The following is a 72,089-nucleotide window of genomic DNA, read 5'->3' on the forward strand; positions in this document are numbered from 1 at the left end:
GTCTTCCCATGAGCCACTTACCTGGGACCATATCCAATCCCTCCATCTTAACTGACAGGCCTCTCAACACTTGCCAAAAATGAACTAAGGAAATACAAGACATGGCAAGGATCGAAGCCATTTTGAAGATTTGACAAAATATTGTCTTTGTCTATAGTTGCTAGCTCTTACTCTCAATATTGGGCTATTGTGTTATCAAAAGAGTTCCTATCACATTCACTGTTTGAATGCATTAAAATCATCGACTGACTTCAGAAGATTATGTCTGAAATTGCCACTTGTACATGAGATAAAATTCAGCTTTTTTATTTAAACCAGTAAAATGGTTGTTTACTCCTCTGCAATCAAATTGTATCCCGTTTGTTTTCAGATACAGCTGGGAAAAGGGGAAAATCATGCAAAACAGACGTTAGAAATTGTGTTGCCAGGCAACCATTTGAGGTAGCAGTTGATTCAACCGCTTTTCAGACTGGCTCAATCGAAAGTGTCAGAGTTTGTGCAGTAACAGAAAATTGGTGAAGCACGACTCATCTTACTGCTGTGAAATATCCTCATCTCAATATGTACTGTCTGTATTAAATTAAATGTATATTACATTAAGAACATGCTACAGTCTTGGAAATACAATAGGCTACTAGTCACTGCCTGTATGAAGAATCACAATGAAATCCAATCAGTAATGAAATGGTTATTACTACCTATGTACTTCATTCAGGCCTACCCTCCAGCGAGTTTATACATGGTAAAAAAAAAAAAAAACACCTTGATGAATTCTTAATCTATATAAAAACTGGAAAACAAAGCGTCACTACAAAATCAGTAGAAATTTATTTTCTTATCAACACTTATCAAAAATATCTGCACAGCATTTTGCATAGATGGATAACAAATATTTTACATGATTGTTAAAACAACTTATTAAAGTGAAAAGTCAAAAGAAAAGAGGGTTTTAGCTAATTCAGGACTTTGGTCACACTGTAGATACTATCAACAAACTATCTATTTCTAAGCAACAGACTATCTGTTGATAAGCAACTGCTTGCTAAGGTTAGGGTTAGGGTAAGGTTTAGAATAAGGGTTAGGGTAAGGGTTAGAGTTAGGGCTAGGGTTAAGTTTAGGGTTAGGATAATGGTAGGGGCTAGTAGATAGTCTGTAAAGCATCTACAGATGGACTATCCAATTAAAGTTTTACCAGGATATTTTACAAACTGTTAATGAGAAAATGCAGCAGACCTACTATTTCCCTATGTACACAAGAAAAAACAGATAATTTAATAACAGGACTAAATTCCTATTGACTGGAATAACTCATGAACATCCTTAAATACATATTTGAAACGAAAGCCTTGGACATTTCAATAGCCTATCAACTCTCTCTCTGAATATATTTTTCTTACATCCAAATAAGATATATTATATCTATTCAATAAGGAATACAATAAATATTGCAAATATATTATTGTAGGTTACTAACCAATTTTTGTTAATCAAATATATTAACCTAATTTACTTAAATATAACAATGAGAGAAAACATTGAACAAATATTTAATAACATTTGTTCATAACTTAAAAACACTGTCAGGGCCATCAGTCTCAAACAGCATGTCAAAAAAAGTAAAGATATTCCAAGAAAATAATCCTCAATTTCAAAATGTTCCAAGAACATAATCCTCAATTTCGATCAGTTTCTTCACAGATCTGTATTCCATATGGATTGACTCATATGTACTGTACTCAACTATCCACAGTTGACTGATCCTTCCACACAGTACTGTGGAAATCTGAACCTTCCAACCCATCTCTGCCCGCTGTCGCGGATGAGGATGAGGATGATGTCCTGAGCTCCGTATGTGGGTAGCTCCTCCTCTGCTTCCTCTGACGTCACTTCCTTCTCTATGTGACATCAGTAATCCACGGAAAAGTGGCTGGGTAATCCATGTCCAGAATTTCAGAATTCCTAAGCGACAGCATTACCAGTTTTTCCACTTTCCTCCCAGCCTTCCAGACCAGGTAATCCCAGACTTGGCATTTAGCCAAATCATCTCTCCTCCTCTTCCTCAGATGAAGGTGTACTGGGTGAGGCATCTCTAGACAGTCTGTGCCCTACAGGGTAAAGGTGCCAGGTGAGACGCCCAGGATCAGTTGGCGTACTGGGCATAGAAGGCCACCTTGACGCGCTCTATCTGGTGACACAGCTTGATGGCTGGACCCAGCTTCAGCTCCATACACTCCTGGACTGTGGGCAGGGTCAGCAACAACAACGCCTGGCCATCTATGTCCTGCAGAGAGAAAGAGAGAATACGATGTGAGTGAGTGAGTGAGTGAGTGAGTGAGAGAGAGACAGAGAGAGAGAGAGAGAGAGAGAGAGAGAGAGAGACGATGATGTTAATGATAATGTGAAGAGAGAATCTGTACATCAAACAAGAATGTGTGTTGTTTTGGGGACGTGTGTGTGTGTGTCTGCATGTATTTCGGAGTGTGTGCACTGTGTGAGCACTGTGTGTGTGTGTGTACCTGCTCCTGGAAGATCTTGGCGAGAGCAGCACAGTCAGTGGAGGTGATGAAGGTGACCACGTCGTCTACGGACCACTCCAGAGGGTTCCTCTCCAACACCAGCTGGCACTCCTCCTCACTACACTCCACCTGGAGGACCACAGGACACATGGCCAGAAAGATGAATCTACATACAGGGCCTTTATCGACTGAATATGACATCAGGACGTCATTCACTGACCATACCTGGGGCACCGGCCAACAGGGAGTCAAAGTACTCATTAAATACTAAATCACATCTTCATTAATGTGGGTCTGTGTATGTGTTTGTCTCTGCGTGTAGCATTCTATCTCACCTGCATCTCCTGTCTCTTGGGTGGGTGGTACTTGTTTCCCTGGTTATATGACAGGGACCGAGTGCTCCGCCTCCTGCTTTCAGGACCCTCATGGCTGCCCGAAGCTATGCCGGTATGGGTGGCCCTGCGTAGCGTCACGGCGCGCCGCGGCCGGCTGTTAGCCACCTCCACAGAGGAAGTGTCTGTGTGGTCCTCGCGCGGCTCAGAGCTGGTGCCTTCTTCACTGCCCGACTGCAACATAAGATCCTCTTCATCCTCGTCTTCATCACTGTCCTGTATGGAGTTATAGGGTCAATCTTAGTGCAGTGACAATCAAGTCCATTATAGAATAGAGAGAGACACGAAGAGGGAGAAAGAAAGAAAGAAAGACAAAGAAGAAAGAAAGAAAGAAAGAAAGAAGAGAAAGAAAGAAAGAAAGAAGAAAGAAGAAAGAAAGAAAGAAAGAAAGAGAAAGAAAGAAAGAAAGAAAGAAGAAAGAAAGAAAGAAAGAAAGAAAGAAAGAAGAAGAAAGAAAGAAAGAAAGAAAGAAAGAAAGAAAGAAAGAAAGAAAGAAAGAAAGAAGAGAAAGAAAGAAAGAAAGAAAGAAAGAAAGAAAGAAAGAAGAAAGAAAAGAAAGAAAGAAAGAAAGAAAGAAAGAAAGAAAGAAAGAAAGAAAGAAAGAAAGAAAGAAAGAAAGAAAGAAAGAAAGAAAGAAAGAAAGAAAGAAAGAAAGAAGAAGAAAGAAAGAAAGAAAGAAAGAAAGAAGAAAGAAAGAGAGAGAGAGAGAGAGAGAGAGATGAGAGAGAGAGAGAGAGAGAGAGAGAGAGAGAGAGAGAGAGAGAGAGAGAGAGAGAGAGAGAGAGAGAGAGAGAGAGAGAGAGAGAGAGAGAAAGATAAAGAGAGGGGGGAGGGAAACACAGATAGGAGATATGTATTTGTATTTATTATGGATCCCCATTAGCTGGGGTCCAGCAACATTATGGCAGTTCATACAATTTTAAAAACATTACAATACATTCACATATTTCACAACACACTGTGTGCCCTCAGGCCCCTACTCCACCACTACCACATATCTACAGTACAAAATCCATGTGTATGTGTGTGTATAGTGCATATGTTATTGTGTGTGTGTGTGCAGGAGTCTCCTACAGGAGACAGGAGACTGAGGGCACCAGCATTTACTCTTATACACATGAGAAAGAGAGACATGGAGAGAGCGACAGACAGACCGAAATAGAAAGAGAGAGAGACAGACTGAAATAGAAAGAGAGAGAGACAGACAGACAGACAGAGAAGCGAGAGAGAGAGAGCGAGAGAGAGATCTGTCAGACCTGTGGTGACCCTGCAGGAGTGTAGTCCACTGCAGACGAGCGTCGTTTCTTCTGGACAAAGATGCCTTCCTCTTCTTCCTGCGTCGTGTGGGTTTGGCCTCCAGACTCTCCTCTCCTCCAAACGGCTTAGACAGCTTCCTCTTCTTACCGTAGTAATATGCTGGGGACACAACACTCAATACAGTTCATATTGGCTCAATTCTCACGCAGGTTAGCTATTAATTTAAAGGGGGTTTTAATCAAACAAATGGATGTGTGTATTTTCGTGTGTGTATGTGTGTTTTTTGTGACAGACACACAAACTCACACTTGTAGAAAATTACTGTATTTGTTCGCGCACGCACACACCAACCTACAAACATATATGAAGTTGATCTTAGTTCCCATAAACAGAAACCCACACATAAACACACATGTACAGTAACCACACCCTACACACACTTACTGTATTTGGTCTTGGTCTGCATGGCGCAGTTCTCAGGGCACTTGTCTGTGACTTGGACAGGGCTGAAGAGGTTGGGACAGCACTGCAGCTTCATACACACTTTACGACAGAAGTCTGGGATCTGCTCTGCCAGACGCACGATCCGGATGGACGATCGATACGTCTTCCCTTTGTATCTAAGGAGCGAGAGTGAAACATCAGTGTCAGCTCAGGCCAATAGTATTATTCATACAGGACCTTGCACTCAGGATGTTTACGAGGAGCATGCATGTTCTGATGTGGCTTGTCTTGTGACTTTGTAAAATGGGTTCTAATGGTCATTCCAATCCTGGACGAGCTCCTCCAGGTGGGACTCACTTGGCTTTGAGGGTCTCCTCGTGGCAGTCCCAGTGCTGGTCCTCTACATCCTGTAGCTCCCTCAGGACACGCCCAGGCTTGTAGGCTGCATTGATCAGCATGCTCAGCACCTGCATGGGGACACACAGGAGAGAACTGTGGAAGCTGAACACCATACTGAACACACTTTCTTTAAGACATTTTTTCGCTCTAGTTTTCAAGTTAACGTGACACGAAAACTAGAGAACAACTCAAACCAGTAGAACACAAACACACGAACCTGCAAACACACTCAAATGAGCAAGGACACACACTCACACTAGGGGGTATCTAGGGAAATTAAAGGCTGTTTTTGCTGAGTTACTGCGTGTTTGTGTGTGTGTAAACAGAAATGACTGACAGTTCACATTCAACTGAAGCTGCTGCTGAGAGACTGCAGGTGGTTAACAAGACATTTCCCTCTCTCTCTCTCTCCCTCCCTCTCTCCCTCCCCTCTCCCTCTCTCCCTCACCTCTCCAGTCCTTTAATTAGGCATATGCCTCTCTACCTCCTCCAGAGTCTGTTGTTCGTTTTTTCGGATCCCTTAGGGCTCTGGTCAAAAGTAGTGCACGATGTACGGAATAGATTTGGGTGCAGCCAGTAGGTTGATGTACCTCTACCTACCTCTTTGAGGACCAGAGTGCATTTCCCCGGCCCTACAGCCTGTGGCAGCTCAGCGATGCGGCCCTTGTTCAGGTAAGGGCCAGAGAAACAGCGGTGGTTCACATAGATCCTGGAGCAGCAGTATCTCCCATTGGCTGAGCCTGGGGAGGAGAGAGAAGCATCATGGGACATCAGACAATCTGCCAATAACAGACAGATATAAGAACGTCAGGCAGCCTATCAAGTTTAATCTCTTGTTAGACTATATAGAAGTCCAATTAGTGAGAAATAAAATCAGCCCAATTCTGATTCAAGTTTTTACTAATTGGCCTTTTGACCAATCAAATCAGCGCTGAAAAATATGTGACGTAAAATAATCTGATATGATTGTTCAAAAGACCAATTAGTGGAACAAATATCAGAATTGGGCGGCCTGTGTAAAAGCAGCCTAACACTTACATTATGTATGACTTGTGTTATAAAACTCCACTGCACTGCCTTGTTAATGAGGCTTGTATAGAGGTGTGCTCTACATAACAATGCAGTGTGATTCCACACCTCAGTTTACACTTTGTTACTCATACACCTGTAATTGCACAGCTCCGGTTGAATAGTGATTAGACAAATTATAAATATATAGAATGGCATGGGGACTCTTATGGACACAACACTGATACACACACACACACACAATAAATAAACATAACATTGGCTGTGTAAAATGTTGAGAGGAGTATGTGCTAACAGAAGTGTAATATTGATTAAAATGTAGAGGTTTGTTAGAAAGCAACACTTTTCTGAGACAAGCTGTGAGGTACCAATCAGCAATTGTGAAGCGCAACTGTTAGACAGACGAATGTTGTTTGCTCATCAATAAGAATCTGCTTTGAAACAGGTGTGGCTAATGAACACAACCCAGGTACACACACACACACTCATTCTGTTTACAGGGCTTTTCCATGTTAATCATGATCATCATTAACTCTCATTTTCATCAATTGCTGTAAATAAATCATCTCATATTTGAATTATGAATCTTGTTTACCCGTATCCATGGCAACGGGCTCGCAGAGGTTGAGAGGGATTGTCTCCACGGGTTGGGGCGGAGCCAACCTACAGACAGAATGTCAATCAATCCATGAACCAATCAATCAAGTGAACAGCCAAGCCGTCCAATCACTCAATCAACAATACAGCTATTTAAGACCCTGTCAGCTTTAGCTTAGTGTGATACATGTCCTTCCCCAAACACTACTGAACCACAATGGAAAAGAATGAGGGATACTGATGAATGAGTCCCTTGGGGGAGAGATATGGTAAAAGAGGTTAGACGACAGGGGTTGACAAAGTGTTACTGAAAGCCTCATATGTTGTCTCTGAACGACCACATCCCTGATCCTTCAGAGCTACGTTTCCCAGCCGCTACTGAAACATGTCATTTGTCAATATAACAAATCTGTCCGCTGAAAAAAAGGCAATTTCCAAGTGAACAGCTAGCTACTGTTTCGGTGGAAAGGGTATGGTTTGAGAGAGGGGGGCCTTGAGGCTTTTTAAGGAATCTACTTGAGTGTGTTCTCCATCTAGGGTTTTCTATTGTAAAGTATAGGGCGTGCATTTCTGTGGGTGCTGAAATGGCTTGGCAATGCATTGATTTGTTTTTAGAGTGGAATAGCAATCTGTGTGATGGAACTGTTAAAGTGCTGGATGGGGATTTTCAAAAGGGAATGGAATAGTGAGAGTTTTAAATTGGAGTGGTTCTCTGTAGTTTTGGAGCATCAGCGAACTTACTGCTTCTCTGGTTGAACGACGGCTATCTTCTTCTGCTGCTGGCCTACAATCAACAGAAAATAATAGGGTTTGCACTGTGCACAGTGTGTGTGTGTATGTGTGAGAGAGAGAGATGAGGGATACATACAGACAGGCTTCAGTGGTGGAGTCAAGAGGTAGGCATTGGTCTCACACCATCCTACAGGAAAGATGTCCATGGACTCCACATCCACAATACACTCCAGGACGGACTTAGGCAGACCTGGAGAGGGACAAAAGAGCATGGGGTAAGACAGCTGTCCATGCACGCGCACGAACGCACGCACACACACACACACGTCTCACCTTCCAGTCTGAGCCACAGCAGGCGACCCCTGACCTGTGTGATCTGAGCCACACACACCTCGGCGGGCCTGACAGGGTTAACGGCCTCCAGCCACATGTCTTTAGCGAAGCCTCGGCTCTGCCACGCCTACAGACACAGACAGCCAATGGGATAAACAGTAGACATAACAATGGATCCTTCTGACAATTAAGAGGGAATGTTTGTGTTGTTTATGTATAATCATTAATTTAAAGGTGCAATATGCAGAAATCGCTCCACCATTTCCTTATGTGACAAAACAAGCAGTCATTGTGTACAGACTCATTGTACCATCTAAACCATTGTGGAAAATATTTTCCATAACCAAAAATATTGTATTTTCAGCTGTTTGAAGCTGGTGTACAAAACCTAAAGTAAAAGACGCAAAAACGAAAGTTAACGGGAAGCATATAGATAGTGCAGAAAACAGACCCAAGCATCTTAGACTTGCTTTCAATGAGAATGACAGATCTATGACTGACATTTATGTGAATTTGGTCAGGTCGCCCAAAAAGTGACATAATGCAGCTTTAAGGGGGGTGGGGACAGGGATGACAAGAGGGAGATAGATGGAAATGCAGGAAGAGGGGGGGGGGGTGGAGAGAAGGATGAGGACAGTGGGGAGAAGAGGCATTGAGAGAGGGAAGAGGAGCGGGATGGAGAGAGAAGGATGAGGCAAGGAATTGAAGGAGGAAGGAAGATAAAGTATCTTACGTCAGGGAAGCATGCGTCGGGGGCGGTCTCAGTCCCACTTTGTTTCAGGTAGTCTGCCCAATCAAAGTCCTGGCTCAAGTAGCCCCTGGGCCGCTCTAGACCAATCCCGTTCTTTAGACACCACTGGACGGGGAGGATGCCCGGCGACTCAGCATGGCACACCAGGGACAGGGGTGTGGCCTCTGGAGTGAGGTCATCCACTGTGACCTGGAAGTAGTGCTCATTGTAGACCTACAGAGAGAAGAGACAGAATGATGGGGGCGATATAACCATGGCTTCATTAACACATAGAAACACTTTTAAGGGTATGACTAGGTTTGTTTGGTGGGGTTAGATACAGTTGACTAAGGTTTGAGATGGTCAGGTAGGCTCACCTGTGTGACAGATACAGGGCAGATGTGGAACGGCTCCAATGGCGACACCATCTCCAGCTTCATCCCCGTCCTGAAGGAGTGTTTGATCAGGTCTGCATGGTCCTGAAACAACCGAGTCACAGTGTAAAACACACACGTTATAATGGTCATTGCAAACAGGCTTTGTTAACAAACACTAAAGCAGTGGGGTTAGGCTATATAATGAAAATCATATTACTTTTTCATTACTTACTAGCCTGCTCAACTGCTCAAATATGCTCTGAGTTAGATCAAATAATGCCTATGCGAGTCTAACTAATTGTCTGTGACAGGTGTATTTGACCTATAGAGACAAATATAGCTAGCTAGTATGGCCCTTTAAAACCCACTGCCATGGAGGCGTGAGGCAATCAGACAGGTCCAGCCAGATCACTGTAGTCTGTATGACAGGTACACACCCAGACTTAAGAGGGGCGTGGGAAAGACAGCAGCTTATCACTACACACCCACCATAAACACACACACCATAAACACACACACACACACTATAAACACACCCACACACACAGATAGGAGCGGAGGTGTCTGAGCCATGTAGCATAAAGATTTTACATTGACATTTTAGTCATTTAGCAGACGTTCTTATCCAGAGCAACTTGCATTCATCTTAAGATGGCTAGCTGAGACAACAACATATCCCAATCGTAGTAAGTACATTTTCCCTCAACAATGTGGCTATCAGCAAATTCAGCGCTATTAGGAAAAGACAAGTGCATCTTTTTTTTTTTGCCACGGGATTTATTTATGATACTCGGAAGATGGGCAGGGACTCCGCTGTCCTGACATTAGGGAGACGCTTGTTCCACCATTGGGGTGCCAGGACAGAGAATAGCTTTGACTGGGCTGAGTGGAATCTGATAACATGATATTGTCTGTTAAATGACTGATTGGAACTCAGGGGTTTGACTACATTGATTAAGTGAGTATTGGATTTGTGTAACTGTTTAACCACCAGCCCCACATGGCCTGATAGCACACACAGTAAGAATGGTCATGGGAACTGATGAACCTGCACACCTGAGCAGGCAAGAGTACTCAGGAAGTGGGTTGTGTGTAGAAGCACTTCCTGTGTCACAGGGCTACTTCCTGTGTGGCTGACCCTCACCTTAAACACCTCCAGGGGAAGTGGGTTCTGCTGGGCCTCGCTCCGCGCTGCCTCCAGGGCCTCCTGCCACTCGAGGGCGCTCTTCAGGCCACGCAACTCTGAGACAAGAGAGAGAGATGTCAGAGTATAACTCTCAAACTCAGCATCAAATGAAAGACCTTACAAATCTCTCCCAACTGTATATTTAAAAGGGATAGTGCAATATTTTGTCTATCAAGCCCTTTTTCTACTTGGCATGCTAGCTGTACCTGTAGACCTCTAGTCATTGTGCTAATGCTAGTTAGCAATGGCTCACGAAACTACCTTTCGCTTCCTTCAAACTGCATGCAGACATAGAAATGGTATCCATGACTTCATCTGACTCTGGGTTAGTAGAAAAAGGGCTTCATTGCCAACATCTCACACTATCCCTTTGAGCAAACCTCTCCCAGTGCTTCCCAAATGTTTATTTTTTTAATCAGATGTCATTTAAAGGAATAAGTCTTACAACCACATGACCCTCCCCTTCCCTCCTCCTCCCACTCTCTACAAACTGGCTTAACTGGTCCTCTGTAGCTCAATTGGTAGAGCATGGCGGTTGTAACACCAGGGTAGTGGGTTCGATCCCCGGGACCACCCATACATAAAAATGTATGCACACATGACTGTAAGTCGCTTTGGATAAAAGCATCTGCTAAATGGCATATTATATTATATTAACTGAAACCTGGGACTGGAGACACTCATATGGATTTCTATTGATCATTTGCAAGATCATTTGCAATAATTTGGAGAGGAGATTTCTAAAGTTATGTAGAGTTGTACATTTTCCATTTTGTGTTCCAACAGTCGACCAGTATATGTATGTCTGAAGGAAAAATATTATGTGTGTCATTGCAAGTGTGAGTGTGTTGCTATGATTGTGACATTGCGTGTGTTGTGTTCTGTGGAAAGGCAAAGGCGTTTTTTGATACAAAGTCATCAGTTCTGTAGAAGTTGAAACTGAAAGATCTACATCTCGAATATGAACCGAAGCCAAGTTGAGTCATTCAGAGAGAGAGAGAGAGAGAGAGAGAGAGAGAGAGAGAGAGAGACTTCATAAGGGGGTTTATGATATTGAACAGAGAGAAGGGAAACTCCCAGCTGTTCTGAATGGCGTAAAACATAGTCATAAAAACGTATGGGTGTAACATTGATCCTCACTAGATCAAGGCCACCATTTTATCCTAATCTATGGCTCTCATGGGATATGATTCATAAGTATCCCCTTAATAAACCGTAAGTCCAATAGAGTTGGAGAGTCCTGGAATGTTGCAGGTTTTCATTTCAGCCCAGCACTAACACTAACACAGCTGAATGTGACCCAGAGCCCCTCACTCCATGCAGTTATGACCCCGCCCCCTTACCTGCTGGGGGCTCCAGTGACAGGCGGTTCTCCTGAGCCCAGCCCAGTGGGCGGAGCCTCACGTCGAGGTAGAACAGCCAGGTGTCGTGGGCGTCGTCTTGGAGACCCACATGGCGCAGGCGGAGCCTCCCGCCGATGTTCTGGGCGACGCGGGCGGCCCAGTAGAGGGAAGGGTCAGTGAGGTCCCGTACCTCCATCACCGAACCCTCCAGAATCAGATCCACTGTGTTCTTCCCCCTCAGAGGCTGGAGAGAAGGATGTGGAGAGGGAGAGGGAGGGGGAGGGGGAGGGGGAGAGAAAAAGGGAATCGATGGAAAGAATTCAAATCTGTGTGTACAGTGCCTTCAGAAAGTATTTACACCCCTTGACTTTTTGTTGTGTTGTAGCCTGAATTTAAAATAGATGGTGTCCCCCAGGGCTCAGTTCTAGGCCCTCTCCTCCTCTCTCTATACACCAAGTCACTGGGCTCTGTCATATCCTCACACGGTCCCTCTTATCATTGCTATGTGGATGACACTCAACTACTTTTCTCCTTCCCCCCTTCTGACACTTCTGACACTCCATGGTGTCCCCCTCCCAGAGTGCAAAGAACCTTGGCGTGACCCTGGACAACACCCGTCGTTCTCTGCAAACATCAAAGCAGTGACTCGCTCCTGCAGGTTCATGCTCTACAACATCCATAGAGTACTACCCTACCTCACACATGAAGAGCTGCAGGTCCTAATCCAGGCACTTGTCATCTCCCGTCTGGACTACTGCAACTCACTGTTGGCTGGGCTCCCCGCTTGTACCATCAAACCCCTGCAAGTTATCCAGAATGCTGCAGCCCCCTTGGTTTTCAACCTTCCCAAATTCTCCTATGTCACCCCGCTCCTCTGTACACTCCACTGGCTTCCAGTCGAAGCTCGCATTCACTACAAGACCATGGTGCTTGCCTACGGAGCAGCAAGAGGAACTACCCCTCCCTACCTTCAGGCTATGCTCAAACCCTACACCCCAACCCACATAGCCATCTTAAGATGAATGCAGTAACTGTAAGTCGCTCTGGATAAGAGTGTCTGCTAAATGACTAAATTGTAAATGTAAAATGTGTCACTGGCCTACACACAATACCCCATAATGTCAAAGTGAAATTATGTTTTTAGATTTTTTTCAACAAATTAATAAAAAATGATAAGCTGAAATGTCTTGTCAATAAGCTTTCAACCCCTTTGTAAAAAAAGAAAAAAGAAGTAGACATTGAATATCCCTTTGAGCATGGTGAAGTTATTAATTACGCTTTGGATGGTGTATCAATACACCCAGTCACTACAAAGATACAGGCGTCCTTCCTAACTCAGTTGCAGGAGAGGAAGGAAACCGCTCAGCGAGGCCAATGGTGACTTTAAAACAGTTACAGAGATTAATGGCTGTGATAGGAGAAAACTGAGGATCGATCAACAACATTGTAGTTACTCCACAATACTAACCTAAATGACAGAGCGAAAAGAAGGAAGCCTGTACAGAATAAAAAATATTCCAAAACATGCATCCTGTTTGCAATAAGGCACTAAAGTAAAACTGCATCAAATGTGGCAAAGAAATTAACTATATGTCCTGAATACAAAGCATTATATTTAGGGCAAATCCAACACATCATGGAGTACCACTCTTCAAAATTTCAAGCATGGTGGTGGCTGCATCATGTTATGGGTAAGCTTGTCATCGGCAAGGGAGTTTTCTTTTTTTGATAAAAAGAAACGGAATAGAGATAAGCACAGGCAAGATTCTAGAGAGATCCTAGAGGAAAACCTGGTTCAGTCTACGTTCCAACAGACACTGGGAGACAAATTCACCTTTCAGCAGGACAATAACCTAAAACACAAGGCCAAATATACACTGGAGTTTCTTACCAAGACGACATTGAATGTTCCTGATTGGCCCAGTTACAGTTTTGACTTAAATCGGCTTGAAAATCTATGGCAACCCTTCAAAGTGGCTGTCTAGCAATGATCAACAAAATACATTTTTTTAAAGAATAATGTGCAACATTTGTACAATCCAGGTGTGCAAAGCTCTTAGAGACTTACCCAGAAAGACTCATAGCTGTAATTGCTGCCAAAGGTGATTCTAACATGTATTGACTCAGGGGTGTGAATACTTATGTGAATGAGATATTTCTGTATTTAATTTTCAATACAATTGCAAACATTTCTAAAAACATGTTTTCACTTAGTCATTATGGGGCATTGTGTGTAGATGGGTGAGAGCAAGCATTTTGAATTTAGGCTGTAAGACAACACAATATGGAATAAGTGAAGGGGTATAAATACTTTCTGAAGGCACTGTATGTGTGATTTCCCCTCTTTGAGAGGGAACTGGTATTATCTGGGGTGAAACCTCAGCTCAACATACAGAGCTCAACAGATTAGCTAAAGCTCTAAATGTGTTTATGGTTAATACAAGGGTGTCACCTACACATACACTGTCTCATTATCTCTCTCCCTCGTTCTCTGTCTCGTACTCAGTCACACGCGCACTGAGACAGTACTCACCCCTTCCAGTAGGTTTGCTGGTGCGGTCCGTGAGCCAGTCAAGTCCTGGATGAGAAAATCTGTCCAGTCACTGTACTTCTCTTTGATGGCTACAAGACAGAACAGAGAGAGAGATAGATGGTCAAATAGACTGTGCATGCAAAACCCTACATGACTATTAGCACCAGGCTAAGCAGTGAACAACAGTGGAAAACAGTTAGCTACAGAGCACTGCAGTATAGAGCAGTCCACATAAACAGGTGTTTAGAGAGATACAATGGGAGTATGGTAGAATAAGGCAGGCATGAACGAACACATGCATCACCCTCTCCAGAGCCATTTAAACAGCTGGTTCCTGCTAATTTGCATAGGACATGTTTGTTTACTCCACTTTCTGTTTCCCACAGTGCAACAGTAGTGATGTATAATTCATGGTGCATCGTGGGTCTTGATTTGACTTTGACTCCACGCTGACTAGTGACTTCCCACAGGCATACACAGGTCTACCAAAGACAGTACAGTAAGAAGATAGGCAGAAAGTGCTTCTCCAATAGAAATCCCCCGAACACACTTGTAGGCGATGTCATGGCGACGTTGGCTAGCTAAGCTCATGCATAGAAACATGTCATGGGGTTTAACGGTCGTCTCGCACCGAACTGCGCATGTGCAGGCCGTCAAATCAAACGCACTCCTTCGATATAAAGTTGTTTTCCACTAAAATGTAAACGTTTCAGTTTGTCAATTTCACAAGGTTGGAGTAATACCATGTTCAACTACTTAAAGACATTGGCTCGAATCTAGGTTGTGCTTTTAGTTTTCATGAAAATTAACAACTATGCAGGGGTGTCAAACTCAATCAGCACAAGGGCCATATTGAAAGAAACTGCCATTTGGCGTGCAGCACGTTGGCAGTGCTTGCTGTGACTTGTAGTGCAGCGCATCGCGGGCTCTATGTAAGCGGGCCAAAATGAATTGACAACCCAAGTCATTGCGCAGGCCTTGTGTTTGACACATGAGAACTAAGGAATCATTTTTCACTTCTCTCATTGACTTCTCAAACCCCCAAAACCGGCCTAGTCTGCTTGGTCTGTTTCACAATTGTTCCCGGAAGTATCGCGATGTTTAGAAACTCTGTGGTTCTACTAAGTCACACACACACACATCTCTCTCAAGCAAAACTAGAGTAATCTATTTTTAAATGACAAATTATTCAGCCCTCTCCAAAGACATCTAATACTGGCAGGTTTACAGTCACTGATTGGACGCAAAGATTCAGAGAATATCTGACTCAATGGGGCAAGGTGAGATGAGTCACCGTAGAATGACTAGTGGCCAGCAGTAGCCTATATCATGGAGGATTACACTGCTATCTGTTATTAAGCCAAGCCACACTTAGAAAACAAATAGAATAATTAATTCCTATGGGAGAGAACAGAGGTATTTTTCCCTCATTTTATATTCTCTCATTAGTATATTCTTCTGAAGCCAGATGAGACAGATTTAGAGAAACAGTCAATTAATTTTCCTACAAACAAATCTGTCTCGGGACATGGCCGATCCCTTTTTCCATACATGGTGCAAATACAGTTACAAATAATGTCTCTCTGCCCCAGTACATCTCTCCACCAGCCCTGGTTAATAATAGTGTTTTTTCCTGTCAGAATATTTTCTTTCCACACACACACACACACACACACGGTGCTCCTGATGATCTCCGGTGTGCAGAAATAGATAAACTATTTTTACAGATCCTGCTAGATTAGTCATCAAGCCATTTAGAATAGGCCACAGAGCAGAACGCAGGCTGCTCCTTTGGCATCTGAACTTCAGCCCCTCCCCCTCTCTCCCTCCCTCCTTTTTCTGTTCTACCTCCTCGGCTCCCTCCGGTCCAGAGTGTAGTTACAGTACTAGTTTGCATGTAAATAATAATAATAATAATAATAAAAAAAATATATATATCTTGCCCATCCTCCAGGCGATAGACTGAGGCAAATCCTGACTTCCACAAAACAATAACTGCATAATTTACTTTGAAGAGAACCCCCTCTCCCCTTTTCCATCTTTCGTCTTCTCCCCTCCCCCAATCCTCTCCTCTCTTTTCTCTCTCCTCTCCTTGCTTTTGCTATACTTGGAGACATCCAAACAAATATCCACCATACAAAAAAATATCTGATTTGCATATCCAACAACAAGACATTGTGTAAACAGACAGTGAAGGCTAATTCAAAAGCTTATTTAAGATAATCAAAGTGATTATTAAAAATAACAAGTCTGGCCTGTATCATGTCAGGGAGGGATGTTTTTATCTGTGATCACAGCAGTACAGCAGATTCTAATCAGGGCTAATGGGACCAAATTAGACTATTTATTCTCAGTCTCACTCACAGTGCTTATCTAGTCATTATTATTACAGTGGCATAGTAAACCACTCTATCTACTAAGTCTCCAGGGGATCCTGTAAGACTGAATTAATAGTATAACCATAGACCATATATCAGGGTTTAATATCTAGTGTAACAATCTAATAATTTACTGCTAGTACATAAGTACCCCATTGTTTAACCAGGTGGGTTGTTGACAACAAACTACCTTCTAGAAAAAAAGCCAAAACATGCAGGAGAATGTAATTCATAGTCAGAAATGTAGCTCAATAGTCACTGAATAACAGCCAACAGGACAGACAGACACCTCTCTGTTCTGATAGGCTAAATCATGTGTAGGTGTTTTACGACGGGGGAGACGCACTAGCTTGTGATGATGTTAACCATTAACGTAAAGCCATGTTGATGAGAAGTCAGGAGTGAATAAGAGACGGGCATAAAATATGAATTAACTCAGAGACGTGTTTACAGTAAGTGCGGTGAATTTACTGCCCCCAGGACATAAGGGGTTTAGAGTGTGTATGAGGAGTGTGTGTGTGTGTGTGTAGGTGGGGTGGGGCGTTTGTAAATTGCTACTATAATGACACGCTTGGCTAAACCTAATAGCACCTGGCTAGGTAGAGAAAAAGACTGCCCTCTAAAAGACTGCCCTCTAAAAGACTGTCTCACACTAAATACATCCAGCACTAGTTATATAATCATTATGAAAATGGAGACAAGCAAATGAGATTGGGAGATGGGACTACACCCATCCACACCATACTACACACACACACACACACACACACACACACACAGCAAATACAAAGCTGTTGCAAATCAGGTGGTGGAGATGGGAGGATGGGTAATTTGGGTATCAAATCAGTCCTGGCCTGCTCTTTCTGAGTGCCTTGTGTTAACTTGGCTCGTCTTTGACCAGGATGATGCGTGTGTGTAGTCCTTCCTGCCAACTAAGGATTAACTCATGCACTATTAAGGACAGAGGCAGGTCACACACACACACACACACACACACACACACACACACACACACACACACACACACACACAGCTGTGAGCCTGAGCCCCATCTCAGAGCCTCATCTCTAGCAGGTCCTGGCAGTAAGGAGTGAGTGTGGCGAATGCATTATGCAAATGACCTCTGTGGGGTTCTGAGAGCAGCGCTGTTATCACATGACTAAACTTGTGACACCCTCAAACCTCCTGACACAAACACACACAGGAACGCAAACAAACATAAAAGATACACACACACACACACACAGGGCTTGCATATGCAGCCAAATATTTTGCTGTGCGAAATTGGATTTTAAAAAAAGCGTAACAATATTTCGCTGCAACCCTGCTCAAACAAGACAGGCTGAAGCCCTGCCCCCTGTCACTCAACAGGCAGGCAGCACATAGACAGCTCCTCCACGCTGTGCCTGTTTCTCTCAGCATGCACTCAACAGATTGTTCCAAAACAACAACGATGCTGCTTTCCACATTGCTTCTAAATATGAATCCACATGTTCTCTATTATAATAATAGTTTGTGAATCTTGCTCTTTGCAAAACGCCAGTTAGTTAGTCTAAGGAAACTGGCATGTGCCTAAAGCTCATCGTTAATGCCTATTCTAAACTCTTTGTCTAAATATAACTATGCATCTATTCAAACGCTATTAGGGTACCCTGGGAAACACTGACCAGCACTTTGGTTCCTACCCTGTCATAAATCCTACCTAATTTGTTGTCATGCCAAACACCAACCATAGAATTAGAATAATCATTGTTTCATTTCTATGATTCCAACAGTTCACCAAAGTGTTTTAATCTACACTGAACAAGAAGCCAGATGGGGAGGTCCTGGGCTGGCATGGTTACACGTGGTCTGCGGTTGTGAGGCCTGTTGGACGTACTGCCAAATTCTCTAAAAACGACGTTGGAGGTGGCTTATGGTAGCGAAATGAACATTAAATTCTATGGCAACAGCTCTGGTGGACATTCCTGCAGTCAGCATGCCAATTGCATTCTCCCTCAAAACTTGAGACATCTGTGGCATTGTGTTGTGTAACAAAACTGCACATTTTAGAGTGGTGTGCCTAACTTCACCAGTGCTACCAATAAAACATGTAAACGGAGAGCCCTGCACACACACACACACACAAACACTGGTAATTCTGGAGTAGGAATCCTGGTGAATTCTGAGAATGTGTTGTAGAATGTGCCGAGCAGGCAGAGTGTCAGCCATGTCTAGACAAGCTAAGATCCTAGGCTGAGACACCTGCTGTCTAGTGGAAAACCGTCTGAGAGAGTTTCATGTTCGTAATACACACTGGTGGAACAGGAAGATGATATGCACATCCTAAACTTGAGTATACCGGTGCTAGGATAAAAAAATGATGAGTCATTCTTGAATTGCGATGGTAAATGCTGTTCCTTGACTTTGGCACCATGCAAAAACAATTTTAAATGACAAAAACATGACAAATAATACATTTTCTGTTTTATTTAACTGTTACTTATTAAGAAAACATTTGTTTATTAGGTACACCACCCCGTTCACGAAAATGGTTCGCTCCTAGACAGTGAGTCACGTGGCCGTGGCTTGCTATATAAAGTAGACAGACAGCCATCGAGGCATTCAGTTACTGTTCGATTGAACGTTAGAATGGGAATAACTAGTGACCTAAGCGACTTTGAGCATGGTATGAACGTCTGTGCCAGGCGCACCAGTTCTAGCATCTCAGAAACGGCCGGCCTCTTGGGCTTTTCACGCATGACTGTGTCTAAGGTTTACCGAGAATGGTGCAACAAACAAAAAACATCCAGTCAGCGGCAGTCCTGTAGGCATCAGCTCGCTGATGAGAGAGGTCGAAGGAGAACGGCAAGAATCGTGCAAAATAACAGGTGGGACATAAACAGGAAAATAACGGCGCAGTACAATAGTGGTGTGCAGAATGGAATGCACAACTCGTCGGTCCTTGTCACAGATGGGCTATTGCAGCAGATCACACCGGGTTCTACTCCTATCAGCTAAAAACAATAAGAAGCAGCTCCAGTGGGCACGCAATCCCGGTTCCTGTTTCGTCATGCTGATGGCAGGATTTGGCGTAAGCAGCATGAGTAAATGTAAAGATACCTTAATAGAAAATGACTCAAGTAAAAGTGTAAGTCACCCAGTAAAATCCTACTTGAGTAAAAGTCTAAAAGTATTTGGTTTTAAAAATACTTAAGTATCAAAAGTAAATGTAATTGCTAAAATATATACTAAGTAAAAGTATAAATCATTTTAAATTCCATATTTTAAGCAAACCAGACTGCACCATTTTCTTGTTTTTATTTATTAACAGATAACACTCATTTACAAAACGAAGCATGTGTTTAGTGAGTCCGCCAGATAAGAGGCAGTAGGGATGACCAAGGATGTTCTCTTGAATTAGACAATTTTTCCTGTCCTGCTAAGCATTCAAAATGTAACGAGTACTTTTGGGTGGCAGGGAAAATGTATGGAGTAAAAAGTACATAATTATCTTTATAAATGTATTAATGTAAAAGTAAAAGTTGTCAAAAATATAAATAGCAAAGTACAGATACTAAAAGAAAACTACTTAAGTAGTACTTTCAAGTATTTTTACTTAAGTACTTTACACCACTGACACACACACACATCGATGTTCTAAAGTTATATTCTGGACTCTGCCCCCCTCATGTCTCTCCTCTCCAGTTGACAGAGCCTATAAACAACAGTGAGACTGACTACCACAGAATGTGTGTATGTAGGTCCTTTATACTGCAACACATATATTTGTATGCATTGTAGAAACTACTGGGGGCTAGCAAATTGGCTTGTCCCACTGGTGATGTGTAGAGGTGTAGTGACATGGTGTGGAGATAGGCTTATCGATCTATTGTTTTGAATAATTAACAAAAGTATTTAATATATTGTATAGATCAACAAAACAAGGAAGGCTATTAAAATACATTCTTTTTAAAAAACTAGTATAATGTGTGTCCATCAGTTTTATGTCATTGGTGTTACCACCTTGAAAATCACTGATTACAAGGACCTTGAGCATTCTCTCCAGTGGCAAACTGTTATCGGGGGAGGGGTCTATATTAAATAAACGTATTAGTATATCACACCCTGTTAGTATGTCATACATTTGAGGATTCCATTAATAATTTGGTGTCTAAATCCAAAGTGTCACTTGGTGTTAGTCAATTTAAAATGAAAGGAAATAACATGAGCAAAATGATGAATCATATCACTGTAAATAATTTTTAAAGGATTGATGACCTTAGATTTGAGAATTTGTGGCCTCCATTTCCAAAAATCCTAATTGACCTAAAATTTATATTTGATGTTACCAAAATGTCATGCCCAAATGCCACCGTAATTCAAGAACCACACTAATAATATAATATGCCATTTAGCAGACTCTTTTATCCAAAGCGACTTACAGTCATGTGTGCATACATTTTTACGTATGGGTGGTCCCGGGGATTGAACCCACTACCCTGGCGTTACAAGCGCCATGCTCTACCAATTGAGCTACAGAGGACCACAGATAGAAATGAGGCCAGCACACTTCTAACATCTATCCCTCCAAAATAATAGGTGGTGGAGAGGTGCAGGAATGGGGAAATACAGAGGGCAATGCAGAAAGACGTGGGGGGTATAAGAGTCAAACAAACTCTGAGGCAACTTCCTGTAAGCTGACAGGAAGGAGGAAAAGGAAGCACACATGCAATGCTGAGAAGGTTAGTGATTTGCAGAATCCTTGGGACGTCCCTACCCTAAACCCTAACCCTAACCCCTACCCTACCCATAACCTTAACCAAAATCCTACCTAACCCTAATAACCGTTTTTAATGTCAACTTCAATGGGGTGACTTCAGAGTTGGACATCCCAAGGATCCCATTTACAAATGTTTTGCTGAGAAGAAACATTGGTCCATGTTAGCAGTTAACAGCTAGCTAGAGCCAGCAGGCAGGCAGGCGAGTTAGTCAGGAAGACTGATAGGGCTGCTTACCTTTTCTTAGGTAAACGTTATCTGAGAAACAGAAAGAAATAAAGGTAACTGTAACATAGAAACACACACACACACACACACACACACACACACACACACGCATACAACGCATACACTCACTTTGCTTGGCATGATGCAAGAGGCTTGATGACAAATAGCAATGAAGGGGAAGATCACTGTAATTTGATCAATTATCACATTAAGGAGAAAACATGAAGAGGAAAGGTTGTCTAAATGTAACCTTATATTACTTTCCCAGCTTAGTGAAACATACTACAGCCTTCCACTCCCCACCTGTTCCTCCTCTGCAAATACATTAGGTCTACCAGCCCTATTCACTAAGCCGTATACAGTAGCTAGCAAACACATATACACTCACACCAACAGTCTGTGTCCACCTCTCATGCAAACCCTTATTATAGACAAACCAATAAACACAACATCTCAAATCTAAACGAGTGTGTGTGTGTGTGTGTGTGTGTGTGTGTGTGTGTGTGTGTGTGTGTGTGTGTGTGTGTGCCATGGCGTGTGTTAACTACCCAGTCCCTTGGGTGTCATCTAACCCACTAAACATGCACGGTTATTAGAGTCCATTTCATAGCCATTCAGTCCCCTCACCCCATCAGGTCTCTGCCAACACAGAGATACTCTCTGTTTCTCTTGTGGCCACTCATACTCCAGTGTATGTGTTAAAATATCAATTAAAGCTACATAAAAATCTAGCACATTTTATCCCCCACTGCTGCAGTTTCTATAGGCCCTTTATATATTTTTACACTGTCCTAATTTTCCACCGAAGTGAGATTTGCCACCAGGTAAAGATTGCGGTGTGAAAATAAAGTCAATTAGAAGCAAATGCAGCTATAGTCTCCTTGAAAACAAAAAATGCTCCCAAAAATCACCATCAATAAATCTGTTATGGAGGGTGAGTCATGTGCGGATGAGATGATCCGGTGTGAAAATGCCTTTTCTAGAAAGACCGCTGAAAGGAGGATTGGATGCTAAATTATAGATGGCATTTATTTTTGACAAGCTTTGGAAGGGGTGAAAGAGAAGGATCGGGGGGTGGAAGGGAGAAAGTCATGCTAGTTCTATTGGGGTCTCTACAAGCTACAGGTGTTTTATTATACTATGAGGTCAAGTAAAGTCCAGCTACAGGTGTGTGTTCAGTATAATTCCTCAAGTATCAAAAATGAGCAATAAAGCCACAGATGAAAAGGGTGTGTTTATTGTAAAACGCAAATGTAAAGGTGTGTGTGATCAAATATCAACTCACAGCTCCAGGTGTGTGTGTGTGTGTGTGTGTGTGTGTGTGTGTGTGTGTGTGTGTGTGTGCATGCGAGTTCCCAGGTGGTGCCCCTACCTTCAGGGGGTTGGAGGGTCTTGTTGTTCTGGGAGCACCAGCCTACTGGGTGGAGTTCGGCGGTCATGACATCACACCAGAAGTCGGCCTTGCGGTCATCTCCGTAGCCACTGAAGCGCAGCAGCAGCAGCTGGCCGCAGGTGGTGACGATGGTGGCCACCCAGTAGGTGTCTGGGCTGCTCTTATTGGCCACCTCCAGCTTCATCCCCGGCTGGAAGCTGCTCTGTAGGCTGATGTCCACCTGCGAGGACCAATCAGAGAGCGCCACGTCACACAAGAGCCCGCCCTCACTTACACTGATAGGTGAGCTTGATTATAATAGGCTTGCACTTAATAGGTAAATCAAGTGCATTGGGCAAGATAAAGCAGATCTGTACATTGACGTTCTAAAGTGAATGACATCACAGGTCTACATGAAAAATGAGGGACGTCTGACTGGCTCGCTGAGCCATGATTGACAGAGTAAAACACAGGTTGGCCACAGGTAATGAACAGGTATGACACAGGGGATTTCTAAAAGCTCCCCACCCACACTATCTGTTTATGAATATGTTTGTTCACAAGTGTCAAGGGTTCTTTGAAGTTCCACTGATCTTTCAACCACTTTGAATATTCTAAACAATCTGGCCTTTCCGGACAGTGACTCACAGAGAGAACATGAGAGATAGAGCACATAACTAAAATGGCTAGTGTACCAGGAAATTGATAATGTAATGTGTTTCAACCATAGCCACATGCTGCACTCACACTAACACATATCTAAAACACACACTGCCTGTGTTACTGGAAAAAGCCAACATCTTAGAACTAAAAACAATGCAAATGGCCTCATGAAAGAGAGCTACCCCACAAAGAATCACTGTTTCAATTCGCACTAGGTCTGTTGAGAGCATGAGAGATATTTCACTATTTCACAGAATCACATTTTCAGGGGAAATCATGCTCTTTTTCCTGTGACTCATTCCACTTACCAACAAAACTCCCATTCAAATATGATCATCTATGACGTGTCCAACTGGGCAATCACATCAGCGCACGCCTCATGGACTTCAGTTCACACACAGAGCTTGAGCCCGCTTAAACTGACATCTATGAAATCAGTCAACGTCATTAAACCCACTGAAAGTGATGTCTACTACCAAACTGTATGCTCCTTTCTTTCTGCTACATTATGTAGGATTACTTATATATTGCCTTTTCCCATAGTCCCCTGCAGCTGTGTGGCTGTGTGGCAGGCCTCCTGAAGAACAGCTGTCTATCAGGCTTCACTACTACTACTGGTAGTCTGACACTACAACAGGCAAGACTGGGAAGTACTGTAACATTTAAGGCAGGGGTATTCAACTCTTACCCTACGAGGTCCAGAGCCTGCTGCTTTTCTGTTCTACCTGATCATTAATTGCACCCACCTGGTGTCCCAGGTCTAAATCAGTCCCTTATTAGAGGGGAAACAATGGGAAAAGGCAGTGTCACTGGCTTCGACATCTAGAGTTGAGTTTGAGGGATATAAGGTATAGGTGCCTTTTTCCACCTTTTCACAACTTTCATTGAGCCTGAGTCATAATCTCTGAGTAATTGTGTGGGTTGGGTTCAGGCCAGCTGTTTTGGTGTGGGTTGGATTCAATGGAATCAATGCTAAATGGAATTTACGTGTGTATGATGCCAAAATACACATGCATTGTGTACAGCGCATTCGGAAAGTATTCAGACCCCTTCCCTTTTTCCACATTTTGTTATGTTACAGCCTTATTCTAAAATTGATTAAATAAAAACAATTCCTCATTGATCTACACACAACACCCCTTAATGACAAAGCGAAATCAGATTTTTAGAAATGGTTGCAAATGTATTAAAAAACAGAAATATCTTATTTGCATAAGTATTCAGACCTTTTGCTATGAGACTCGAAATTGAGCTCAGGTGCATCCTGTTTCCATTAATCATCCTTGAGTTGTTTCTATAACTTGATTGGAGTCCACCTGTGGTAAATTCAACTGATTGGACATGATTTGGAAAGGCACACACATTGTCTATATAAGTTCCCACAGTTGACAGTGAATGTCAGAGCAAAAACCAAGCAATGAGGTTGAAGGAATTGTCCTCAGAGCTCCGAGACAGGATTGTGTCGAGGCACAGATCTGGGAAAGGGTACCAAAAAATCTTTGTGTAGATTGATGAGGGGAAATTTTTTTTAAAAATCGATTTTAGAATAAGGCTGTAACGTAACAAAATGTGGAAAAAGTCAAGGGGTCTGAATACTTTCCGAATGCACAGACGCAACAATGAGAGAACAGGGTATGTCATCTCTGGTATGCGAGTCTCCGTCAACAGCAGTGACTGAATATGTGACTGTATTTGAGTGTGGTCTTCAGCAGGTAAGCCTAAGCCTAACTACACTGTGTTTAACATCATTAGCTAAAGTACATTCTCACTCAAACACATGTTTAAAAGGATTTGCATGAATGCCACTCATTCAATAACAGTATTTACAAGATGTTGTGAGGGTTATGGAAATGTAAAGAACGTGTGTTTTTCACTCACATGTTTAAAAGCGGTGTGGGGTGCAGCGGTCGCCCCCGTCTCCTCTAGGTACTCCTCCCAATTAAAGTCTGCCTCTTCCTCCATGGAGTCTGCGTCTGATTGGAAGAAAGCACTGTCAGTCATTTTGACTGCCACCAACCCAGTCACAATTACACTGACATGACAAAACATAAAAATCACCATACAAAAACAACCATAACAGCATCACACTCAATAATGACATGTTTTATTTAATTAAATAGCAGAAACAAATCATTCAGTCGACATTCATACCGGTTTTAGACTAGGGGGATATCGTCTATATGAATGCAGCTGCCACTGTATTGAAGCCATTGGACGCAGTTTATCATAGCGGTTTATCATAATTTATTGCAGGCGATAGGTTCAATACACGTCTGCATTCTGTATCAAAGTTCGGGCCGCACTGTGAACCCGAATGAATACATAAAAATTAAAACTAGCCCTATAGGCTTTGAGAGGTCCCGTGTGACTCAGTTGGTAGAGCATGGCGCTTGCAACGCCAGGGTTGTGGGTTCGATTCCCACGGGGAACCAGTACGGGGAAAAAAGTATGAAAATGTATGCCTCTTCAGTAAATCTGAGCGGAACATTATTTTTCAGTCTATTCCGTTCAAACAACTAGAGCCTATGCGCACATTGTAATCAAAATTATAATCTTAATTGCTGCATTTAAAACGGTCCTTTTGTGAGGCGCCGCTGGGAGCTAGTTCTGTACGATGGCGAGTGGTGGGGGTCGATAAAACCAGAATTGGGGGATCCTCCATTGTTTAAATCTCCAGTTTGGGAACATTTTGGCTTCCCAGTAGATTACAACGGCGACGGACAGAGAGTTGTGGATAAAACGTTTACAGTATGTCGCCAATGCTCAACGAGAATAGCCTATGCAGCTGCCAACATCTTAAATATGTTGACACATACGCTGACGTCACCCCAGTATACTGGAGCAAGACGGAAACGCAAAGAAACACAACATCGTTTCACCTCTGCATTCAAGCATTCCTTGGCAGCTGGTTCTGACTGGGCCAAAGAAATTACAAGAGCGATAGGTAGACTATGTTTATATTTTTTTTACAGTCTTTGGTTTATAGCCGCGGATATGCGCCCATTTTCGGTGGTTGGGAATAGACCGTTTCAGCACCTTGTGAAAGTGCTCGAGCCACGTTACGAACTTCCCTCTTGCACCCATTTAAGCAAACCGGTAGTACCCGCTCTCTATAAGCAAGCTAAAGCTTTCAATGAATTGGCCAATGCACCCTGTGTTGCACTTTCTTAACAGTGACAGGCCATTACATTACCCCGGAATGGGAGATATCCCATGCTACAGACAAGCCCCCTTTCTGAGAGTCACAACTGTGCATCTGGCACTTAAGGAGGCAGTGTCATGGTGCATTCGTAACCAAGTAAGGAAGTGGGAATATACCACATACGACTAAAAAAATTCCACTTCAACAGCCCTCCATCTGATAATTACTAGGGGAACTCGTCTATCATCCTGAGCACCCACTTCTCTCACATGGTGACCTCTGACGTCAACTACTAAGGAAATGGCCTTTATAACAGTATTTTCGACAGTTAAAATAAATCCATTCTGGTGGTTTTTGGACTCTAATTTGTTTACAAGCATGATAGTTGTACTTTTAGTTTATGGTTGACGCTGCTTGTTCAAATAACATGAATGCATCCATCTGATATTTAAGACTTCACAACTCGTAAATTCCCACCTCCCACATGGTTACAAACGTAGCAACAGAGTGGAAACTTGACAGGCCCAACATAACAATCCTGTCACAACAGACAATGCCAGGAACATTATGAATGCTGAACATTGAGCATGGCATTTCATTTTCCCGCAGTACTGAAACTGAACCGTGACCCCAAAACCGCAACACGTACTGATCTGTGGGTTTGGTGGCCCGTTACACCGCTACTTATAGAGACGTACAAGATACCAGACCTGGTCTCAGGGATGGCTAACTCTGGAGATTCCTTCGATCTCCACTGAGCTGGGTAGATCTGCTTTTAGTTATTTTGCACCTTACGTGTGGAATGATCCCCAATGCACTTTAAAATTGGAGGAATTTTGGCCTCTAGGGCACTTCAGACTGCTGTTAGGGGACCTGTTTTACTGGAGAATGGGTCTGTTTTTTATGATTGTGTTTTGCTTTTCATGTATTGTTGTATATAATAACGAGTATTTTAATGTGTACATGGATGTGTAGTTGAATGTGTACAGTCGTATGAAAAAGTTTGGGCACCCCTCTGAGGCTGCATAATAATTAACTCTGTCATCACAGAAAATGATCACAGTGGCATGCCATTCATTTTCTAATAAAAGCTGAGTACTGGGGTATTGTCCAGACAAAGATTTTTATTGTAGCAATATTAAGTTGTATGAAATTAAATCAGATGTGAAAAATAGGCTATGCAAAAATGTGGGCACCCTTGTCATTCCGTTGATTTGAATACCTGTAACTACTTAGCACTGATTAATTGGAACACACAATTGGTTTGGTGAACTCATTAAGCCTTGAACTTCATAGACAAGTGCATCCAATTATGAGAAAGGGTATTTAAGGTGGCCAATTGCAAGTCGTTGTTCTCTTTGACTCTCCTCTGAAGAGTGGCAACATGGGGGCCTCAAAACAACTCTCAAATGACCTGAAAACAAAGATTGTTCAACATTATGGTTTAGGGGAAGGCTACAAAAAGCTATTGCAGAGATGTAAGCTGTCAGTGTCTACTGTGAGGAACATAGTGAGGAAATGGAAGACCACAGGCACAGTTCTTGTTAAGGCCAGAAGTGGCAGGCCAAGTAAAATATTGGAGAGGCAAAGGCGAAGGATGGTGAGAACAGTCAAAAACAGCCCACAGACCACCTCCAAAGACCTACAACATCATCTTGCTGCAGATGGTGTCACTGTGCATCGTTCAACAATTCAGCGCACTTTGCACAAGGAGAAGCTGTACGGGAGAGTGATGCGGAAGAAGCCTTTTCTGCACACACGCCACAAACAGAGTCGCTTGAGGTAGGCAAACGCACATTTGGACAAGCCAGCTTCATTTTGGAATAACATTTTTACATTTACATTTTATGTAAGGTGCTGTGGACTGATGAAACAAAGATTGAGTTATTTGGTCATAACAAGGGGTGTTATGCATGGCGGCAATAGAACACAGTGTTCCAAGAAAAACACTATAAAATTAGGTGGGGGTTCCATCATGCTGTGGGGCTATGTGGCCAGTGCCGGTACTGGGAATCTTGTTAAAGTTGAGGGTCGCATAGATTCCACTCAATATCAGCAGATTCTTGGGAATAATGTTGAAGAATCAGTCACAGAGTTGAAGTTACGCCGGGGCTGGACATTTCAACAAGACAACGACAGAGGAACAAGTACAATGTTCTGGAATGGCCATCCCAGTCCCCAGACCTGAATATCATTGAGAATCTGTGGGATGATTTGAAGCGGGCTGTCCATGCTCAGCAACCATCAAACCTAACTGAAGTGGAGATGTTTTGTAAGGAGGAATGGTCCAAAATACCTTCATCCAGAATCCAGACACTCATTAGAGGCTATAGGAAGCATCTAGAGGCTGTTATTTTAGCAAAAGGAGGCTCTACTAAATATTGATATGATTTTTCTGTTGGGGTGCCCAAATTTATGCACCTGTCTAATTTCGTTTTGATGCATATTGCACATTTTCTGTTAATCCAATAAACCTCATTTCACTACTGAAATATTACTGTGTCCATCAGTTATTTGATAGATCAAAATGAAATTGCTGATCCAAACACCCAATTATTTATAAATGGAAATCATGGAAATTGTCAGGGGTGCCCAAACTTTTTCATACAACTGTATATTGTATTTTTATGTGTATTCTTGTGCTAAACAGGGCTCATCTGGAAAAGAGACCTTGGTCTCAGCATTGACTCCCTGTCAAAATAAAGGTTAAATAACATTAAAATAAATTACAATGCAGTGGAGAAAAAGCAATGAAACAGGAATAATGTTGTAAACAAAACAGTATATTTCCTCAGTCCCTAGCGAAAGAGTTGAGTGAAATACACTTTGCGTGGAGTGGGAAAAATGTTTACGCCTTCATTCTGCAACGATCAAAGTCACTGTGTAAACAAATACGTCATAATTTAATGAGACAAGTAGGGAGAGATCTGATCACACACACACCAATGTCATTTCTCAAAATCTATGGGGAAGGAACTTTATAAAGAACACAGCAGGAACCAGCTGAAACAAAGTTTTGTCTCTTTTCAACCATCCAAAATTAGGTCACTTGAAAATGTATCTGATTTTTTGTGAGTTTTATGTGTGTGTGTTCCACGTAATGCCACTAATGTTTCTCCTCAAGGTGAGAACTGTTCAATTTGCCCGTGGGAGACTGATACTTGGACAAGGTATAATGTGTCTTCTCTGTGTGTGTGTGTGTGTGTGTCTCTTGTTCCTTCTGTGTGGTTTCTCCTCTAGGCTGTGTCTCATGGGACTGAGTGTGTGGGACTTAACCTGCACCAATGAGAGAGAAGAAACTACCTGTTGCAGTAGGGGGCTTTCTGAAAACAATCAGCTAGGCTTGATCTTCTCCCTTACACATAGTAGTGTGTGTGTGTGTGTGTTTGCGTGTTCACACTCCTCATCCCCAGACCTTTACAAAGGCTATGACATCATACCTTCCACTATCCATCTCAACCTGATTCAAAAGGGGTCATGTTACGAACGCTTTTAACAAAAAGTAATCTTGTCATTCAAGCGTATTTGGGATTTAGAAAAGCACTTTAAAAATCCTTTAAAATATATTTTATAATTAAAAAGATGTTAGATCAATCGTAGTGTTGAGAAAATGCTCCTAGGTGAGTTGCATTTCCTCTATCCTTTCAGCCAGACAAAACTTTCCTGTTTTCTATTACTTTTCATCCGAGTTCCCCTTTTCCAGTCTGTTCATTTGATAAGAAGCACCTTGTAGGGCTGAACAGAACAAGGAAGTGAACACAGGAAAACAATGACAGAGAGACTAACTATGACTCTAAAGTCAGCTGACACATCCCCACACCACTGACCCTGACCAGGCAAACTGGACCAGATTCTCTCACAGCTTGACACAGTGGCTGCTGCAGATTCCTGCTGAATAATCAAAACAAAAAAAATATTCCCGCACTACACGCATTCTGAGAACTTGGTGAAGGTCAATAATGGTGTGGCATCTCAAAAGGAATGTGAAAAATTGGAAAATGGCTGCTTTTCAATGCAATCACTGAGCATTTTAAAACCACAACCCCCTGTTGTGATTGTGATACAATGGAGATGAATGGTTGTACCCTTCATGTGTCATCAAACAAAAAATGAGGAAGGGATCGAAGATTAAAAAGTGTAGGTAAAATCCCTCACCTGAGTGCACCTGTTCTTCTCTCCCGTTGGTCGGGCTGTGGGATTTTCCTGTGGAGAGGGCGAACGGCCTGTCCTGTGGGCGGGACTGCATCCTGCTCTCTCTTCCTGGTAACCTTTACCTTTTTACCCTTAGTCCGTCTGTCTTCAGACTCCTTAGTCTTCACTGCATCTCCCTCATTCCTCCACTGTGTCACACAAAGGAGGAGTTAAGTAGGAATGGAGCAATAAAATTAATATCATGTCCATCTAAACAATTACCACTAAAACAGTAACGAAAGAGAATATGGGCATTTATTTCAGACCAAACAGATGGAATAGCCTCTGTTCTACTAATTATATTTGTACAGCATAGAATACCTGTTCAGCACAGTGTGTTTCTATGTCTCTGCTTGGTAGTCTGCGAGAGTAATGTGCAGTTTCTGCTGTTGTGGATTTGCATACCTCAGCACAGCTCTCCAGCCACAAGAGATAACCAATCACAGTTTAAATAAGGTAGAAGACCAGGACCGACACAGCAGAACCTCATAATAACCATGCCACAGAGATCAGCGTTACATGAACCATTAAGAAAGAAGAGGTATTTCAAAAGGCTTAATCACTCATATAGGAATCATAACGCTTAGACATCATTTACTCATAATTTAGTTTTTGCTTTATTTAAAAGATCTTGGAGAAAAATAAACTAAATATTTTCCTATTATTTTTCCACTCTGTCTCTTTCCCAGATCATGGTTACGTTTGTGATATTTTTGGATAACTGCCATTTCTCTCAGCCTCCGCAATGACTCACTCTAACTGCACCCACTTCCATCAACTGTTCAATTAACACTGATTCAAAGAGCTGATTCATACTGATGCCCTTCAATCAAACTAATACACAAAAACAACTCTCTGCAGACTTAACAATTTGCCTAAGCATTCAAATGAGCAATAGGCAATGTTCTGTGCTTGTCATCATCCGTTTTTATAGCATGAGGAACATCATTGGAAATGCATTTAAATCAACTCGTTGCTTCATGTGTCCTCTGTCACGCAGGGATCCAAACACACATCTATCCATAGCGTAAACAACAAGCTGGTCTAATTGGACTCACATGATGTTGGCCCCTGTTCCTCTCCACTCTGCCTGATAGTCCACACTCTCCAGGACGCAAACATAGGATCCATCTACTGACTTCAGTCCAGAAACTATCAGAGATCACAGTCCACAAGGTCCATGAAATAACTAAAATGTAGTATAAACCACAATGTCTAGGACATAATCAGAGAAAATCACATATTTACATGTAGGTTTACAGATAAAGAGAACCGGGCAACTTGTCTCACAGACAGAGGGTCACTTATCCCAGAAATGTTGTCACTGATTTAAATCGAAAAGGTTCACTATTATTGCATTCAGTCAAGAGGATCTAAGGCTGTGTTTACACAGGCAGTTCAATTCTGATAATTTGTTTTCACTCATTGTTTTTTTTGACGAAAAGCAGCCTAACTAAACCACTAAATGAAAACATATTGGTCCATACTGGTCCCCAGCATCCCAGTGAGCAGCCCATATTGTCTCCTGGGATGAAAACATATTGGTCCATACTGGTCCCCAGCATCCCAGTGAGCAGCCCAGGTTGTCTCCTGGGGATTAATCTGAGACACAGGTCTTTCCTGGTTAAAGCCTCATCAGATTGAGATGGAGGGGGGCGGTGTTATTGATTAGCTTCGATGAGTCCAGTAGGCTCCACACGCTGTCCCTTAGCTGCCTTTCTCTAAAACCCCCAACCAGGACAATAGAAAGACTTCATGGGGAATTGACAAATGAACTAACACTATTTGGGCTGGGTGTGTCCTTCCTTATCTCCCATCATGTTTTTGTTTTTAGGTATCAACATGACACAATTGATCCTGTTAAGAGTAATGATATCTCTCAACGATTTCTACACTTCTCTGTTTTATCACTCACCATTCATTCTATGTAATCTATAATATTACATCCAATGAAAGATTTCATGATTTATTACATTTACATTTTAGTCATTTAGCAGATGCTCTTATCCATGTATTATTTATTTATCAGTATCTATGATGTATTAGTATAATATATCAGTAGAATATAGTGTCTTGTCTCTATGGCACATCTAGCCTGGTGTGTTCCTTAAACAGCCCGTGATGCTGTGTGAGATCAGCTGACTGACATATTTAAAAAACTGAAGTGCAAACAACAACTGCCCCGGGCAGACAGACAGACAGACAGGCCACAATGCACAGAGGCAATGAGAAAACATACTAATGGCTAGCCTACTGCCTACATCAGCAGCTTCAGTCAACTTCTCCAGCATCAAGCCATTGTTTGAGTAACATCACACAAGAAGGGCTATATGATTACTTTTTCCATCAACTCAGAAATAATCGAAAATAGATGGAAATTGATCTTGTTTGATCTTATTCCAAATGTTATGTTGTATAATATGCTTTTATCTTCTCTGAAGAAAAAACATCTGATGTAGGCTAATCATTGTACAGCCTTTTTGCGCAGAGCCCGTTGTGTCTGTTAGGCTGACTATTATGCCACGTGACTCATTATCTCTCCTCCAGACATTGATCGGGTCAAAATAAAATTAAAAATATTTTTTTAAACCTCCTGTGATTCATTCATGCATACACCTCACTGAAGACTCTTAGTGGAGAAAACGAAATGTGGCTTTCTTTACATTGCAATTAATCTAGTCAGCCAGACACTTCCCGTGAGCAATTAGCCTGGGGATGTGGTTACCTTGCCATTATTTCACCTGAAACTATAGCAGACACCTTTGAACTGATGATGTCAAGTCACAGCCTTGACCTAATGACTTAATACATCCGTTTTCCATATCATTTTGTTAAGTAATTCACTGTGAAAGACGTGTTAATAATGTAAGTTGTTCTTGGCTAATACAATTCTCTGTCTTCACTCACAGAGCAGTGCCAATCCATCAATGTTTTATCTGTTCTTCCTTTAGAACCTTATCAGGGACATTTACATACAATGGCATGTGTTATCAAAAGATCGATTATAAACGGCGCTGAGGAGTACATGAATAAAACCATCAATAACCATGCATCCTTGATCACCGTGATCTTTATCCCTATACCAGATCCCTGGACACTTCATAGGGTTTTACAGTAAAGAGGCGAGATCTTCTCCATGATGTTGCTTGCTTCCATTCCATCTAGGCTACACCAGTACCAAGGAAAAACGATCTCACATGACAGCCACGGACCTACCGTATGTTTTAGGGTTTTATGGCAATACGCAGCCTGAATACGCATGAGAGTGCACATGCACATCACTGTTCATTTGGTAACGTGGCTTTATTTTTTATATTCATTATGGAGCTGAATGTAATCCCGAAGAGAGATCATCAGAATAATGCGCAGCTAAACTACGGATTTGCTGACCGCCCGCAATAAATAAATAAAAAATGTAATGGATATACGCGCGGTTTAACCCAATTAGCAACTTCGTCATACACATTTGGCATGAAGTCGGTTTGGGAGAATTACCTCGTGCAATTTTACAATCATCAAGATTGATGTTAAAACCTTGATGGATGATTAAAAAGACAAATGGAACCGTTCATCAGACCATTATTCTTTGTCTACTAAATAACGAGTAAAAATAGATTGTAACTGCTAATGCTGATGAAGTGAAACAGGAAATGTAGCTAGGCCTACTGTGCATTTGTGGGATACGGGTGTCGCCGACGTCCTCTCAGTGCGTACGCAGTCAGTAATTTGTATTTGGCACTTCGCTAATGTACTTTGCACACAAAGTATTGCAGCGGAAAAAAACTCGAACGGTATTGCTAAACGTCCACTTCTAATTTAATTCATTAGAGCTCGTTAATGTGCATCAAAAGAAACTGGAACTGGACGGTTAACTGCAGTAATTGTATTTTTTCCTCATTCAAAGATTTTACATGCAGTTTTTTACACACCATAACCCGCCATGTTGAAAGTGGTTTGACATATTGGCAATGTCCGGTATTTTCCGATGCCTTTGCGCACCTATGTGTGGAAAAAGCATGACACACCTAGACGTTTAAACTGTAAATATGAACATTTAAAACGAAGTCAGGGTTGTGAACTTATGAGCATTTCACTATTTTATCGTTTTCAGTGGAAAGCAGACCGTTAGATGGAAATTCATTTATCAGGCTTATTGAAATGTGTTTTTCCTACGCACCGCAAGCATTAAAATAAATGTTTATGTAACCAATTTATTTTTGCATCAAGGTTTACATTATGCCTTTCAATAAAGAAAAACAATCATACCAACTAAATTGAAAGTGCCACGAAGCGACCTTCTCACCGCATGTGAAAGCTATAATTACGCACGTAAAAACACTTTGAACAACTTGGCTCCTGAAAGCGCCAGTATTTCTGTTTCTAGAGAAACAGCCTCGAGTCGGAGTGGTTAAAGGTTTACGCCAGGAAAAACCTCTCACGGTGGATATTTCGTCGAGAAAACGACGGCTCTGGATTAGTAACCTACATAAATATTTAAAGAAGCGCCAACCTGTCACCTGTCTTACCTTAATGATGTTTTTTTCGCGTCTAATTTGCGAGCCTTTTCGTTCTGTGGAAGCCAGCGAGCGACGTCTTGCAGCTGCACAGCACAGAGCTCGTTCCAATATGGCATCCCACATCTGCGCATGTCCAAAAATCTTCAGATTATTTTCAAGCCAACTCCTTCAATGACCTTTAGTGCAGTTGCGAAATTTGTTCAGCCAATTATAAATAGAATGTCGAAGTAGGCTACCCACCCCCATTTTTTAACCCCTCGGTCTTTCATAGCTGAAATACACAATGCAATATGGCTGAAATACACAATACATAGATATTGCTACCAGTGTGTTTACACAATGATGAAGCCACCATTTTTACACTTCTGAACCAATTCATGATAGATGTAATGATATTTCCGAATACGTTTTTCATTGTCAAGACTAATTGTTTTCATTGTTTTAAAAATTGGAATATTTACATTTTAGTCATTTAGCAGACGCTCTTATCCAGAGCGACTTACAGTTAGTGAGTGCATACATTTTTCATACTGGCCCCCCGTGGGAAACGAACCCACAACCCTGGCTTTGCAAGCGCCATGCTCTACCAACTGAGCTACACGGGGCCCAATACTATATAGGCTACATTCTGTTAAGGTTGTTTTTACATGTGAAATATAAGTATCCAATACACAAATCCCAACAGAAGCCCAACAGGCATACTGTATAGCCAAATATAAAAACTTGTTCAAGCCTGGAGCCAAAAATGCTTGTCTTACAACTATTTGATATTCAAATAAATGAACAAACGTATAGGCCTATGCATGTGCTACCGCCTTCTTTGAGAATTACATTGGCACTGTTTTTGACTGTTACAGTTGTGTGTTGGAATACATAACCTTTTCTTTCGGTTAATTGTGTTTTTCTTAAGAATTATGCTATTCAACATATAAAGAAACGTAACTAAATGTTCAGTGTGCACGAGAGACACGAAAGCCTTACTGATTACAAGGGAATTCAGTGTAACACACTACACAGAAGTCGTATTATTTTTGATGGTATTCATTTGAAAGATAAGTTAAAATGGTATCGTTTTTTAACAGCTCAATTTGTGTTGTTTTGTAATGTTAGTACGTACTGTCAAAACTGTTTCCACTTGACTGAAAACTGAAAACGTTTATACACTTTATTAAAATACTTAGAGTAGCCTACATGAGATAACACCATTGACATTCATTGATAAGAAATACATTGATAAAGGTGAGTATGCTCATGATCATTCTGTCAGTCAACCAAGCCGTTGTATTCATGCCGTCCAGAAGCACATTGGGGTATACGGGCTTCATATGGTCCCAGTTCGGCCCATGTCTCCAAAGTCCCAAATTGAAGGCGACTCAGCAAAGCATGAACGTTTGAAGTTTCCATAAATTGAATTGTACTATCAACCATAATATGATCAGGGTATCTTCATGACAATGTAACAAAAGCATCGCACTCAATGGATAGATATTGCATTAGAAGGAGGCGTATTGTCCTGTCACATTTCTGGACTGCCTCATGTACTGAAGTGACTGTCATCATTTTATTGCTCTCACTAAATGACACATATTTAACATACCTACTCTATTTGGAAGATTGTCAATTTCATCAAATAATTTTTATAGCGTTCACGCATTACTGTAACATTAAAAGGTATTTCGTCCCAAAGTCAATACTATCCTCTAGTGGTAGAGCGTGTGAAGGCCCACTTACCAACTGAATGGGAATAGATTGACATGATGAGGGTTTAAAATATATCACATTTTGAACTGTCTTGAACTGGGTATCATATTTTATGAGGGTATTCTTTTGGCTAAATTCATTTACATAAAACATATGTATGATTGTTTGAAAACGATAGTTATAACAGTGTGGTAACAGTGTATTGTGGAGGTTTTAGGCCTGTAAAATGACAGGCTATAATGTTTGGTATAGACTATGAGTAAAATTAATTGTTTTAAATTGCGGAACAATAATGCAAAATCTAAATTGCGCAATATAGCCCTACTTGTTGGATAATGATTTTGGGAAACCCTGCAACCTCCTTCGGATGTCTTCATCCCATTACAGTGCTAGCATGAATGAGCATCATCTTCCACTTGCAACTCTCAAACAAAAAAGCGGGCAGTCACTCAGATAGGCCTACCGAATCGCCTGAGTTGCCTAGCGAGCACCGGCATCATCCGCACCCCTCTGATGAAGCGAATGCTTCTCCACGGCTTCGCGCCTCCCGGTCCATCCCGGTGTATGGAAGTGTGCGTGTGCACGTGGTGGTGAGGTGCTGGTAACAGATGGTTGGTTAGAAGCGCGCGGTTTAATCTGCCAGAGAAGAGGCTTTAACAATCGCGCGTGGGAACGGATTATCCCCCACGTGCGACGCATGCATTGCACGGGCAACTGCCCTTTGTCTGTGTGCCAGTCAGAAGAAAAGTGATGGTTTGTCTCTATAACTCAATAACTCCCAAATTCATCTTGCCTGCCTTGACAATGACCATGGAGTAGGCTTATTATAAACCATTGGATTGAATGAAATACCATAGGTCTATTGCAAACCCATAGGCTATGGCTATTGATTGAATAAGTAATTAATCAGTCATTAATTAGATGCCAATTCCCTCCTCATTCCATAACTGGACAATAGTGGCTTCATGACTAGGCCCTAATGCGCACAGCCCCTTAATCTCCAACTAAAGGCCATTCAAAGTCAGTTTAGTTTATTAACACTAGAAAGGCCTTGAGGGATCCTACTTTGAGCCAATGAGCAGTTATTTTGACAGCAAAATAACAGTCTAATAAATAAATGTAATACACTATTGCAAAAATAATGATTTGGTTGTGTTTATGAAGGCTTGGGTGACATTATAATATGTTACCCAATAAAACAAAATCAAAGAGCATTTTCATGAGTTTATGTTAGTGTAGGCTATCTCTGGTGCACATGGAACAGTTGTTCTTGGAAAAGGTGATATTTTCTACTAGAGCTCATCTCTTCAATTTTGAGAGTTATTTGTCAAAGGTAAGTGTTTTGGAAACATCCGAATCTGCTCTTTCTGTTACTATACAGAAGTCAAAAGGTCTTACCTGCATGTAACTCTGTAGGAGCCTCAGAGGATTTGAAAAAGTCCCTTTTTGGTGCTCTGTTTCCCTGCCTCTGTGTCAATTCCAACTAAACTGCACTGTCTCTTCATATTCAATTTGACAATTGACAATATTGTCACCCATCAGACTATTGTCAATTTAATATTGTCTTTAGGCTATCTCTATTATTATATTTCTGAAATGATTTTCAATATAGTTTAGGTGTAGTTTAGATGGGCCATCATCAGCTGCACAGGCTGACTGCTGGTGAATGACTGGCGGTGAATGAGGGGAAGAAATAAATACATGTCCTTTTGAAACTGCATATAACACAAATTCTGTTTCTGATATCGAAATTCTAAAAACATATGTATGTGATAAATATACTTATTTAGGAAAAGTCAAGGACGGAGGGCGACATTAGTTTAAAAATGGCAGAGATATTTAAATTGTTATTAATATGCAGTCAAAATGACTGCCTCAACGCTTAGTGTTAAATCCACTATTGTTGTCTCTCATCATGTGTAGGACACATCATCTGACTGCTGTATTATAGATAATTCATATAGAAAATGTCTTCCATTTAGAATAAATTATAGGCTAAACTCTATACATGTGATTAGAACGTGGTAACTGATAAAGAGTATTTCAAATGGCCCTTGGGACATTTGATGCCCCCCCGCTGCGGAGACAGGGGCGCGTGACTGCATTAACAAAAGGAACAAAGACCGCCTGCGCTCGCAGAGGGATCCAAGGAATTCAACAGCGGGAGGTGACGTCACAATTCCGTATATTGCAGTGTTGTCGCTTTCAAAAACGTTGGACATGGGGTAGAACATTTAACCCTGTTCCGAACTTTAGTTTTCGCATTTTCGGTGACTTTTTATTTCGCGAAATACTTTTGTATTAACTTCGCGAGAGAGACATTGAGCAGTGATAGCATGCCAAATTCGTTGTTTTGTTTTTCTTGAGGATTTACGGAATTTCTCCTCGCTAACAACAGGGGAAGTGCCCCCTGTCCTTTGTCTGTCACGGGTGTTTTTAAAGTATTCGACATGGACATTTACGGATACAATGGTGTTTTTCTGGTCAAAAGACTGTTTAATAATGCAGTTTTTGAGATTTCGAACATGTCAGACATTACGAATGCGAACCCTCACGGATGCGATAACGGGGCTTTGACAAACAGATTCGGAGTCTTGATTCAAGGGTTGCTGGCGATAGTCGCCTTCAGCACATTGATGCGTGAGTATTTTTCAGAAGAGAACGTAACAATGTTTCAAGGGCTGAGCAGTATAATTGTATAGGCTAACTTATTGTTTCGAAATAGCAGATCATGTTTAAAATAAAATACTTAGAAATCACTTTTAATGGGAAAATCAAGGGTCTACTCAGTCAAGCACTGCACTGGTATCCACTGCAGCTACACTCTCCGTCTGTGAACACGTGGCAGTTTGTTTATGCTATTTGACGTTTCTATCCGATAGGCTGCTGTTGCACATTATAAGGCTGATAATAAATATATAATAATATTATAATTCCATTTTCAATAGCCTATTATAATAATGTTTCTCAAATCCTTTTATGTGCTAGGTTTAAAATATTCAACGCCACACGTATCCATATATCATCAGTGGCCCATCAACACAAATGTAAACGACCTCGAATGTATCCTATAACTATTAGACTATTGTAGATTTATAAACTATCCTTAAACTATAAACTACTTGTAAACCATCTATAAACCCGTTTAATTTGTATTATTCTTATTATTGAAATATGCCTCTTCAAGACAGGGGTGAACGTTTATAGTCTATAATGGAAAAAACCGTTTTGAGAGGGGGGTCATAAAATCATACAGAATACATCCATGCCTTTTGAATATAAGAGAATAGGCTCTCAGTCTATATCTCTATCTACAGTGTGATTACATGTTGTAGTCATGTCCTTTACAACAGAGTGATTTATGACAGAATGGGGTCAAACTCTAAAGGTGAGTGGAGGAACAATGAGCTTTGAACTCCTCACAGTTACTTATTAGTAAGAAGATCAATATTTAGCCAGCAGTGTGTATGTGCAGCCCACCCTGTGTGTGTGTGTGTGTGTGCATGTAAGTGCTGCCTCACCCAGAGTACCCAAGTCTGTTAATGTACTGCTGAAAATCAAGGGTTTACTCAGCCAAGCGCTGCACTGGTATGCACTGCAGAGCTACGCTGTCCATCTCAAAGCCTCTCCTCTGCTTGCCAAGATGCGTCCATTTTTGTTTAGAGCCCTCTTCCTCTTTGCTATTTTGGTGACTTCCTCCCATTGACAGACCACTGGCCTGACCTTTTGCGTGCCACAGCTCTTGGATACAGTTGCTATCATTTTATACCAGGCACCAATCCTGTCTTTGCATTCTAACCTTCAGATAGTTTTTTGGTGATAATGAGTCAAACTGCAGCCACAACATGATGTTGGTATGTGGACAGTCACAGAGTCAGACCTTGTGTTAGATGGGGAGAGAGGAACAGTGGGTTCCTGTTAGTCACGTACAGCCCTGAGATACCAGTGACCTGATGGGGATGGCTGGACTGAGGGAGCATGTGTCTGACTGTGGCATTCTTTATCCATCTCTCCTGGAGCCACAGAGGACATGTACGCTCACAAATATATTATTTTTCACTCTTCTATGACTGTCTCTGTCTCTCTCTGTCTCTGTATCTCTCTCTCTCTATCTACAGTGAAGAGGTTCCGGGAGCCTGTAGGGATCAGAAGACCATGGAGGATCTGGTAAGAGATCAGTGTTTTTACTTCTATTTCTTATCAGTCTGTATCAAACCCCAGGGAAGAACAGGAGACCATCGGTTGATCACATGGCTGAGGATCATAGATTCTATTAGATTTAGAGATGTTAATACAAAAAGTTAATGTTTGTTGTTTGACTCTTTTATATTTGGCTATTGCAAGTCATAAAGCTAACCATGGTGATGACCATCTGTCATTTCACCCCATCTCTACAGGTTTTACGACACATCCAAGCAGGCCATTGGCGCTCTCTTCATCCACTTCGCCAACATCTTCCTCTCCAACCTCACAGAAATGGACCCTTGTTCCCTGTGAGTTCATAGCTGTGATTGGACAGGCTGGCAGAAACCAGCTGCCAATCTAAAGCCTCAACCAATCATTATGATAAATAAATAAGATGTTCTATTGTCACATACAGCAGATAGGTGCAGTGAAATTTGTTGTTTTACATGGTCAGCCATAGTAGTATGGTGCCCTAGAGCAAATTAGGTGTTAAGTGCCTTGCTCAAGGACACATTGACAGATTTTTCACCTTGTCGGCTCGGGTATTCAAACCACTGACCTTTCGGTTACTGGTCCAACACTCTAACCGCTAGGCTACCAGCTGCCCCATGTCAAATCACTGACTCACTTCCTGGTGGGTTTCCACAGGTATCTGATGAACTTCCTGCTCGATGCCACGCTAGGCATGCTGGTCATCTGGGCGGGGGTCAAGGTTGTCTCCAGGATCGTGGAGTACAAGCAGTTCACACTGCTCACCTTTGGAGAATACGGTGAGTCTCCTAGACATCTGTTTAGTTAAGGTCGTGTCAAATGTTTGGATGTTGGCCAAAGCATAGACCACTACTGTTCTGTGACTGTGTCATTGGAGAGGGTTGTGCCAAGTAATTTTCAGAATATTTCAGGAAGGTTGACACTTCTTCCTTTCACCAATGGAGGCCGCTGTAGGCTCATGGGAATATTACATGAAAAACAATATTGCATGTATCTGTGCATGGTTCTGTTTCATGATGGTTTTTCCATTGATTATTATGATCCACCGGATTGTAAATGCAGCTGTACCATGACCACTGGCCAAATGTTTTAGTGGGCTTTAGTTTCCATCCGATCTGTATCACTCTCTTTGTGTGGTGACCTTTTCCCCAAAAGCCTGCTACAAATACTGTCCCTCTGTCATAACTATTGGTCCAGAAAACTAAACAAAAAGTACAACATTTAGCTGTTTGTATAGAGTTAGTTGTAAACCCATTCTGTCCCTCTTAAAGAGCTGAACAACAACAACATGCAATCATGGCAGGCTTTCTTTTGCCTTCTTCAGCACTGTTTCTCTCCTATACCTTTCTCTCCACTGTCTCACTCTCTCTCTCTCTCTCTCTCTCTCTCTCTCTCTCTCTCTCTCTCTCTCTCTCTCTCTCTCTCTCTCTCTCTCTCTCTCTCTCTCTCTCTCTCTCTCTCTCTCTCTCTCTCTCTCTCTCTCTCTCTCTCTCTCTCTCTCTCTCTCTCTCTCGTCTGTCTCTGCTGTCTCTGCTGTGTTCCCAGGTGTAGAGTGTTTGTTAATGACAGAGAAATGTCGCTGTCTGTGTACACTGAAATGACAGAGAGATGCAAATAGTACACTTGGGACATGTTTAGACCAGCACACTGAGTTTGTGGGTGCTTGTGTGTGTGTGTGAATGCCTCTATGCGGTCAATGTGTAGTTGTGGCAGTCTAGTGTCCTCCTCTCTATTGCTGATCTGAGTCGGTTGGTCTGTGTATGTGGTTGCAGTGTGGTCACTGTACGGTCATTAAATGGTCATTAAGTAATGGTGTGTTCTGTCTCACCAGGTGACCCTCCCCAGGCTGCAGCATGGCTCGGTCAGTGTGGGGTCTACCTTCTCATCATGGTCCTGGAGAAGAGTGTGGTTAGCTTGGTGCTGCTCATCCCTGGATGGACCAACGTGAGTAGCTCTACAGTACCCACAACCACCTGCTCCAGAGACATGGGCTAACCATGAGAGAATTGAGAGAATCTACCCACTCAAGGGAGAGAGCGGAAGTGTCAATCATGTTCTTTCTTCTCTGTTCTGTGTTTGAAATCTCTGGTGGCAATTTAAAGTCAACAAAAAGTCAAGCCTGAAAGACAAAGGGAGGATAAAAGCTTATGGAGGGAACAAAGAGAAAGAGTTGTCCTTTGAACAGAATGGGAACATTGACCTTCAGCCAACTGAATATCATCCGTCCTCTGGGACTATGGTCTTCAAACTATTTGTTTGGTTGGTTATTTGTTTGAGGCTGTGGATCTCCTGCTCAAACCTTCTTTGTGTTTTAGGGCCATTGTTGTTCTGTTCACTGCTCCTCTCTTGAAGAGTGGCGATTTTTTTTCTTCACTACACATATTTATTTGGGACACTGGGGCTTTATCTCAGGGAGGAGGAGGAGGAGGGGGGGGGGGGGGGGGAGTGGGTGGCAGCCCAAACTGTCATTAACATAGCCCATCCCAGTAAAATTGAATACTTAGAGCTTTTATTTCTCTCTCTCTCTCTCTCTCTCTCTCTCTCTCTCTCTCTCTCTCTCTCTCTCTAACATGGTGAATACCACGTAATCATCACGTTAGCTCCAATCTCACGCATATTACACAGTAGAGAGCCAAAGAGATGCTCATTCTATTATTGTGGAAAATATTGACGATCGAAATGTCATTGAATGACAGTCGCTTGTGTAACGCGTCTGTTATTTTGCCCTGCCCAAATTAAAAGTGTGTGTGTATGTGTGTGTTATGACCCTGTCTTTCTCTGTGCACTGCTGTTCCAGCTGCAGTCTGTGTTGCTGGACTACATCCCTAACCCTCAGGTGGAGCTTGTGTTGGTCATGCTTATCGTGCCCTTCATTGTCAATGTGAGTCTCACCTTCGGTCTCAACCAGCTTGCACTAACACTCTGCATAATCTTGTGTATACAGTGCATTCAGAAAGGATTCAGACCCCTTGACTTTTTCCACATTGTTACGTTACAGCCTTATTCTAAAATGGATTAAATTGTTTGTTTTTTCACTCATCAGTCTAAACACAATACCTCATAATGACAAAGCAAAAACAGGTTTTTAGACATTTTTGTTAATAAAAAAAAAAAAAAAGGAAATATCACATCCTATATACACTACCAGTCAAAAGTTTGGACACACCTACTCATTCAAGAGTTTTTCTTTATTTTTACTATTTTCTACATTGTAGAATAATAGTGAAGACATCAAAACCATGAAATAACACATATGGAATCATGTAGTAACCAAAGAAGTGTTAAACAAATCAAAATATATTTGAGATTTGAGATTCTTCAAATAGCCACCCTTTGCCTTGATGACAGCTTTGCACACTCTTGGCATTCTCTCAACCAGCTTTAAGAGGTAGTCACCTAAAATGCATTTCAATTAACAGGTGTGCCTTCTTAAAAGTTAATTTGTGGAATTTCTTTCCTTCTTAATGCGTTTGAGCCAATCAGTTGTGTTGTGGCAAGGTAGGGGGGGTATACAGAAGATAGCCCTATTTGGTAAAAGACCGAGTCCATATTATGGCAAGAACAGCTCAAATAAGCAAAGAGAAACGACAGTCCATCATTACTTTAAGACATGAAGGTCAGTCAATATTGAACATTTCAAGCACTTTCAAAGTTTCTTCAAGTGCAGTCGCAAAAACCATCAAGCGCTATGATGAAACTGGCTCTCATGAGGACTGCCACAGGAATGGAAGACCCAGAGTTACCTCTGCTGCAGAGGATAAGTTCATTAGAGTTACCAGCCTCAGAAATTGCAGCCCAAATAAATACTTCACAGTGTTCAAGTAACAGACACATCTCAACATCAACTGTTCAGAGGAGACTGTGTGAATCAGGCCTTCATGGCCAAATTGCTGCAAAGAAACCACTACTAAAGGACACCAATAAGAAGAAGAGACTTGCTTGGGCCAAGAAACACAAGCAATGGACATTAGACCGGTGGACGTGTCCTTTGGTCTGGAGTCCAAATGGGAGATTTTTGGTTCCAACCACCGTGTCTTTGTGAGACGCGGTGTGGGTGAACGGATGATCTCTGCATGTGTATTTCCCACCGTAAAGCATGGAGGAGGAGGTGTTATGGTGTGGGGGTGCTTTGCTGGTGACACTGTCTGTGATTTATTTAGAATTCAAGGCACACTTAACCAGCATTGCTACCACAGCATTCTGCAGCGATACGCCATCCCATCTGATTTGGGCTTAGTGGAACTATCATTTGTTTTTCAACAGGACAATGACCCAACACACCTCCAGGCTGTGTAAGGGCTATTTTACCAAGAAGGAGAGTGATGCAGTGCTGCATCAACCCAATTGAGATGGTTTGGGATGAGTCGGACTGCAGAGTGAAGGAAAAGCAGCCAATGTGCTCAGCATATGTGGGAACTCTTTCAAGACTGTTGGAAAAGCATTCCAGGTGAAGCTGGTTGAGAGAATGCCAAGAGTGTGCAAAGCTGTCATCAAGGCAAAGGGTGGCTATTTGAAGAATCTCAAATATAAAATATATTTAGATTTGTTTAACAATTTTTTGGTTACTACATGATTCCATATGTGTTATTTCATAGTTTTGATGTCTTCACTATTATCCTACAATGTACAAAATAGTCAAAATAAAGAAAAACCCTTGAATGAGTAGGTGTGCCCAAACTTTTTTGACTGGTACTGTAAGTATTCAGACCCTTTACTCAGTACTTTGTTGAAGCACCATTGGCAGCGATTACAGCCTTGAGTATTATTAGGTATGACGCTACAAGCTTGGCACACCTGTATTTGGGGAGTTTCTCCCATTCATCTCTGCAAATCCTCTCAAGCTCTGTCAGGTTGGATGGGGAGCGTCGCAGCACAGCTATTTTCAGGTCTCTCGAGATGTTCGATTTGGTTCAAGTCCGGGCTGGCTGGGCCACTCGAGGACATTCAGAGACTTGTCCCGAAGCCACTCCTGTGTTGTCTTGGCTGAGTGCTTAGGGTCGTTGTCCTGTTGGAAGGTGAACCTTCGCCCCCAGTCTGAGGTCCTGAGCGCTCTGGAGCAGGTATTCATCAAGGATCTCTCTGTACTTTGCTCCGTTCATCTTTCCCGCGATCCTGACTAGTCTCCCAGTCCCTGCCACTGAAAAACATCCCCACAGCATGATGCTGCCACCACCATGCTTCACCGTAGGGATGGTGCCAGGTTTCCTCCAGACGTGACGCTTGGCATTCAGGCCAAAGAGTTCAATCTTGGTGTCATCAGACCTGAAAATCTTGTTTCGCATGGTCTGAGAGTCCTTTAGCTGCCTTTTTGGCAAACTCCAAGTGGGCTGTCATGTGCCTTTTCCTGAGGAATGGCTTCCGTCTGGCCAATCTACCATAAAGGCCTGATTGGTGGAGTGCTGCAGAGATGGTTGTCCTTCTGGAAGGTTCTCCCATGTCCACAGAGGAACTCTAGAGCTCTGTCAGAGTGACCATCGGGTTCTTGGTCACCTCCCTGACCAAGGCCCTTCTCCCCGATTGCTCAGTTTGGCCGGGCGGCCAGCTCTAGGAAGGGTCTTGGTAGTTCCAAACTTCTTCCATTGAAGAATGATGGAGGCCATTGTGTTCTTGGGGACCTTCAATGCTGCAGACATTTTTTGGTACCCTTCCCCAGATCTGTGCCTCGACACAATCCTGTCTCGGAGCTTTACGGACAATTCCTTCGACCTCATGACTTGGTTTTTGCTTTGACATGCACTGTCAACTGTGGGACCTTATATAGACAGGTGTGTTCCTTTCCACAGGTGGACTCCAATTAAGTTGTAGAAACATCTCAAGGATGATCAATGGAAACAGGATGCACCTGAGCTCAATTTCGAGTCTCATAGCAAAGGGTATGAATTCTTACGTAAATAAGGTATTTCTGTTTTTTATTTTTATCAAAGGTGCAAAAATGTCTAAAAACCTGTTTTTGCTTTGTCATTATGGTGTATTGTGTGTAGATTGATGAGAAAAATAAAAACAATTTAATCAATTTTAGAATAAGGCTGTAACGTAACAAAATGTGTAAAAAGTGTCACACTCTGGTTCTAGGACTTTTTGTGTTTAGTCAGGGTGTGTAGATTTCCGTGTGTTGTGTACTGTGGGTAGTGTCTAGGTGTTCGCGTTCTATGTTTGGTCAGTGACTCCCAATCGGAGGTAACGAGTGTCAGCTGTCGGCTCGTTATCTCTGATTGGGAGCCATATTTAAATGTCTGTGTTCACCTTGTGGTTGTGGGTTTTTGTTCTTTATTCAGTCGGTGTAACTGAGGACGTCACGGATCGTGTTTTGTTTTGTCGTGTGTTTCAAAATTAAAATCATCATGTTCACTCCCAACGCTGCGCTTTGGTCATACTTCATTGGCGATCGTGACAGAAAAACCCACCACAACGAGACCAAGCAGCAGTTGGATAACGAGTGGTGGAGCCAGAAGAGCGAAGGTTGGGAGAGGACTATGGAGGCCTGGTCCACCGAGAGGAGAGACCCCCAGAAAATTTTTAGGGGGGGGCTCACGACGTCGGGGCAGAAGGTGTACGGCCCGGAGGAGTGCAAGAGGTTGGCAGATATGGCCGCCAGTTTAAGGGGGCCACTGGTTACGAAGGGGATGGAAAGTGTGGAGGCACGGCGAGAGGTACTGGGGGGTGTTTCCAGTCCGGTCCGGCCCGTTCCTGATCCCCGTGTAGGGCCAGGGGTGTGTGTCCCCAGTGCGGTTCTGTCTGTCCCTGCTCAACGCACCAAGCCTACGGGGTGCGTCGCCAGCCCAGCTCGGCCTGTTCCTGCGCCCCGCACCAAGTCTGTGGTGCGTTTCGCCAGCCCAGCCCGGCCTGTCCCTGCTCAACGCACCGAGCCTACGGGGTGCGTCGTCAGCCCTGTCCAGCCAGAGCCGTCCGCCAGACAGGATCAGCCAGAGCCTTCCGCCAGACAGGATCAGCCAGAGCCTTCCGCCAGCCATGAGCAGCCAGATCCTTCCGCCAGCCATGAGCAGCCAGATCCGTCAGCCAGCCATGAGCAGCCAGATCCGTCAGCCATCCATGAGCAGCCAGATCCGTCAGCCAGCCATGAGCAGCCAGATCCGTCAGCCAGCCATGAGCCGTCCAGCCAGGATCCGCCAGAGCCGTCCAGCCAGGATCCGCCAGAGCCGTCCAGCCAGGATCCGCCAGAGCCGTCCAGCCGGGATCCGCCAGAGCCGTCCAGCCGGGATCCGCCAGAGCCTTCCAGCCGGGATCCGCCAGAGCCTTCCAGCCGGGATCCGCCAGAGCCGTCCAGCCGGGATCCGCCAGAGCCGTCCAGCCGGGATCCGCCAGAGCCGTCCAGCCGGGATCCGCCAGAGCCGTCCAGCCGGGATCCGCCAGAGCCGTCCAGCCAGGATCCACGCACCAAGCCAGGGGCGCGTGTCGTCAGTCCGGTTCCGGCCAGCGGGGCTAGGCAGGACCAGGGGTACTTTGGGGGGTTGGAGAGGAAGTGGGGAGGAAGCCCGGAGCCGGAGCCGCCGCCGAGGAGGAATGCCCACCCAGCCCTCCCCTGTTTGCTTGTAGTTAGGCGCGGTCGCAGTCCGCGCCTTTGGGGGGGGGTACTGTCACACTCTGGTTCTAGGACTTTTTGTGTTTAGTCAGGGTGTGTAGATTTCCGTGTGTTGTGTACTGTGGGTAGTGTCTAGGTGTTCGCGTTCTATGTTTGGTCAGTGACTCCCAATCGGAGGTAACGAGTGTCAGCTGTCGGCTCGTTATCTCTGATTGGGAGCCATATTTAAATGTCTGTGTTCACCTTGTGGTTGTGGGTTTTTGTTCTTTATTCAGTCGGTGTAACTGAGGACGTCACGGATCGTGTTTTGTTTTGTCGTGTGTTTCAAAATTAAAATCATCATGTTCACTCCCAACGCTGCGCTTTGGTCATACTTCATTGGCGATCGTGACAAAAAGTCAAGGGCTCTGAATACTTTCCGAATGCACTGTATGTCACAGGAGGCTGCTGAGGGGAGGACGGCTCATAATAATGGCTGGAATGGAGTAAATGGAATGGAATCAACCAAATGTAACCACGTGTTTTATGAGTCTGATACAATTCCATTTCAGCCATTACTATGAGTCATCCTCCCTAATTAAGGCACCACCAACATCCTGTGGTATATGTAGTATCCCAGATAGTGCATAAAGCTTGTATTTTTGGATAGAAAACATGCATAAAGTTTACAGAATGCAGTATGTAGGCTTACTAGGCTACAGTGATAGTACGTACATGGCCATTCTGCGTCCACCACTGCACCAGTTGTACTGACTGAGTTTGTTCTCTGTGTGACCCTCTGTAGTCCATCATGTTCTGGGTGGTGGACAGTCTGATGATGAGGAAGTACAAGACGCTGAAGAGCCTGGACGAGTCCTGCGACTCCTCGGCCAAGGTCGACTCCACGGCGCCGTGGGTTACCGGCGACGAGTCACGGGTGAGAGTCTATCAGTTAACTAGGGCTGTCCCCGACTAAAAAAAATCTTGTTAGACCGAAAGTCGTCAGTTCTTTTGACCAATCGATTGGTCAAAATTTTAAAACCACCATCCTCCTCCCGCTCCTACTGGCTTTCGCAGATTCTGCCGTTACTCTCCTGAAGTTGCCGGTAATAGGCTACACAAGGAGTCGGCAAACTTTCTCATGTGGAATGCCAATTTATCTTACCATTTTTACCGATCTGCGTGCCAGTTATGGTTTTCATATGCACATTTTCGTGGCGCAGTTTCATTTATAAAACGTCGTCCTATCTCAAAATCATTGTCATGTGGTTAATCAAATTCTATCCAAATCTAAATGAAAATGATACAAACCTAAAAAGTAACTTCTATTGCCATTGCCAACTATGTAAAAATAGCCTATAAAGCCAACAAATAAAAACATTGCTGCCTGCAGGTAGAAAATATCCTGATAAAAAGAAATATCCTATAAATCACATTGACTACGCATGGCCTGTCTGCAACGAACTTGAAACGTATCAACTATTAACTTGGGTCTGGCCTGAAGCTCCTTGCAACATTGTATAAAATATTCTGGGTCCTCAGAGTTTCCCGTGCCAGTGAGCTCGAGACAGACACAGCTGTAGGCTATTTGCGTAAGGGATAAGAATTAATCAGGTTGGCCTATTTTATGATGTTTCCACTGGATCTGAGCATGACATTTTTCTCTTTCACGCTGAGTGGTTATCGAAAGGGAGAGAGCTGGAAAGATTTTTCAAATACATTGAGGAACTATTGTAATTCTCAATGGATGTAAAAACAGACTTTGTTTGCTGTCTGTTTGAGGTGAAGAAAACATTACTTTGAGAAGCTCTACAGCGCATTAGTGATGGTGCATTAAGCCAATCAGAAATACTATCAGATCCCCAAATGGGCACATTTATATACCTACATTTGCACGCAGGCCAGGTAGCCTATAGGCCTACTTCTATGCGTAATCAGGTGCGCGTCCTTACTCAACATTGACAGGAGTGCTCCAAACAAAAGACAATGACTAAATTGACAAAACTCGTAAATGGAATGAACTAAACCAAAATGTGTAGCACTCTGCAAACAATGTGTTCACTCCAACAATGAGAATGGTAAAAGACTGAAATAATAATATATTGAATGCATTACCGTAACTAAACAAATATTGTAGATTGGAAATTATAGGAATTAACGGTAAATGTACTACTGGTGATATACGTATGTAATGGGGAATTGATAGAAACTAACAGTCAAACGCAAACAGTTCACACAATGAACGATGAATGTGCACAAATTGGCGGGAGAGAGCCCATTCTGGAGAGAGACGTGCATTGTGCAGCCACACTCCCCTTCTTCTTGGACTGTGCCATCCCCGCGGTTTCCGCAATGGATTAGTTCACTGAGATGGGCGCGAATTAGAAAGGTGTCTCGTGTGCCATAAAAATATACTTTTGTATACCTAGTGTATATACAGTATATATGTGGACACCCCTTCAAATTAGTCTATTCGTCTATTTCAGCCATACCCGTTGCTGACTGGTGTATAAAATCGAGCACACAGCCATGCAATCACCATAGACAAACATTGGCAGTATAATGGCCTTACTGAAGAACTCAGTGACTTTCAACGTGGCACCGTCATAGGATGCCACCTTTCCAACAAGTCAGTTCGTCAAATTTCTGCCTTGCTAGAGCTGCCTCGGTCAACTGTAAGTGCTGTTATTAAACGTCTAGGAGCAACAACGGCTCAGCCGCGAAGTGGTAAGCCACACAAACTCACAGAGCGGGACTGGCGAGTGCTGAAGCGCGTAAAAACCGTCTGTCCTCAATTGCAACACTCACTACCGAGTTCCAAACTGCCTCTGGAAGCAACGTCAGCACAATAACTGTTTGTCGGGAGCTTCATGAAATGGGTTTCCATGGCAGAGCAGCCGCACACAAGCCCAAGATCACCATGCGCAATGCCAAGCGGCTGTCGGCTGGAGTGGTGTAAAGCTCGCCGTCATTGAACTCCATCTGGCAGTCCGACGGACGAATCTGGGTTTGGCGGATGCCAGGAGAACACTACCTGCCCCAATGCATAGTGCCAACTGTAAAGTTTGGTGGAGGAGGAATGATGGTCTGGGCCTGTTTTTCATGGTTCGGTCTAGGCCCCTTAGTTCCAGTGAAGGGAAATCTTAACGCTACAGCATACAATTATATTCTAGACGACTTTGTGCTTCCAACTTTGTGGCAACAGTTTAGGGAAGACCCTATCCTGTTTCAGCATGACAATGCCCCCATGCACAAAGCGAGGTCCATATAGAAATGGTTTGTCGAGATCGTTGTGGAAGAACTTGACTGGCCTACACAGAGCCCTGATCTCAACCACATCAAACACCTTTGGGATTAATTGGAACGCTGACTGCTAGCCAGGCCTAATCGCGCAACATCACTGCCTGACCTCAATAATGCTCTTGAGGCTGAACGGAAGCAAGTACCCTGCAGCAATGTTCCAACATCTAGTGGAAAGCCTTTCCAGAAGAGTGGAGGCTGTTATAGCAGCAAAGAGGGGACCAAATCCATATTAATTCCCATGATTTTGGAATAAGATGTTTGACTAGCAGGTGTCCACATACCTTTGGTCATGTAGTGCATATTTGCTACTGCACAACTAAAAGATCTGTTGGTCTATTTGAGTGGCTGTGAAATCATGTACTGTATATTGAGGTAGTGAGACTGTCGACAGAAGCCTTCTGTGTTGGGGAATCAGAGAGAATTGACCTCCTACACAGTAGTCAATGTGTTACTGTAAACCCTCCTCTCTCTCGATCTGTCCTCTCTCTCTGTCCTCTCTCCCTCTTTCTCACACTCTCTCTGGAGTCACAATGATTATGACAGGCTGGCAGTGTTGCTCTCTCTCTCCCTCTCTCCCTCCTCGTCCCTGGTACTCTGCCAAGCAGCAACAAATCATCTCTTCATCCCGGGAATAAAAGTGACATTTGGGATTCATTTCCATTCAGTGATGTTATGGAAAGCAGAGTGGAGGAAGGGGAGAAAGAGGGAGAGAACTATGTCAATGGGAGAGAGGAGGGCATTGATTAGGAAGAACTGTTGGCGTTTGGTTGGTCAGTAGTCGTGTGTGCAATGAGTTTCATTTCAGTTCCCGACATGGTCTGTAGGATAGTGTTGGGGAATGATTTCATCCATATGTTTAATTTGGTGGTCAGCTGTGGCCATATGGTGTTCAAAGTATGCTGTTTACTTGTATCATAACAAAATGTTTGGCTGTTTATTTTAGAGCTGTTGTTAGTTATGGCTTTTATGGTGTATCCTGTCAAACTGACTAGTTAACGCCCTAACATCTCCAACCTGTTTCCCTATGGGATGAAACACACAGACATACCATCGATAGTCTGTCTTCTTAGTCTGAGTGTAACTGAATGAAGATGATTTATTTGGGATTGGCCTCATGTTGGTGAGAGAGGAAGGCTGGGCAAGCCCCCTTTCTACCTCTGCTTCTTCCATTACAGTAATCTCATCCAAGATGTCTGCATTGCGCACACACACTCACACACGTGCATGCACACACTACCATAATCTCGTCCAAGATGTCTCTGTGGGTTTATTATGCCATAAAGGCCTTTCCATAAACCGTATGAAGTTCTGGAATTCTGCTGTGTTGGGATTATATGTGATGGAGCAGTGGTCTGGATGATATTCCGGAAAATAAAGTGGGATTTTATAACCTTGGAGTGGGAATCACAGGGAATAACAGAACACCTGGCCTGGACACATCAGCTCATCTTGGCAGACAGCTGCTCACATGTCTGTTTGACGGTGTTTATATGTTTGTGTCTGTTCCGTGACGTGTTTCTCTCTCATATCCAGGTCCTGTTGACGACCGAGACAGACACGGAGGAGGAGCAAGAGGAGGATAGGTCAACAATGGTCATAGGACGGTCCCACTCTAGCCTCCCAGGAGTGGGCATTAATACCTAGCTGGGTGGAGGTGTAGCTCTGGTACCCTCCTCTACAAGACCCTGACACACATGCAGACACGCACACATGGATGTGTGGATGTACACCCCTTCCAGATCACACAGATTTGCGGTTGACAATTGACAGTTGTCATTTGACATGGAGAGTCTGTCACAGGTTTTTAATTTCTACACATCCCAATGATGTCTTTTAATGATGACTTGACTGTTATGATGATGTTGAATGATATATGAACAGTGCTTTATTATGAAAAAAGTCCTCCACCCTTGCAGTCCCTGTTTACCGAAACAACAAGCTTGGGGGTGGCTATAAAGTGTCTCTTGATGGAGATAATTAGAGAGCACAGTGGGAGCATGAGGGAACAAGACAGTGATGATGAAAGGAGAGAGAGAGTAAATCTGTCTCACGGGGGGGATTTTGTGATCTCCAAAGAGCTCTTTATGACATCAACTTCCAAAGAGTAGCGGTTTTCCTTCATCATCAAACAGATAACTGCTTAGTTCAAACCTCTACATACAGCATATAATGGTCTGTAATTAAATACTTTAAGTCTGCTTTGGACCTGTAGTATCAGGAGAATTCACTACTAGTGTCCTTGTCTCCTTTCAATCCTATTGATTTCACCTATCACGTCCAGTCAGATCAGTTGTCAGATTATTGTAACTCAGCCGGAGGAGTTGGACCATAAAGTTGGACTGTAATAGTCTGGTCTGGAACAGTTCTTCACACTGTCTCCAGAGGATGTTTAACAAGGTGGAAAATGGTGTTCTATGTAGAAAACGGACCAAATCATTTCATATTCCTCATGGATGTCCATTTGTGATTGATTTGGATTTATCCAAATATTTGCAATGTTTCTACTATGAACTAAAGAGCTTTGTGATATGGAGAGTGATTTTGAATGTTCTAATGTATTTATTTTCTTATTTATTTTGTCTATTTTACATATTTTACTGTATTCATATATTAGTTGTGGTTAAACCTGTGGTAATGACACGTAATGGGAGATTTCCAAGCAGTATCACAGAAATGATCACGGTCAATAGAGATTACTTGAAATACCAAAATAGTGTTCAGTTTACCATTGTATGTTCATTCTTATAGATCACATTTCTCAAACATTTCTCAATCATTGAGCTGTGAACGCTAACATGAAAATACAGTACTGCTATTTTTGTATTCATTTAATTATGTTCCTGGAACCATTTAATGTCTTAGTGATGTGAAAGATTCTGATTGTGAGACTGTCATTTCACGTGACCTCAGACGTATAGAATAGCTACTGTGAGGACCTGTGCCACTACACATGTTTGCATTTATGCTAATTATTCACTGTTAAAAAAAGAACTCCCTTTTCATGCTCTGTTTATAATATATTTTTAAATTAGCGTTACTCCAATCCATCATGTATGTGTTTGTGGAATTGTGACTGAAATCTTTGGAATGTTTAATGGATATCCACTTGAAAGTGCCATGTTGCTATAATATATTCATGATTCATTTATGATACAAGAAAAATATGTCTTTGTCTTTTGTCTTAACTGTTGTCACTATTGTTCGTATTATCATAATTGAAATTAAAGTAAAATTGGATAATAAAATAAAAAAAGAAACACGAGTGTTGAATTCCTTTGGTGGCTCGGGTCGGCCCGGTGGCCCCTGAACTCGATGACAGACACCTGAGCGGGACGCGGAGGAGCACACCTGTGTGAGCGAGGCCAGCAGCCCTGTGACCCCAAACTGATGACAGGAGGGGTGAGGGGGGCAGTTAGAGAGGGAGCTAGTCATTGGGACAGGTAGAGGAGAGGGTTAGTTAGGGGGGTGTCTGGGGTGACCAGGTGTGATCCTAAGCAGAGTGTCGCCAAGTGACCTGGTTTACCTGTTTGCTCTCCCAGTGAGCACCTAAACCTAGCATGCAAAGAGCCTGCCTTCCTGCAATGACTAAGGCCGGGATTCAGTCCCATCACGAGTTGTAGACAATGAGGCTGTTGAACGCAATTTCTGAGTAAGCAGCCTTTACCGTGAATGCGAGCTCTGCGAACGTGAGGATGTTGCCTTTAAAGCCTGTGATGGGAATGACTCAGTAGGTTGGAGCACAGTACTATTTTTCGTATCGTCTGAGATCCCAAAAGATTGGAAAGCTGCCGATGGTCATCCCCCTCTTCAAAGGGGGTGACACTCTAGATCCAAACTGTTACAGACTTATCTCCATCCTGCCCTGCCTTTCGAAAGTATTTGAAAGCCAAGTTAACAAACAGATCACCGACCATTTCGAATCCCACTGTACCTTCTCCGCTATGCAATCTGGTTTCCGAGCTGGTCATGGGTGTACCTCAGCCACGCTCAAGGTCCTAAACGATATAATAACCGCAATCGATAATAGACAGTACTGTGCAGCCGTCTTCATTGACCTGGCCAAGGCTTTTGACTCTGTCAATCACCACATTCTTATTGGCAGACTAAATAGCCTTGGTTTCTCAAATGACTGCCTCGCCTGGTTCACCAACTACTTCTCAGATAGAGTTCAATGTGTCAAATCGGAGGGCCTGTTGTCTGGACCTCTGGCAGTCTCTATGGGGGCGCCACAGGGTTCTATTCTCGGGCCGACTCTATTCTCTGTGTATATCAATGATGTTGCTCTTGCTGCTGGTGGCTCTCAGATCCACCTCTACGCAGACAACACCATTTTGTATACATCTGGCCCTTCATTGGACACTGTGTTAACAAACCTCCAAACAAGCTTCAATGCCATACAACACTCCTTCCGTGGCCTCCAACTGCTCTTAAACGCTAGTAAAACTAAATGCATGCCTGCCTGCCTGACTACAATCACTACTCTTGGCGGGTCTGACTTAGAATATGTGGACAACTACAAATACCTAGGTGTCTGGTTAGACCGTAAACTCTCCTTCTAGACTCACATTAAGCATCTCCAATCAAAAGTTAAATCTAGAATCGGCTTCCTATTTCGCAACAAAGCCTCCTTCACTCATGCTGCTAAACATGCCCTCGTAAAACTGACTATCATACCGATCCTTGACTTCCGCGATGTCATTTACAAAATAGCTTCCAACACTCTACTCAGCAAATTGGATGTAGTCTATCACAGTGCCATCCGTTTTGTCACCAAAGCCCCATATACTACCCACCATTGTGACCTGTACGCTCTCGTTGGCTGGCCCTCACTACATATTCGTCGCCAAACCCACTGGCTCCAGGTCATCTATAAATCACTTCTAGGCAAATATCTTAGCTCATTGGTCACCATAGCAACACTCACCCGTAGTATGCGTTCCAGCAGGTATATCTCTCTGGTCATCCCCAAAGCCAACACCTCCTTTGGTCGCCATTCCTTCCAGTTCTCTGCTGCAAATGACTGGAATGAACTGCAAAAATCTCTGAAGCTGGAGACACTTATCTCCCTCACTATCTTTAAGCATCAGTTGTCAGAGCAGCTTACCGATCACTGCACCTGTACACAGCCCAGCTGTAATTAGCCCACCCAACTACCTCATCCCCATATTGTTATTTACATTGTTATTTATTTTGCTCATTTGCACCCCAGTATCTCTATTTGCACATCATCTTCTGCACATCTATCACTCCAGTGTTAATACTAAATTATAATTGTAATTATTTTGCACTATGGCCTATTTATTGCCTTACCTCCATAACTTACTACATTTGCACACACTGTATATAGATTTTCTATTGTGTTATTGACTGTACGTTTTGTTTATTCCATATGTAACTCTGTGTTGTTGTTGTTTTTACCGCACTGCTTTGCTTTATCTTGGCCAGGTCGCAGTTGTAAATGAGAACTTGTTCTCATCTGGCTTACCTGGTTAAATAAAGGTGAAATAAATAAAAAATAAATAAAATATTTTGGGGTGTGATTCCTGCTTGGGCCACATACAGTATATACTGTACTTTATACTAAATGTTTGTTAACAGTTAGTTACCTTGATAGAACTGTTTACTTTATAATGTTAGGATTATGTTTCAAGTGTTCTCACAGTTTAGAGCTGTTCAGAAAAATGTTGATCTTTACCAATAAATATAGTTGTTATGTTTTACTTCCTTTACACACAAAAGTTCATCCTGTTCAATAAAGGTTATATTTACAAGTACAAAATGACAGTATAAAACGATACACGTCAAACAATGTCCTTATTACATTTATATTAAAAATAGTACAAAAATATATTTGAGAGTATTGATGGTTGGTTATTCAGTGCAGGTGCTCCTGAGGAAAAACCTGAAGAAGAACAACAGGAAGTAGGCAACAGGAAGTGGGTTGAAAGACATGGTTGGAGGGGGATGGGTGGATGGGGTAGTAGCATAGAGAATGATAGAGGCCTCAAGTGGCCAAAAGGCCGTATTAGCATGGGCAGTGCCATTGAGGGCTTCCATGATTTTAATGTAGTCAACTGGGTGGGACTTCATTGGCTGATCCAACTTCATTGGCTGATCCCTCTTGGTGACCCAGTTGGAGTCATGTCCTACTGGGTCATCAGGCCGGATAAGCCAATCGTGAAGAAGAAAATGGACTACTTTAAAATGGAGATAGCCTCAATGGCGCTGCCCATGCTGTCACAGACGCTACATGGCACAGATACAAAGATGAGTCCTCTATCTATCTCTATGGGTAGTAGAGGAGTGTTTGGAGTGTGAGTATGTGGGGTAAAAGAAAGCTAATTTAGAGGTTTAGCGTCAGAGGGTATGAAAAGAGCTTGTTGGCTACTATAGCTGTACCTGGGCTATAGTTCCTGTGTGGGCGGCACAAGTTAATTGCTGGCTCCTTATTGGTCCTGTCTCAGGCTCCGTTACTTCCGTGGGGCCAATCGCCCGTGTCAAACAGGTGTGACACCACATAGTCCTCATACTGTCCATCGATCAGCTTGGCTGCGTTGTTCCTGGCAAACCAGCAGTCCACGCTTTGACGTCCGCTGTAGATACGCCGGGTCTTCTGGACCACCGGCACTGAACGCCCTTTGACCTTCAGGATGGGTGACCGTGAAGACGCGCTGTTGTGTCCTGTTGTGGTGGCATTGCCAGGAAGCTCTGCCAGTCCCACATCCTCATACAGGAACTGACCTGGAAGAAGAATCACAGAGGGTGAGAATGGAACAGAACCACAGAGCCATAGGCAAACCAATGCTAGTTCTCACTAGGGCCTAATTCCATTTTGGCTCAAGCTCCTTCTCCCACCCTAGCACTAGTAGTTGCTGGGTGTCCACCCAGTAGTCTGTGGCAGTTGTGGGACAGCCCCTTGCTGTTGGACCATTATACTAAGGCCTAGTTCCCTTTCGTCTCAAGACCCCTCCACCCACTTCCCACCCTCCACTAGTAGTTTCTGATATCTACCCAGTAGTCCATGACAGTCATGTGACAGCCCTTTGCTGTTGGAGATGTAGAATCCCAGGTGGTCTCTCTGGTAGGGAGCAGGGTTCTTGTACTGATGCACCAGTATGACGAAACTAATGGTTCCTCCTATGGTTACGGTCACGTTGGACTTTCCCACTATCGCCACCGCCAGCCCGCCACTCTCCACAGAGACTGTGGTGTCGCAGGGCAGGACCAGGCGGTCGCGTCCATCCAGGATGACCTTCTTGGGAGTGACCTCGATGTAGGCACGTTTGGGTTGGTTCACCACAATGGTAATTGTGCTGAAGTATGTCCTCTGCTGTTTGTGGCTGCCTGCTGGCGCTGGGGCGCCTATCAGCTTACCGTTTACTGTCACACCTAGACTCACATACACACGCATGATCACACACACAAATAGACCACATGAATCATATGAAAACACGTAACCGAACATCTAACATAAAGTCAGAATCTCTTGAGAGGACATTCTTACCAGAGTGCTTGTGGTCAGACACCATTCTGAGAATGTGTCCTGGCTCTCCGTTGATGTTGAAACACACAGTCAGTTTACTGAGGGGGAACTCCACCACAAAGTGGGGATCGCCGTCCGCTGTGGTGTGAGAGAGACACTGGTATTTTAGGAATATGAGGAAATAGTACAGCTATGCATACCTGGATTCAAATACATTTGTTATTTAAATACTTTTTTTCTGTGTATTTGAGTATTTTCAAATACACAGCCAGAACAAGTACTTTTATTTGAGTATCTGAATGATTATTTGTAAAAACCAAATAGTCGGCCAAATTGTATTTGAAAGCATTTTCAAATTCTATTTTCAAATACCTGGATTAAATGCATGGGAGTGTATTTGAGTCTGTGTATTTGAGTATCTGAATACTTGTTTGGAAATGTATTGAAAAGTAGTTGTAGGCAGTTAGTTGTAAGCAGTTAGTTGTTTCCTGTTAGTTGTAAGCAGTTAGTTGTTTCCTGTTAGTTGTAGGCAGTTAGTTGTAAGCAGTTTGTTGTAGGCAGTTAGTTGTAGGCAGTTAGTTGTAGGCAGTTAGTTGTAGGCAGTTAGTTGTTTCGTGTTAGTTGTAGGCTGTTAGTTATTTCCTGTTACTTTGAGAGGGCCTGTGAGAGCTACGTGAAGATTCAGGAGATGAGAGAGCAGCAGTAATGACAGGGTCTTGAACCTTAACTGTCTGTGATGTCATCTCACATTGCTTCTTTAGTGTACTGATCTCTCTCTCAGTGTGTGAGTGTGTGTGTGTGTGTGTGTGTGTATGTGTGTGTGTGTGTGGTGCATGTGTGTGTGTATGTGTGTGTGTGTGTGTTTGTGCGCACACGTGTGTGTATTCCCGTGATTGTGTGTGTGCCTGTGTGTGTGAGTACTTCCCAGTACCAATCCCAGGCCCAGAATCACTAACCTGATGTTTTGGAGATGGTTACAGATTTTTGGGCTGGCCTCTTCACAATTTTATCTGTAGACAAAACAGACTTAGATTTTTACAGGTCATATGTTTTGAATAGTCCAATACTTCCCCTCATTTTCTGTTTGAACCGGGCTCTTGGCGTTGGCATACTACAAAACGATAACAGGAAGAATTTGATCAAATGGATTAAGTCAGAAACAGAAGCCTCAAGCCTGCTAACCCGTTATCTTGGTAACCGTGGAACTCTGTCCGCCCGGCTGGTCTTTCTTCAAGTGCAGGCTCTGGGCCTTGTCTTCCTCCCCTTCCGTCTCATCCGACAGCTCATTGGCTGAAGCGGCCTTCTTATCTGTCTCTGTGGTTACAGGGGTGGGGGTGGGTGTGTCCTCAGCCATTGTTCCGTCGGCCAGCACCTGAGGTTTTTCCACCACCAGGGAGGTAAGGGGTGTGAGGAAGTGGTAGGCCAGAGAGAGGTCAGTCGCCTGCTGGGTATGTCCCTCTCTCTCCCTGCTGGTCTGGCTCTTCAGCCTGGACCTCAGCCCCTCCTTCACACTGAGGAAACCCCATACACGCTCCACGAAATCATCCACCACTGACCCTGTCGTGCCCGCCCCTGTGACCCCTGACCCCACCCCGGCCGCCGCCTCCTTCACGTGCCTCTCCGTCTCCACCTCCCTTTGCCGTAACGCCACGTCTGTCTCCAGGATGATACTTTTGTCGCTGTTGCTGGCGGTGACCTGGACGTGCAGGGAGTCTGCACTTTGATTGGTCAGTTTGCCGGCGATGACGATCTCTGAGCCATTGAAATAGTTGGTGAAGAGGTGCTGGGTGACGTACTGGACTGAGTCCTCTGTGTAATTCACCCTGATATCAGAGAGCAGTGGCGTGCCTATCTCATCATAAAACCTAGAGGAAGAGAGAGGGAGGGACATGGAGGGAGGGAGAGAGAGAGAGCGAGAGAGAGAGTGAGATGGAAGAGTGAAAGAGGGAATAGAAGTAACATCCAATGTTATAACATAAGTGTTACCATGTTATAACATGTTGAGAATCTACCTCTAGCACCCAGTAGAGGTCTACACCTCAGCTACTTCACCGTATCATGGACACAAGAATCAAGACATTGTGTGTGCTACTCTCTGAGGTGCTCTAGGGGCCTCAAGTGTGGACACTCAAGTGACTGTGTGACTGTATACACACACTCACCCCTAGAGATCCGGTTAGGTGGCGGTGATGTATTAAGGAGAGTATGCTTGCGTCCCAGATGTCACCCTATGGTTCCTGGTCAAAAGGAGTGCACTATGTAGGGATTAGGGAATAGGGTGCCATTTTGGACACAACCTGTGTGTGTGTTTGTAATGTGTTGGTTTTCTAGCCAGGCCTTGGACCATAGCACAGTAAACCTCCTCACCTCTTTAACTGTGTGTTGGCTCAGCTAAGTCTCTCCTCTGTTATTATCTCAGGAGGCTATCAATTAACCCCTCAGACATACCCAGACGACCCTTTCACAACCCACAGTCACACACATTCCTCCCTTCACTACTAAACAAACACTTCCGAAAAGTGTCCGGTAAGACTGTCGCCAAGTGTGTGTGTGTGTTTGGTTTGGTTTGAAAGATTGCAGTTCAAGACTCTGAAGAGCATTCTCTCAGTATGTGTATAATTTGTAATTATTTCAATCATTTCCATTCCTTTATCTCACCCCATGACGTTCTCTATACCACTACTTGTGCCTTCTCTTCTCTACTAGCTGTCTACTGAACATTAGAAACACCTGCTCTTTCCATGACATAGACTGACCAGGTGAATCCAGGTGAAAGCTATGATCCCTTACTGATGTCACTTGTTCAATCCACTTCACTTCCATCAGTGTAGATGAAGGGGAGGAGACAGGTTAAAGAAGGATTTTTAAACCTTGAGACAATTGAGACATTGTGTATGTGTGCCATTCAGAGGGTGAATGGGCAAGAGAAAATAGTTAAGTGCCTTTGAACGGGGTATGGTAGTAGGTGCCAGGCACACTGGTTTGAGTGTGTCAAGATCTTCAACGCTGCTGGGTTTTTCACGCTCAACAGTTTCCCGTGTGTATCAATAATGGTCCACCACCCAAAGTCCATGCCTGACGAATTGAGGCTGTTCTGATGGCAAAAGGGGGTGCAACTCAATATTAGGAAGGTGTTCCTAATGTTTTGTACATTCCGTGTACAATCCTGCCCTTATGAACCAATTACATCTCACTAATCCCTCTGTCTCTGTCTCATCTAACCATCACTCATCAGGCTATAGGTTATAGTCTAGCTAGAGACCTGGATGTAAATATGTTGTGCAGACACCTGCCCTCTTTAATCAACCTGGGAACCGACAGCTAGCACCCAAAATGGTTTCTCTCTCTCTCTATTTCTCTCTCTCTCTATCTCTCTCTCTCTCTCTCTCTCTTCTCTTTCTCTCTCTCCTCTCTCTCTCTCTCTCTCTCTCTCTCTCTATCTCTCTCTCTCTCTCTCTCTCTCTCTATCTCTCTCTCTCTCTCTCTCTCTCTCTCTCTCTCTCTCTCTCTCTCTCTCTCTCTCTCTCTCTCTCTCTCTCTCCTCTCTCTCTCTCTCTCTCTATCTCTCTCTCTCTCTATGTCTCTCTCTCTCTCTCTCTGTCACACACACACACACACCCTTACCCTTTGAGACTGGTGCTGGCATCTGAATCCTCATGTATCCTCCTCATCATCCCACAGTTTTCCCAGGGCCATGCGTTCCAGAAGCCTGTAGTCCACATCGTTCCCCATCCCGATGGTGAACACGCAGAACTGCTCCTTCACCGCCGCCCGCGCGTTGCTGAGGATGCTGGGAGACTGCAGCTCGCCCACCGTGGCCGCCCGTCTGTCAGGAGATGATGAGAGACACACTGTTGTGGTTGGCGTCCGGATCAGCGTTCAGATGGCCACTTAGCAATGAAGAGCCCGTCTGTATGCCACCGTTGATGTCGGTGCCTGGTAGAGGAGAGATGGAGAGAGAGATGGATCTTGGGAATGTATGATTCTCAAACTAAGGGTATATCAGTGTAATCTGTCCAATATGAGAGAAAGAAAACAGTCATATCACTTCAGACAAAAATGGGGGTTGGGTAAGAAAAATAACTCTATGAGGGGCGGTAGGAAACCTCGAGGTTAGAACGCTGGGCCAATAACCGAAAGGACGCTGGTTTGAATACCAGATATACAATGCCAGTCAAAGGTTTGGACACACCTACTCATACCAGGGTTTTTCTTTATATTTACTATTTTCTACATTGTAGAATAATAGTGAAGACATCAAAACCATGAAATTACACATATGGAATCATGTAGTAACCAAAAAAGTGTTAAACATATCAAAATATATTTGAGATTTGAGATTCTTCAAGTAGCCACCCTTTGCCTTGATGACAGCTTTGCACACTCTTGGTATTCTCTCAACCAGCTTCATGAGGTAGTCACCTGGAATGCATTTCAATTAACAGGTGTGCCTTCTTAAAAGTTAATTTGTGGATTTTTTTTCCCTTCTTAATGCGTTTGAGCCAATCAGTTGTGTTGTGACAAGGTAGGGGGGGGGGGGGGGGGTATACAGAAGATAGCCCTATTTGGAAAAAGACCAAGTCCATATTATGTCAAGAACAGCTCAAATAAGTCAAGAGAAACGACAGTCCATCATTACTTTAAGACATGAAGGTCAGTCAATATGGAAAATGTCAAGAACTTTGAACGTTTCTTCAGGTGCAGTCGCAAAAACCCTCAAGCACTATGATGAAACTGGCTCTCATGGGGACCACCATAGGAATGTAAGACCCATAGTTACCTCTGCTGCAGAGGATAAGTTCATTAGAGTTACCAGCCTCAGAAATTGCAGCCCAAATAAATGCTTCACAGAGTTCAAGTAACAGACACATCTCAACATCAACTGTTCAGAGGAGACTGTGTGAATCAGGCCTTCATGGTTGAATTGTTGCAAAGAAACCACTACTAAAGGACACCAATAAGAAGAAGAGACCTGTTTGGGCCAAGAAACACGAGCAATGGACAATAGACCGGTTGAAATTTGTCCTTTGGTCTGGAGTCTAAATTTGAGATTTTTGGTTCCAACTGCCGTGTCTTTGTGAGACGCGGTGTGGGTGAATGGATGACCTCTGCATGTATATTTCCCACCGAAAAGCATGGAGGAGGAGGTGTTGTGGTGTGGGGGTGCTTTGCTGGTGACATTGTCTGTGATTTATTTAGAATTCAAGGCACACTTAACCAGCATGGCTACCACAGCATTCCACAGCGATACGCCATCCCATCTGGTTTGGGCTTAGTGGAACTATCATTTGTTTTTCAACAGGACAATGACCCAACACACCTCCAGGCTGTGTAAGGGCTATTTTACCAAGAAGGAGAGTGATGGAGTGCTGCATCAGATGACCTGGCCTCCACAATCCCCTGACCTCAACCCAATTGAGATGGTTTGGGATGAGTCGGACTGCAGAGTGAAGGAAAAGCAGCCAAAAGGTGCTCAGCATATGTGGGAACTCCTTCAAGACTGTTGGAAAAGCATTCCGGGTGAAGCTGGTTGAGAGAATGCCAAGAGTGTGCAAAGCTGTCATCAAGGCAAAGGGTGGCTATTTGAAGAATCTCAAATATAAAATATATTGTTTAACACTTTTTTGGTTACTACATGATTCCATATGTGTAATTTCATAGTTTTGATGTCTTCACTATTATCCTACAATGTAGAAAATAGTAAAAATAAAGAAAAACCCTTGAATGAGTAGGTGTGTCCAAACTTTTCACTGGTAGTGTATATGTAGCTGTGCCCTTGAGCAAGGCATTTAACCCACATTTTTCCAGGGGCGCTGGACAATGGTGACTCTGGCCGTGACCCCACTCCCTGGGGCTGTCTCAGGGGGAGTTGGATATGCAAGAAACACATGTCCATTACACACCTGTACAAGTGTGTAACAGGACAAATATAAGCACCCCTAAATTATTCAGATTAGGCCTATCAGTGAAATAACTAATCTTCCTCTATTACAGCATGCACTGCTGTGTCTCTAACTCTCTCACCTCCAGTGGGTTGGAGCATGTAGATGAACTTCTTGGCATCTCGGACGTTGAGGGGCGTGACAGGGACCAGGCGGTTGGGCTGCCACACCTTGATACGGTTGGAGAAGCTGACAAAGTTAAACCGGTCGCCTGGACGCAGGTCCCTCAGGATAGTGAACAGGGCATCCTTAGTCTGAGAGAGAGGGAGGTGGGTGAGAGAGAGAGAAAATTTTTGTTTTGCTTTCATCAATAAATCAAATTATATCATTGTAATACCTTTACCTTCTTGCGAAATCATTCTATTCAGTTGTGTTTACATGAGCGAACCAAACAGGCCTGGAAAACTTTGCCCCAACAGGAAGAGATGCCTTGTCACATAAAAGGCTATAATAACACACAGTCATGGTTTCTGTTAGCACCAACACTGTGGTAATCACCAAGATGTAGTGTTTTAGTCATGGTTTTTGTGAGCAGTATTGTTGTAATGCCAACTCTGTAATGGTTGGACTTAACCTGACGCTGCCACTCAAAGACCCAGCCCTTTGGAACAGCTGTGAGATTCCATTTCCTTTGTCTCTCTCACCCCCTCACACACAAATGCACGTAAACACACACACCACAGCTATTTACTGTGTCCATGCTGCAGCTTGTTTCTCAACTGTACTGGGGTTTATAAATTGCACAGAACGAAAAGCCTACTAAATGAATAGTGAACATTACATCTGTAGTCGTGTGGGTGTGATAGAGTTGGAGGGGTTAACAGATTCCTATAGACTGTAGGGGGCAAGGGTCAGAGCCATAGACAGACTGAGTGCTCTATTGTAGGGAGAGATCAAAGCACACTTGTTCAATACAGAGTGGTCCACTGGGGGTGGAGGGGAACGGGGTAGGGATCAAGGGGTGATGATGCTGTCATCTGGAGTGTTTACATTACTTCAGAGACAATGACGCCTCTCCTCAATAGCATTCATTTCAATTCAATACAACTACAATAGTGAACTTTGAGCATGTTTCCAGCTTTTCAGGGTATGCATGAATCACTCTTTTCTGTTTTTGCCACTCTAAGTCTTTGGGTTTCTGGATCTGCAGTGGAGCAGCTGCTCAGATGAAGTATCAGATGATACCAGGGGGATTATAATGCAATCTCCCAGAAGGAAGGATCTGATTTTGATATTAACAGACCAGTGTGGGAGTATTGTGCCAGAGACTGGAGAGGGGGCTGACTGGGGGTCATATTCATCATCCGCTGCTACACTAACTCAGGATATCTCAGGATCTTTAAAGCTTTATCACAGAGCTGTGAAGGACTAAAGTAAAACAAAAGTTAACTCCACCTGGAATTTATTAAAACCAACAGATTCCCCAAAAGTTATACAGTATATATTTGTGATCATTGTATTCAGACGGAAACCATGTAAAAGAAAAGGGAGTGCGAGAGAACAAGATGTCGTGACCCTATCTAAGCAGTGGACACTGGTGTGATGAGAAGGGTTTGACCGTAACCAGTTACCTGTCTGATCTTGGTCCCCAGCATAGAGGCGCTGGTGTCGATCACAAACACCACGTTCTTGGGCACCACCGGCAGATCCTTGGGGGCGAAGTAGTGCACAAAATGGCCGTTCAGAACCTGAGAGAGAACCAGAGAAAAGTTAGACAGTTCTCAGTCGCCATGAGCAGTAAAACAGACCCCACCAACACAGTGTCCACAGGGCTGCTGGACTGATGGGGTGGTTGTTGGGTGACCCAGGAGGGGGTGGATATGGTGCTGGGAAATGTATGTGTTGTGGGTGGATGAAGGCTATGGGACCAGGATGTGTGAGAGTGTGTGTGAGAATGAGAGAGATGTGCATTTTTCCTGTTTGATCCTTGATTAATGCATGCAGTTTTCATTTATACTGTGAAGTGGAGATACATGGTTTAACATGTTTTTATCTACCATGTCTGGACAGGCCCTGGTTATGGCATGACACATTTACACTCATCGCGAGAGCGTTGCGTGTGTGTGTGTGTGTGTCTGTGTCCGTGTGTGTGTCTGTGTGTGTGTGAGTGTGATTTTGGTGTGTGAAATCTGACCTGTATGTCTCCTATCCCCAGCTCTCTCTCCACATCATAGTGCACCACAAACTCCCCCAGAATGCCGCTGGTGGTGATCTTAGCTTGCTGAACGATGTTGGGGCTGAAGGTGATCCTACAGAACGTCTTATTCTGTTTGATCACCGTGGAAACAGGAAGAGCAGGCTTGGCTGGTGGGAGGGAAAAATTAGATATGTGTGAGATAAAGCTGGGAAGTGTGTGTGTGTGTGTGGGGGGGAGGGGGGGGGGGGTGGGGGGGGTGCTAAACTAGAGATGCCCAACTTGCCCATAGGAAGGTTAAATTAATTAAGTTGGAATCTGAAAATTAGAGCATTGGCCAAGTATTTTCAGAGGTGCCAATATCGCTGCAGAACTATTTCTAATGTTAGATACAGTGCATTCAGAAATTATTCAGACCCCTTGACTTTTTCCACATTTGTTACGTTATAGCCTTATTCTAAAATTGATTAAATCGTTTTTTCCCTTCATCAATCTACACACAATACCCCATAATGACAAAGCAAAAACAGGTTTTTAGAAAAGCTGAAATATCACATTTACATAAGTATTCAGACCCTTTACTCAGTACTTTGTTGAAGCACCTTTGGCAGCAATTACAGTCTTGAGTCTTCTTGGGTATGACGCTACAAGCTTGGCACACCTGTATTTGGGGAGTTTCTCCCATTCTTCTCTGCAGATCCTCTCAAGCTCTGTCAGGTTGGATGGGGAGCGTCGCTGCACAGCTATTTTCAGGTCTCTACAGAGATGTTTGATCGGGTTCAAGTCCGGGCTCTGGCTGGGCCACTCAAGGATATTCAGAGACTTGTCCCAAAGACACTCCTGCGTTGTCTTGGATATGTGCTTAGGGTCGTTGTCCTTCTGGAAGGTGAACCTTTGCCCCAGTCTGAGGTCCTGAGTGCTCTGGAGCAGGTTTTCATCAAGGATCTCTCTGTACTTCGCTCCGTTCATCTTTCCCTCGATCCTGACTAGTCTCCCAGTCCCTGCCGCTGAAAAACATCCCCACATTATGATGCTGCCACCACCATGCTTCACCGTAGGGATGGTGCCAGGTTTCCTCCAGACGTGACCCTTGGCATTCAGGCCAAAGAGTTCAATCTTGGTTTCATCAGACCAGAGAATCTTGTTTCTCATGGTTTGAGAGTCCTTTAGGTGCATTTTGGCAAACTCCAAGCGGGCTGTCATGTGCCTTTTACTGAGGAGTGGCTTCCGTCTGGCCACTCTACCATAAAGGCCTGATTGGTGGAGTGCTGCAGAGATGGTTGTCCTTCTGGAAGGTTCTCCCATCTCCACAGAGGAACTCTGGAGCTCCTTCAGAGTGACCATCGGGTTCTTGGTCTCCTCCCTGACCAAGGCCCTTCTCCCTTGATTGCTCAGTTTGGCCGGGCGGCTAGCTCTAGGAAGAATCTAGGTGGTTCCAAACTTCTTCCATTTAAGAATGATGGAGGCCACTGTGTTCTTGGGGACCGTCAATGCTGCAGAAATTTTTTGGTGTCCTTCCCCCTATCTGTGCCTCGACACAATCCTGTCTCGGAACTCTTCGGACAATTCCTTCAACCTCATGGCTTGGTTTTTGCTCTGACATGCACTGTCAACTGTGGGACCTTATAGGTGTGTGCCTTTCCAAATCATGTCCAATCAATTGAATATACCACAGGTGGACCAATCAAGTTGTAGAAACATCTCTAGGATGATCAATAGAAACAGGATGTACTTGAGCTCAATTTCGAGTCTCATAGCAAAGGGTCTGAATACTTATGTAAATCAGGTATTTCTGTTTTTTATTTTTAATACATTTTCAAACATTTCTAAAAACCAGTTTTTGCTTTGTCATTATGGGGTATTGTGTGTAGATTGAGGAGGAAAACTTTTTTAAAATCCATTTCAGAATAAGGCTGTAACGTAACAAAATGTAGAAAAGGTAAAAGGGTCTGAATACTTTCTGAATGCACTGTATATTACACCCCTACTATGGACAAAGCACAGACTCAACACTTCACACACTCAAACTGTACCAGGTGTCTTCGCTGCACTGGCACCACTGGCAACTGCTGTGTTGCTCTTGCCGTTGCGCAGCGGCAGCACCTCCAGGTGGGTGATGGTGGAGTGATCCACGATGGTGATGTCCACACTGAGACGGCTGACCAGCTGCAGGGGTCTCAGGCTGGTCACATGCTCATACCTCCCCAGCCTCCGCTGGAGCAGCTCCTCATAGGTCAGCATGAACATGGCCCGATTACGACCTGGGATACTGGCCCCCATCCTGAACACCTCCACCTCTGGTTCGCTACTGAGGGAGAAGAGAGGAGGAGAGAGCGGAGAAGGAGAGAGAGATGGGGGAGGGGAGAGGGGAGAGGGGAGAGGGGAGAGGGGAGAGGGGAGAGAGGAGGAATGGGAAAGATGGAGAGAGGGAGGAGTGGAAGAAAAAATAAGAAGAATATAGAGGAAAGAAAAATAAATAGTTAGAGTTGAGGAAAGAGGAGGAGTGGGGAATGAGTCATTCCAAGTAGTGACATCATCAGTGTGGAAGGGCAGTGACTGCCAGGAGCTCCCCTCACGGGACTCAGCCCTGGACTCAGCCTCTGGACTAACCAATAAACAGATTAATTCCTCTGTCAATCGATCTATACCTCTCCCTCCTTTATTTTCTCCCTCCCATTCTCCTTCACGCGTTCTATCACTCTCCTTCTCTCCCCTTCTCTCTCTGTGAAATTGTAATTCTCTCTCTGTAAATCTGATTTCGTTTTAAAAGTGTCATTTTGTGGACTGGCAAGTAGAAGCATGATGTAATTTCTTCCTGTCAGAGACTGGTCACAGATATATGTGACAATAATTCTTCATTTCCAGTCTCTGGAGCTATGATCCAGCCCTGCTGCTCAACTCCAGGCAGGTCAGAAACACATGCTCTGTGGTCAGGCTGGTGTTTAAAGTCGCACTCCAGTCTCCTTTTCACCTCATTTAACACCTGATTTACTTAAGAAAATACCTTTCCTCTTTTGATCTCTATTGCTCCTCTATTGTTCCCACAAACAAGGGGGAGGCTGATGACATTTGAGGGCACCATCAGACCAACTCCTTTAATGGCCTAACTCCATGAAGTTTGCACTTGTATCTAAAAAACACTATTTTGCTCCAAACATGTTTTTTTTACCCTGAGTGTGTGTCGATTACTGTATTTATATGTGGGATATTGTTTTTCAACAGGAAAAGTTCAAAAATAGCCGGAGTGCGTCTTTAAAATAGTTTTTTAGATGGGATATAAACCTGTTTCTACTGGCAGAGCAGTAGCTAGTGACTCTAGAGGACTCTAGAGGTTGTACTGGCGGACAAGGTTAGACAGTGGTGACTGGCCACACACACACACACACAAGAACACACACACTTTACCTCTGTTCACCTGTCTCCTTGTTCTTGGGTTTGGCCTCACCCCCCTTCCCCTGTTTGACCTTCTTCTCCTTTGGCCTAACCTCACTAGGGTAGACACGCCCCCCAATGATCCTGTGTTCAGGGTAGAGGTCAGAGGTCAGGGGTTAAGAGTGGAGGTGATGATAAGGACCACCCTAGTAAGTAGTTCTTCCGTGGCAAAACTCTATCCAAGAATCATTGGAAAAACCCTCATTTCATTGTGGTAGGTCTATCCTGTATATTGCTGTGTTATTGTGATACGTAAAAGTAAACAGGCAAACAAGTCAAAGCCATATGTTGGATTTCACAGGCTTCTTCAGAGGCTTCTGGACTATACTGTCTCTCATGGTCCAGTGAACAATCTAGTAAATGTAGATGAATGAAGGCTGGTGACCATGACACAATAAATGACCTCTGCACCATTGAACACTCACAGGCACCACACTAACCTCTCCCATAGCAACAGAGCCCTCATAAAACCACATAATGATTGACTGGCTACAATGGCATACCATGTGAAGAGGGCAAACACAGCAAAGAGGAGTAGTAATCACACAACACTAAACTGGGGAAATAAATAAGAAATCCAAATAATCAAAAGTGAATAAATTGAGGGGGAAAAGATCCACTGGCAGGGATGACTCACTGCATTGCTTTGGCCATTATAGTTCACTTTCAATAAGTGTACACAATCTGAACCACATTAGACTCAGACTGACCAATACCAATGCGCCATTATGCATTTGTTGCGTTTTGGGCTTGCTTACATGGTAAAGTTCGAGACATAGGCGTTCTTGGGGATCGGGAACTGGAAGACTCCCTCCGCCGCGGCGGAGTGCCGGTTGAGCATGGTGCACGACACCGCCGTGAAGGCGTATCGGGAGATGATGGTGGTCTTCACCGACAGCTCCTGGATGTGCGGTTTGGTCTCCTACACGGTTGGACATCAACATGTTAGGTTAATGTGTATTACTTATACCTTAGCTTTGATTGGTTTGTAATACATTTGGTTAATTTAAATCTGGCAGTGATTGATGTTTTTCAGGTCTCGTCAATGGGACAACACAGCACTGCGCACACTCACACACACGTTGCGCATTGGAAATTGTTCCATTCCGTTAATTTCCAGTGATATATCGTTCCAAACTCCTTATCAGCACGTTTGCGGGATATCCTCACATATTTTGGATTGTATTTCTGGATAGATGTCCAGCGATTTCCACTCATCTGGCTTACAGCGCGGTGCGTTTGGAAGTTCTCTGCGTGTCACACCCGAGCAGAGTTTTCGA

At 43.4% G+C, this 72,089-nt stretch overlaps 3 protein-coding genes across 4 annotated transcripts in view; 1 reads left to right on the forward strand and 2 right to left on the reverse strand.

Moving 5' to 3' along the window:
- Window positions 1-809: 809 nt before the first annotated feature.
- LOC311140716 (scm-like with four MBT domains protein 2) lies at window positions 810-35,230 on the reverse strand. The gene is given in 22 exon segments (XM_084175901.1): window positions 810-2,281; window positions 2,517-2,645; window positions 2,852-3,124; window positions 4,165-4,229; window positions 4,232-4,324; window positions 4,610-4,785; window positions 4,967-5,076; window positions 5,609-5,748; window positions 6,633-6,700; window positions 7,376-7,418; window positions 7,503-7,616; window positions 7,700-7,826; window positions 8,433-8,663; window positions 8,807-8,908; window positions 9,951-10,048; window positions 11,336-11,579; window positions 13,869-13,957; window positions 21,244-21,264; window positions 22,607-22,847; window positions 25,148-25,242; window positions 30,567-30,751; window positions 35,129-35,230. Coding segments are annotated over 21 exon segments (2,691 nt in total). The 5' UTR covers window positions 30,658-30,751; window positions 35,129-35,230; the 3' UTR covers window positions 810-2,140.
- Window positions 35,231-38,972: 3,742 nt separating this feature from the next.
- Window positions 38,973-55,077, forward strand: LOC311139882 (store-operated calcium entry regulator STIMATE-like). 2 transcript variants are annotated; one of them, XM_084174874.1, is made up of 8 exons: window positions 38,973-39,460; window positions 40,939-40,987; window positions 41,218-41,313; window positions 41,654-41,775; window positions 42,828-42,940; window positions 43,794-43,877; window positions 49,321-49,452; window positions 53,352-55,077. In XM_084174874.1, exons 1-8 carry the CDS (start codon window positions 39,271-39,273, stop codon window positions 53,460-53,462), a joined length of 897 nt encoding a protein of 298 aa, XP_084031000.1. In that variant the 5' UTR covers window positions 38,973-39,270; the 3' UTR covers window positions 53,463-55,077. The 2 variants fall into 2 exon arrangements, with proteins under 2 accessions (XP_084031000.1, XP_084031001.1); XM_084174875.1 differs by lacking the exon at window positions 43,794-43,877.
- A 2,444-nt stretch (window positions 55,078-57,521) lies between these two features.
- LOC311139617 (inter-alpha-trypsin inhibitor heavy chain H5-like) overlaps window positions 57,522-72,089 on the reverse strand; it is a gene marked incomplete at its 5' end in the record, with an annotated part of 15,090 nt that continues 522 nt past the window's right edge. The window contains 15 exon segments of the mRNA XM_084174528.1: window positions 57,522-58,559; window positions 58,830-59,207; window positions 59,323-59,439; window positions 60,258-60,311; window positions 60,484-61,166; window positions 62,926-62,987; window positions 62,989-63,116; window positions 63,119-63,136; window positions 63,139-63,237; window positions 65,326-65,497; window positions 66,815-66,931; window positions 67,378-67,547; window positions 69,411-69,685; window positions 70,783-70,893; window positions 71,568-71,731. Of these exon segments, the coding sequence (XP_084030654.1) occupies window positions 58,279-58,559; window positions 58,830-59,207; window positions 59,323-59,439; window positions 60,258-60,311; window positions 60,484-61,166; window positions 62,926-62,987; window positions 62,989-63,116; window positions 63,119-63,136; window positions 63,139-63,237; window positions 65,326-65,497; window positions 66,815-66,931; window positions 67,378-67,547; window positions 69,411-69,685; window positions 70,783-70,893; window positions 71,568-71,731 (2,829 nt within the window). The 3' untranslated portion in view covers window positions 57,522-58,278.

This window comes from Coregonus lavaretus (assembly GCF_964263955.1).
Source record: "Coregonus lavaretus genome assembly, chromosome: 13".
NCBI lineage: Eukaryota > Metazoa > Chordata > Actinopteri > Salmoniformes > Salmonidae > Coregonus > Coregonus lavaretus.

Bases quoted from the DNA above. Each gene is read 5' to 3' on its own strand.
- LOC311139882 (XM_084174874.1), top strand. From the start codon at position 39,271: ATGGACATTTACGGATACAATGGTGTTTTTCTGGTCAAAAGACTGTTT. The intron at 39,461-40,938 runs GTGAGTATTTTT...CTCTATCTACAG, and splicing joins CGCCTTCAGCACATTGATGC to TGAAGAGGTTCCGGGAGCCT. The intron at 42,941-43,793 runs GTGAGTAGCTCT...CTGCTGTTCCAG, and splicing joins TCATCCCTGGATGGACCAAC to CTGCAGTCTGTGTTGCTGGA.